At 42.6% G+C, this 72,089-nt stretch overlaps 1 protein-coding gene across 1 annotated transcript; it reads left to right on the top strand.

Moving 5' to 3' along the window:
- The first annotated feature begins 13,671 nt into the window (after positions 1-13,671).
- On the top strand, positions 13,672-46,415 carry LOC149454564 (cell adhesion molecule CEACAM16-like). Its single transcript, XM_089687325.1, has 9 exons — positions 13,672-14,018; positions 17,165-17,419; positions 22,126-22,377; positions 34,948-35,089; positions 38,194-38,213; positions 39,826-39,896; positions 40,555-40,584; positions 42,602-42,666; positions 45,623-46,415. The coding sequence occupies exons 1-8, from the start codon at positions 13,703-13,705 to the stop codon at positions 42,662-42,664; spliced, it is 1,149 nt and encodes a 382-aa protein (XP_089543451.1). The 5' UTR covers positions 13,672-13,702; the 3' UTR covers positions 42,665-42,666; positions 45,623-46,415.
- Positions 46,416-72,089: the final 25,674 nt, after the last annotated feature.

Here is a 72,089-nt window from a genome sequence, read left to right on the forward strand (position 1 = left end):
TCCTCTGTGTTGAAAAGGTTGAGAAAGGCTGAACTAGATGCTTTATGTTAAAGTGTTACTAACCCCAGACCCTGCATTCACTATATGTGGTCTCCCACAGTACACACAACATGGAAGTGCAATTATTTTAGTAAATATAAACTGCTAAATACCTTTTCTCATCAGCAGTTAGAGCAGTCTTGTGACTTCTATCAGTGTCCAGCTGAGCACTGGTTAAAGCTTGTAGGAGAAGCTTTCATTCTCCTCTCACTGTCCTATGAGAATGCCTAACCACTGACCCTCTGTCTGGACAATACTGATTGGCTCTGTGCTGACCACATGCTTCCTCTCAAGAAAAATAAAAAAAACTCTCTAGCAGTACATACCAAACTGAGCATGTGCAGGGTGTCCCCGAGGCTCTGTTCTAGCAGGAGATGAAATGGGGAACGTGGAAGAAGGGGAGGATCAGAGAAGACAGGATCAAACATCCTTTTTACACAATGCAGAGGGATTAACCCCTTAAGTTCCACAATGAGTATAAAAAGCATGATTGTCTTCATATACTGATTTTACTTTTGTGAGTTTAGTAACACTTTAAAGCCATGACATTCAATCAGCACTGATTTTTTTTAAAGAAAAAGAGAACAAATTACAGCTGCTCAGTTCACACCTGCACCAAGCAAATGCAATGCAATTTCACCTACATTATTTTCTTCACCTAGAGGGCGCTGGAGAGCTGTTATACTGAAATAGCAATTCACCTGGTCACCACAGATGTCACCCTATCCCATCATCCTTTTCTATCGTTTAGCTCTCCTAGTCGCAGTGACGCACCAGTATATTTTCCAATAGAGTCTGGCTACGGAATGGAGCTCCATTTTCGACAGCAAACATGTGACCACCACTCCCCCCCTTTATTTGTTCTAGTGAACTTTAATGTAACAAACAAGCAGATCCTGCATAGTGGAGCTTCCCTCCACAGGAAGCATGTGACCTCCACTCCACCTTTTTTTTTTACTTTAATGAACTTTAATGTCATAAACAACCAATAGACACAACTCAAGGAAGTGGAGGTCACATATTTCCTCTGTATACTTTTTAAGAGGGCGTGGCTGAAGACTGGAGCTCCATTCTGGACAGGAAACATGTGACCTCCGCTCTAACTTTGTTTTTCTTTAACCACTCGCCTACAGGGCACTTATACCCCCTTCCTGCCCAGGCCAATTTCCAGCTTTCAGCGCTGTCACACTTTGAATGACAATTGCGCGGTCATGCAACACTGTACCCATATGAAATTTTTATCATTTTTTGTGACAGATAGAGCTTTATTTTGGTGGTATTTAATCACCTCTATGTTTTTTATTTTTTCTTAAACCAAAAACCACTGAAAATTTTGAAAAGAAAAATTTTTTTTCTTAGTTTTAAAATTTTGTAAATAAGTGATTTTTCTCCTTCACTGATGTGCGCTAATGAGGCTGCACTGATGGACACTGATAGGCTGCACTGATGGACACTGATAGGTGGCACTGATGGGCACTGATGAGGAGGCACTGGTAGGTGGCACTGATGGGCATTGACAGGCATCACTGACGGGCTCTGAAAGGCAGCACTGATACATGGCACTGATAGGCAGCACTGATAGGTGGCACTGACTGGCACTGATTGGCAGCACTGATAGGTGGCACTGATGGGCATTGATAGGTGGCACGAACTGGTACTGATGGGTGACACTGAAAGGCAGCTCAGATGGGCACTGATATGTGGCACTGATGGGCACTAGCACGAGGCACTGAAATAAGGCACTGATGGACACTGACAGGTGGCACTGCTGGGGCTACACTGATCATCAGGGCGCACTGATCATCAGTGCCCTGATGATCTGTGTAGATGTCCCCTCCGCGGAAAGCCGATTACCGGCTCTCCTCACCTCTCGAGCTGTCAGCGTGACAGCTCGAGAGGAGAGAAATGCCGATAGCCAGCATTTCCCTGTTTACATGTGATCAGCTGTGATTGGACACAGCTGATTACCTGACCGAGCCGACATCTTCGGCTCTTTCCGTGATCGGTGATGAGCTGTGTCCGAGGGACACAGCGCACCGCCGATCACCTCGCTGTGCGCTCCCTGAGCCGCGCATGCGTAGTGAGAATGGGAGGACGTCATATGACGTCCTCCCAGAACGACTGAACCACCTTGCGCCCGTCATATTACTATATGGCGGGCGGGAGATGGTTAAACCGGTGTTCCACCCAAAAGGGGAAGTTCCGCTTTAAAGATTGGTCCCCCCGCTCCCTATTAAGGATTGGCACCTTTGGGGGGCGGGTACCCGAATTTGACAGGTACCCGCTCCCATTTCTGGTCCGATCGCCTAGGCAAGGTGTCCTCCCTCCCTCCCCGTAGTCTGTTGGGACACGTGACAGGTCCCAGAAGACTAGAGGGCCATTCATGAAGTGCAGCGCTACTTGCGCATGTGCAGTGGGCACCTGGCTGTGAAGCCGCAAGCTGTCACAGCCAGGTGCCCACACTGAAGATGCCGGCCTCCTGGAATCTAGGACGGCCAGTAAAACGGGCTGCGGGGGACACACCACGGGACCGAAGGACAGGTAAGTGACTGTGTTAAAAGTCAACAGCTACAGTTTTTGTAGCTAGTAACTTTTATTTTTTGACAGGATGAGTGGAACTCCACTGTAAAACTTTAACACCAAGCATTTTCTAGGATGTCTTGTTTACAAATTCAAATTGGTATTTTTTTGTAGAAAATTTCTTAGAACCCCCAAACATTATATATATTTTTTTTAGCAAAGACCCTAGAGAATGACATGCCGATATTTGCAAATTTTTTTAAGTCACATGGTATTTGCGCAGCAGGGAAAATACACTTTAGTGAATAAAAAAAAAAACACAAGAGTTACCCCAATGTTTTTTTAAAATATGAAAGAGGATGTTACTGCGAGTAATTAGATACCTAACATGTCATGCGTTAAAATTGTGCATACTTTTGGAATGGCGACAAACTACGGAACTTAAAAATTGTTACGCTTTAAAAATTGTTACAGGTTACCTATTTAAAACTACAGAGGAGGTCTATTGCAAGAATTATTTCACTTGCTCTAACATTTGCGGCAATACCTCACATGTGTGCTGCAAACACCATTTACATATGCATGTGCAAAACTTGTGGCAACAAACGAGATCTGCAAAATACTCACCATGCTTCTTAGCAAATTCCTTGGGGTGTCTACTTTCCAAAAAGGGGTCATTTGGGGGGTTAGGTGCTATCCTGGCATTTGAGGGCCTCCAAAACTGTAATAGGTAGTCAAGAAGTGTAATTAGGAAATAAAGTCCTTTAAAAGCCTGAAGGTGCTTATTGGATTTTGGGGTCCTGTACTTGGCTAGACTTCCAAAACATCTCTCACATGTGGTACCCCCATACTCATGAGAAGTAGCAGAATGTATTTTGGGGAGTAATTCCACATATACCCATGGCATGTGTGAGCAATAAATCATTTAAGTGGCAATTTTGTGTAAAAAAAAAATTTTATATATTTTTTGTCATTTTACAAAAACTTGTGGTAAAAAAATAAATTCTTCTATTGACTCAACATGCCTCTCAGCACATAGTTTGGGGTGTCTACATTCCAAAAAGGGGTCATTTTGGGGGGTGGGGGCATTTTATGCTCAGCATTAATGCCACACATCACTCACTCTTCTAACCACCTGAAGGCCAAGCCTTTTCTGACACTTTTTGTTCACATGAAAAATATCAGTATTTTTTGCTAGAAAATTACTTTGAACCCCCCAACATTATATATTTTTTAAAGCAGACACCCTAGTGAATAAAATGGTGGGGATCCAGTGGGATTAAAATTGAGCGCATATTGACCTATATTTCCTGGAGGTGGAGGAGCACGATTGATTTGCACACCTGTTGCAGTCATTGCTGCAATACTTTAAAGTGTTACTAAACCCACAACAGTAAAATCAGTCTGTATATGCAGTAATGCATGCCTGTTATACTCACTGTGGAACCTAAGGGGTTAATCCTCCATATAGAAAAAGACTGGTTGATCTTGTCTTCTCTGATCCTGTCCCCAATCCATCTGCTGATAGTGCAGAGCTCTAGGAGTCACTCTGAACATGCTCAGTTTAGTGTGTATTGCTAGAGTTTTTTTTTCTTTGGGAGGGTACATGTGATCAGCACAGGGCCAATCAGTACTGTCCAGGCAGAGGGGCAGGGGCAGACTGACAACTCATGGGGCCCCTGGGCAATAGGGGATCATGGGGCCCCTGTGTCCTTGCCCAAACTCAAAAAAGCCTATGAAAAAGGTACCAGGGGCATATCATAGGGCCTCCTACTGACCCTGGGCCCTCGGGCAGTGCCCGAGTTTCCAAATGGTCAGTCCGCCCCTGGTCAGGGATTATGCAGCCTCATAGGACAATCAGAGCCGAATGAAGATTCCTCCTACAAGATTAACCAGTGCTCAGCTGGACACGTTTAGAAGTCACATGACTGCTACATGTTGCTGAGGAGAAAAGGTATTTAGCAGTTTATATTTACTAAAATAATTGCACTTCCATGTTGTGTGTACTGTGGGAGACCAGATATAGTGAATGTAGGGTCCAGGGTTTAGTAATATTTTAAATGTTGGAAGGATAAGATCACTTTTGGACTTCATTTTGAACTTTATTAAGTGCTATCTATCATCCACCATTCATTTGTATTTTTGTATATATTTAGTATAGCTGTTTATCTTTTCCATGACACACTTTTTGTGCATATCTAGCCCAGTTGAGCATTCACTTGATTCATCACTGATTTATTCTGTTGGGGGGCTGATTGCTCAGCCGGCATTTATCTTGCAATTATTTACTATGGTTTTTGTTGGTTTTCACACTCTATGCTTCAACTCAGCCGGGTGTTTATTATAGCTCGGACAGGTGTTTACTGCTACTGTGGTTTTGTTTCATTTCTGATATACTGTATGTTTTACATATTTATTAATATTCTTGTTGGTTTTTGTACTATATTCTTCAGCTCGGCCAAAAGTTTAATGCTACTGTGAGTGTGTTTTATTTTTGATATACGTTTTGCATATCGTTTGGATTTAGTTGCTCGGCTAGTTTTCCTTTTAACCACTTCTTGACCACGCTATAGCTGAATGACAGCTACAGCATGGTCATCCAGTTCTGGGAGGGCGTCATAAGACGTCCTCCTATAATACACACCCTGTGCACCCCCCCCCCCCGCAGCACGCAAACGCCGCTGTTTGTGATCGCTGTGTCCTTTTGGATACAGCTGATCACTTAGCACAGTAAATGGCCAATCGCAGTGGCCTTCTACCACGTGATCAGCTGTGTCCAATCACAGCTAATCACCATGTAAATACACTTGCCTGTTATTGGCAGTACTTTCTTCATGCTGTCACAGCGTGAGGAAAGTATTACTGATAACCGGCAACTGTGAAAGGATTCATCTACACCACAGGTGTCAAACACAAGGCCTGTGGGCTGAATCCGGCCCTCCAGGCTATTTCATGTGGCCCTTGCACCTCTCTAGGTACCCCCTTGTCTCTGCCCCACCTTGTCTCAGCAGTCAGCAGCAGAGAGGAGAATAGAACTCCTCTGCCAAATCCTGCACTTCTCAGTGCAGCTGCAGCACCCCCTCATCTCTGCCTCCCCTGGTCTCAGCATTCAGCAGACTCTGGTAACTGACTCCACTCCTCTTCTGGTCCTCCTCCAGACCCTGCACTTTCTGCTTTCCAGCTCTGCCCCCAAAGGGGGTGCATGCTAATGTTAGGGAGGGTGTGGGATTCTTGACATCTGATGTAATGGGGGGTGGGGTGCTCTGAATATTTATTCTTACAGATACCATTGACCCTTTGAGGGCAACCATAATGCTGATACAGCCCACGATGAAATGCAGTTTGACACCCCTGATCTACACTGATAATCAAGGCACTGGTTATCAGTGCCCTGATTATCGGTGCAGCCCCAAAAGTGCCCAATAGTACTGCCAATCAGTGCCCAACAGTGCTGCCAGTCAGTGCTCAACAGTGCTGTTGTGCCCATCAGTGCCCAGCAGTGTTGCCAATCTGTGCCCTTCAGAGCCACCAATGTGTGCCTGTCAGTGCTACCAATCTGTGCCCTTCAGTGCTGCCTATTAGTGGCCATCAGTGCCGCCTATCAGTACCCATAATTGTCGCCCATCAGTGCCGCTTATCAGTGCTTCCTCATCAATGCCCACCAGTGCCGCCTCATCAGTGCAGCCTATCAGTGCCCATCAGTGCTGTCTATCAGTGCAGGATAAAAATTACCTCTTTGTAAAATTTTACAATAACTTTTTTTTTTTTAATTTTCAGTCTTTTTTTGATTTATAATGAAAAAAATAAAAAAAACCTAGTGGTGATTAAATACCACCAAAAGAAAGCGCTATTTGTGTGAAAAAAAATATAAAAATTTCATATGGCTACAGTGTTGTCATTCAAAGTGCAACAGCTGTGAACACTACAAATTGGCCTGGGCAGGAAGGGGGTAAAAGTGCTCGGTACGCAAGTGGTTAACTGTTGACTTTATTTGTTTCACAGATCTATTCATTTACACATTAAGTTTGATGCTCAGGAGGGTGTTTATTTATTATTTGTTTGTTTTTGGACCACTAGGGGGCAGCACAGCCCTATTCTTGGAGAATTTATTGATGTGAGGACACATTTAGGTATTTGCAGCAGCTTATCATTCATTTGTGACAGCACGTGAGTATTGTGTCCTTGTTGAGGAAGGAAGATCGTCACGGGAAGTAACAAGGGCAGGATCAAGGGAAAAAAAAGATGGCATTTTTGCTTGCACTTGATTGGATGATGGAAGTCAGCAGAGCATCCCCCCATTTACCAACATCTGGGGAAAAAGGGAACAGTCTATTTACATTTTGTAAACCAACCCCAATATCAGCAAAGGAACACACGTGTCTTTGCATCTTTCTGTGCACACAAAAATTTTCGGCGTGTGAAATCAAACATGGTTGTGAATAAGCAAAATTGTATTGAATTTTTTTTTTACTTTATATAATAAGGGAAGAAAGAAAGAAGAAACTGAGGTGGTGCCTGAGTCTGTTCCTCATTTCTTTAGGAAACAGACTGGTGTGGAGAAACTTTTGATTGTGCGATATTGCAAGATTTCCCTTATTGCATAATTCATATATCGCACTGCCCAATACACAGACAGGCACTCAGATCCAGAAGGCCGAGAGATACATTCAACACAATTGGATATTTACAGATCTAGGAAATTCCAGGATTCCAAAAAAGGAATCTGGGGAGACTTAGGAATCGGAGGACCATTCAGATCAAGGAGGTACCAGGATTAGAGCGAAGGAAACGTTTGTTATTTAATAACTATCAGTTTTTGAATGGGAGAAAATGATCTTCAAGCAACACCAGCTGGTCTCCTGGGCTGCTGTGTTAGGTAAGAGTATCAGCAGACCCCAGGAATGTTCTCAGTCTTGATTGTACCCTTGCTTCAAGGAGCTGCCAATCTCTTGCCCTCCATAGGATTTACCCCCCTTCCTGACCAGGTCATTATTTGTGATATGGCGCTGCATTACTTTAACTGACAATTGTGTGGTCATGCAACGCTGTACATAAATTCAATTTGTATCCTTTTTTCCCACAAATTGAGCTTTCTTTTGGTGGCATTTACCGTATTTTTCACTCCATAAGACGCACTTTTTTCCCCCAAAAAAAGGGGGGAAAATGTCAGTGCGTCTTATGGAGCGAATATAAAGCGGCCGGTCTGGTATTTCCGCCGCCACCATGTCAGAATACTGGGCCAGCCGCTCAGCTGTTCTCTGCGGCAGGAACTCACCTGTTCCTCGGTCCAGCGCTGTAGTCTTCCCGCGCCGGCATTTGTGACAGCCGGGTGCCCACTGCGCATGCACGAGAAGCGCTGCTCTTTGTGAATGGTCCGGCCCCTTCTGGGACACATGACAGGTCCCAGGAGACGACGGAGCCATTCACAAAGCGCAGCGCTTCTCGTGCATGCGCAGTGGGCACCCGGCGCCCATAGCATGAGAAGGAGAGCTCCGCGGAAGTGTCAAAGTCAGGTACCCGCTCCCCCTCCCTCCCTAAAGGTCCGCAGTGTCTGGTCATCCCCTGTACTGTCTGCAGTCTCTGGTCATCCCCTGTACTGTCTGCAGTCTCTGGTCATCTGTACTGTCCGCAGTCTCTGGTCATCCCCTGTGCTGTGTCCGCAGTCTCTGGTCATCCCCTGTGCTGTGTCCGCAGTCTCTGGTCATCCCCTGTGCTGTGTCCGCAGTCTCTGGTCATCCCCTGTGCTGTGTCCGCAGTCTCTGGTCATCCCCTGTGCTGTGTCCGCAGTCTCTGGTCATCCCCTGTGCTGTGTCCGCAGCCTCTGGTCATCCCCTGTGCTGCGTCCGCAGTCTCTGGTCATCCCCTGTACTGTGTCCGCAGTCTCTGGTCATCTCCTGTACTGTGTCCGCAGTCTCTGGTCATGTCCTGTACTGTGTCCGCAGTCTCTGGTCATCTCCTGTACTGTATCCGCAGTCTCTGGCCATCTCCTGTGCTGTGTCCGCAGTCTCTGGTCATTTCCTGTACTGTGTCCGCAGTCTTTGGTCATCCCCTGTGCTGTGTCCGCAGTCTCTGGTCATCTCCTGTGCTGTGTCCGCAGTCTCTGGTCATTTCCTGTACTGTGTCCGCAGTCTCTGGTCATCCCCTGTGCTGTGTCCGCAGTCTCTGGTCATCTCCTGTACTGTGTCCGCAGTCTCTGGTCATCTCCTGTACTGTGTCCGCAGTCTCTGGTCATCTCCTGTACAATGTCTGCAGTCCATTGGTTCAGAATATTTTTTTTCTTGGTTTTCTCCTCTAAAACCTAGGTGCATCTTATGGTCAGGTGCGTCTTATGGATCGAAAAATACGGTAATTGCCTGTGTGGGGTTTTTTTTGCGCTATAAACAAAAATAGACCAACAATTTCGAGAAAAAAAAACCAATATTTTTTACTTTTTGCTATTAACCACTTGCCCTCAAGAGGATTTACCCCCCTTCCTGACCAGGCCATTTTTTGTGTTACAGCGCTGCGTTACTTTAACTGACAATTACGCGGTCATGCAATGCTACACCAAAATTTAATTTACATCCTTTTTTCCCCACAAATTGAGCTTTCTTTTGGTGGTATTTGATCGCCTTTGTGGGCGATAATTTTGTGAAAAAATTTTTTTTGACTTTTTTCTATTAAACATGCCCAAAAAAAAATTTAAAAAACCAAATTTCATCAAAAATGTGTCCGGTGACATGTCTTTGCTAAAAAAAATCCCAATACGTGTAAGTTAATTGGTTTGTGCATCTATGTTCATCTATGTGCATCTAAAGTTATAGCGTTTACTAATGGAGGTATATATACTGCGATTTTTTAAATTTTTGTTAGTAATGGTGGCGATCAGCGACTTATAGCGGGACTGTAGCGGGCATTCTGACCCTGAGGGGAACTGACTTGGTGCCACTGACATTCCCAGTGACACCTATACAGTGATCAGTGCTAAAAAAAAAAAAGCATTGACACTGTACTAATGACACTGGGCAGGAAGGGTTAACATGAGGGGTGAGCAAAGAGTTGACTTTATGCTGTTTTAAGCTGTGTCCGTGTTCTTCATTGTAAGCACACTGCTTTGCATGGCTGTGCTGTGCCATTCAAAGCAGTGTGCATGAGCTGATGAAGAACTGTTTTGTTTACAAAAGAGCAATCACCGGGAGCCAAGGAGTAATCACCGACCGGGACACGTTGATTGACAGCCGCGTCCACGAATGGCGGCAGGGGTAGGAGGCGTACCTCGAGCGTGCCCCCTACCCGACAATGCAAAATCATGTATATATACACACGTGATTTTGTGCACCCGTGCCACCCTGTAGCAGTATTTTTGCTATAGGGCGGTCGGGAAGAGGTTAAAGTGGTTCTAAAGCCTCAAGGTTTTTTACCTTAATGCATTCTGTGCATTAAGGTAAAAAACCTTCTGCGTAAAAGATTCCCCCCTGCCCCCCTTATACTTACCTGAGCCCCATTGCGATCCAGTACTGTGCATGAGAGCTGTGGCTCTCCTGGCTTTGTCCCACCTCAATTGGCAGATCGATAGCAGCAGGAGCAATCAATTCCAGTGGTGAGGGAGTGGGGGGTGGGGCTGAGCCTTGCAGTCTGTGTCAATGGATGCAACAGCGGGACTCGGGAATGAGCCTACACAAATGCCACCATGGGGATCAGCTTCCTATTGGGGGCACCAGCAAGAGGGGAGGAGCAGGGGACCCAAGAAGAGAAGGATCGAGACTGCTCTGTGCAATTCTATTGCCAGAGCAAGTAAGTGTAGACATGTTTGTTTAAAAAAAAATTCCTAACAACCACTTTAAGGTGCATTTTGCATGTTGTATCCTGTGATACCATTCTTTATTCGGGCAAGGCATCCTAATGCACCATGCCAATGAAAATGCATTGCTGTGCACCAAAACACACACCACACTTTTCAGATATTTATTCGTAAAAACTTTTAAAAACCATTTCTCATTTTCCTTCCACTTCACAATTATGTGCCACTTTGTGTTGGTCTATCACATCAAATCCCAATAAAATACATTGATGTTTTTGGTTGTAACATGACAAAATGTGGAAAATTTCAAGGGGTATGAATACTTTTTCAAGGCATTGTACGAGTCGATGGATCCAGAGTTGTCTTGCTTGAAGCATAAGTAATTTCTTTGCTGCTCTCATCCAGCACCGCCATCTTTGATGTAGCTAGGGCACATGCACAGACATGCCTGGAGACTCTGCCAGTCCTCTAGCAAAGACCCTGTGGTGTATGTGGCACGTATAATTCATCTTCAGAAAAGTCTGTCACACATCTCACACACAGGAGGTAGTTTAACCGCTTCCCGACCACCCTATAGCAGAACTACTACAGGGCTGAGCAAAATCACGTATATACGATTGCCGAGTATCACTGATGGGGGAGAGGTCTGTATGTAAATAATATAGATCTCTCCCCTGTCAGCTCCAGTACTCTGCTTTGTATTGCTCTGCATAGCAGAGCAATACAAACCGGTGTGCTTACACAGTAGAACACAGTAGAACATACACACAGCACACACAGTTAACCCTTTGATCACCCCACATTATAACCCCTTCCTGCCTAGTGTCAGTAGTACAGTGTCAGTACCAGGGGCGGACTGACCATTTGGAAACTCGGGCACTGCCCGAGGGCCTGGGGTCAGTAGGGGGGACCATGAGATGCCCCTGGTACCTTTTTCATAGGCTTTTTTGAGTTTGGACAAGGACACAGGGGCCCCATGATCCCCTATTGCCCGGGGGCCCCATGAGTTGTCAGTCCGCCCCTGGTCAGTACTGATCACTGTTAGTGTCACTGGGGATGTGAGTTGCAGTTATTCTGTTCCCCCCCCCCCCCAGTGTCAGAAGGCCCGCCGCAGTCCCGCTATAAGTCGCTGATTGCCACCGTTACTAGTATTAAAAAATAAATAAATTCCAGTATATAACCGCCCTTTGTAAATGCTATACTTTCACATAAACCAATTAATTTATGTGCAAAGACATGTAGCAGAATACATTTTGGCCTAAATTTATGACGAAATTTGATTTTTTAAATTTTTTTTACTGGACATGTTTACAGTAATAGCAAAAAGTAAAAAATATCTTTTTTTTCACAATTGTCAGTCTTTTTTATAGCGCAAAAAATTAAAAACGCAGAGGCAATCCAATACCACCAAAAAGCTCAATTTGTGGGAAAAAAGGACATACATTTAATTTAATTTATGTGCAGCGTTGCATGACTGCGCAATTGTCTAGTTAAAGTAACGCAGCGCCATATCACAAAAAATGGCCTGGTCAGGAAGGGGGGTGGGGGGGGGGAATCCTCTGGAGGGCAAGTGGTTAAAAGATCACGCCCATGTGCAAGAGACCGGCAACGCGTCTGTGCATGTGTTGGGCCATGCAGCATCATCCTGGCCTAGGCTGGGATGTACAAGAAAAAAAAGAAAATATGTTTTCCTTTTTAGATTTTATATTGGTCGAATGTGAGGAGGCAGAAGAAAGGACCTTTCTAAAATGGGTAAAGTTCTGCTTTAATGATGGTGAATCTTGGTGTCCTTTCACATTTCACCCATATAGGTGCAGTATAAAGTTACACAGCTATGTTGAAAAAACACACAAGACCATCTAGTTCAACCAATAGAAAAAAAAAGATAATGCAGTAATCCAGCATGAAACCAGTCCTGTGCAGGAGCTTCCTGTAATAAAGACCAGTCACTGCTGCTCTCTCATCTTCTGCAGGGTGACTGGTCTTGTCTCCGCCCCCTCCTGTAGTGGGAGGATCTCATGGTCCTTCCCATAGCTCTGATCTCTGTGCAGGCTATGTTCAGTGATTATGTCTCTGCTACTTTTACAAGGTAAAAATATATATTTGGTGTGCACAAAGCAGATTTGTATCCTTTGTGGATAGGAGGGATATATTTAACCACTTGCCCGCCATCCCATAGCAGAACTACTGCTACAGGGCGACACGGTTGTGCAAAATCACTTATATATACACGTGATTTTGTATTTTTGGGTAGGGGGCATGCACACGTGCGCGCTGCCCTACCCGCGCCGCCATTGGCGGCTCCAGCTGTCGATCACTGGGTCCCAGCCGGTGATTCCCCACTGGCAACTGGCAATTGCCCAATATCACTGACGGGGGAGAGGTCTGTATGTAAACAATACAGATCTCTCCCATCAGCTCTAGCATGCTGCTTTGTATTGCTCTGCATAGTAAATGGATGTCGCACCTGAAGTCACACCAATGTGAACCAGGGCTAAAAAAGAAATGAAAGGCAAAACATTTTTGTATACATAAAACAAAAATTATAAATACCTTATTTCCCTTTTTATATAAGTGACCACATACGCTCTGTTTTCAGTTGCATAAGGTGCTTAGAGAGCTAGGAGATGAGAAACAGCAGCACACTGGTCTCTCCAGTAAATGGCTGTTGGGGGGGGGGGCATGTCAGCACAAATCTGAGCATTGGAAGAGAGCAGGCTGAGTTCCCAGCACAGCTAGAGAACTGACCATGTTGTACTCTCATGCCTAGTGTGGTCGGTTTTTAATAGAAAAGCAGAGGGACTGGAAGGAACACCAGCGATTACACACAAAGGAAGCAATACAAAGACAACAGAATATGTTTTCGTACAAGAACATGGTACAGCAGGCACATATCAGGAATATGAAACGTTGGGTTTACATATTCCTTCAAGGAAAATGTTTTTGTCTGGAGTTCAGCTTTGATTTCAAATGTATGCCATTTATATATGCCTTTAGCTTTACCAAACATACTTTGAGGATAAACCTGACCAATCCATTCAATTAGTATCAAATTAGGCAGGCCTTTGTACTACATAGTTGAGCTAATTGGGATTGTACAATGAAATTGTAAAGTATATGGTCACCTTTTATCTTGTCTGATTTTATCTGAAAAATAGTATGTGCCATCCTGTCCTACAACTAAATGATGGCTGAACATTGATTGGTTGTTATATGCAGCTCCAGCAGTATTCCATTGTCCATGTTTTGCATTTTTAACATGGGAGCAAATTGATGCCGATATATTGATATGATCCCTGATCTTCTTGTCTGTCAGTTTATTTTGCAGTTCTCCTCGGTGTGTTGGTGGATGTGTCCAGTGGAATGATGAGTATTGCGGTGATCCCTCGGTATCCGGCCATCAAGAGATCTGTCACTCTGAGTGTTACTGGGATTACAGGGACAATTCGGACTTTTATTTGGTATAAAGGACCGAACATACACAATGATTATCAAATCTTTGTATATATCCCTGGTGATAATCCAATAATTCCTGGGCCTCTGTTCCATAGTAGGGTGACAGCTTTCCCCAATGGATCTCTACAGATCTCCAACCTAAATGTCATCGATGAGGGAGATTACAGAGCGAAGATACAAACCGATAAACAAAGCGATGTAACGGTATACATGAAAGTCTATGGTGAGTAATCCATCAGAAGATTGTCAGATGGATTTAACTCGTCTTTTCATTTAATTGTATCGGGATCTTCGGCATACAGCCAATCATTGACTGCCGGTGCTAAAGCCAGTTCAATCCCAAGTGATTTTTTTTTTTTAAAGGGCCAGTGCATGTGTTACTCAGCATAAAAAGGTGAAAACAGTGAACAATAAAATAAAAAAGACACGGGTGCTAGCGCCCCCCTATTTAACCTAAAGTGGTACCACTTTAGCTCCAGCAATGTAGCTGTATGTCATTGGAGTTTGAGCCGTTATACCAGGATGATACCTGCAGCCACAGGCATAATCACGGTACTATTTCTTAGAGCCAGCGGTCTCCTCTCTTGTAATAGCAATCTAGCCGCTCGATCGCCATTACAAGCAGCTGGAGGGGATGTTACCCCTGTCCCCTTCCCCCCTGGTGCCTTCCAAGACCCAAGCTATCAGCCGGATGCCCAGACAAAAAAAATCAACTTTGATCAGGGTCTCCACTATAGTATCCCAGCAGCAATGACCTGACATCACTTCCGGTTTACCTGGATGTCAACGGCACCATTTTAAAAAAAAAAAAGCATTCAAAAACATCGATCTTGGTGTTTTGAATGGTTTTAAGTCCTCATGCACACTGGATGTTTTTACAGCGGCTGTTTTTGGCTTTTGACGTTTTTTTCTACAGCCAGTTAACTCCCAGCATGTTATCCTATGTGTCCATACACACATAGACTTTAATCAATGTTTTTTGGCTGGAAAAAAACCCAGGACTAGTGGGTTTCTACAGGAGTTTTTAGCTGTAAAAACGTTCTAATGCTGTAAAACGCGGTAAACTTCTGCAAACCGCCGTTTTTGGACTTTTTTTGACTAAAAAAATATTTTTTTGGGTGAAAACAATGCTAAAAACCATAAACACCTCTAAATGCAGCAAATCGCTGCTAAACGCTAATGCAAAAATGCTAAAAAAAGCTGAAAAACTCACATTTTTAACTTGACTTAACTGCATGGAGCCTAACTGCAAAGGAGGGATCTGGGGGCTTTTTGATACCAAAAAAAAAAAAATTAAAGTGAAAATGTAAAAATAAAAACATTCAAATAAAATAAATAAATAAAAAAAATGTTATGTACCCCCCCATTGTTCTGTGCTAAGGCGAATGCAAGCGTTGGTCCGTGTCCATATGTAAACAGTGATCGCACCACACGTGAGATATCACCACAAATGTCAGAGCAACAGAAAAAATTCTAGCACCAGACCTCCTGTGTAACTCTAAATCAGTAACCTGTAAAATCTTTTAAAGTGTCACCTAAGGAGTAAAGTACTGTAGTTTGACGCCATTCCACAAGCGTGCGCAATCTTACAGCATGACATGTTACAAATTATTTAACCTAGCCTAACATCATCTTTTATATTTTACCAAACAATTGGGTATTATATTGTGTTTTTGAGCATTAAAATTACATGAAGTGTATTTAAAAAAAAAATGCAATTTGAAAATCGCTGCGCAAATACAGTGTGACATGAAATAACCACCATTTTATTCTCTAGGGTCTCTGCTGAAAATATATGTAATGTCTGATGTTTCTAGATACGATAATTTTCTAACAAAAATACAAAACAAAACAAATTTTTACAGGTAAACAAAAAGTGTCAAAATAGGCCTGGTCTTAGAGTTAAAGTGTTACTAAACCCTGGGCCCTGCATTCACTATATCCGGTCTCCCCGGACCCTGCATTCACTATATCTGGTCTCCCCGGACCCTGCATTCACTATGTCTGGTCTCCCCGAACCCTGCATTCACTATATCTGGTCTCCCCGGACCCTGCATTCACTATATCGGTCTCCCCGGACCCTGCATTCACTATATCTGGTCTCCCCTGACCCTACATTCGCTATATCTGGTCTCCCCAGACACTGCCTTCACTACATCTGGTCTCCCCGGACCCTGCCTTCACTATATCTGGTCTCCCAGGACCCTGTATTCACTATATCCGGTCTCCCCGAACCCTGCATTCACTATATCTGGTCTCCCTGGACCCTGTATTCACTATATCTGGTCTCCCTGGACCCTGCATTCACTATATCTGGTCTCCCAGGACCTTGCCTTCACTATATCTGGTCTCCCCGGACCCTGCATTCACTATATCTGGTCTCCCAGGACCCTGCATTCACTATATCCGGTCTCCCCGGACCCTGCATTCACTATATCTGATCTCCCCGGACCTGCATTCACTATATCTGGTCTCCTCGAACCCTTCATTCACTATATCTGGTCTCCTCGGACCCTTCATTCACTATATCTGGTCTCCCCAGACCCTGCATTTACCATATATGGTCTCCCTGGACCCTGCATTCACTATATCTGGTCTCCCCGGACCCTGCATTCACTATATTTGGTCTCCCAGGACCCTGCATTCACTATATCCGGTCTCCCCGGACCCTGCATTCACTATATCTGGTCTACCCGGACCCTGCATTCACTATATCTGGTCTCCTCGGACCCTTCATTTACCATATATGGTCTCCCTGGACCCTGCATTCACTATATCTGGTCTCCCACAGTACACACGACACGGAAATGCAATTATATTAGTAAATATAAACTGCTAAATACCTTTTCTCATCAGGAGTATATAGCAGTCTTGTGACTTCTATCAGTATCTGGCCAAGCACTAGCTAAAGCTTGTAGGAGGCATTTTCTTTCTGCTCTAGGAGGATACAAATCCCCTGATCTCTGTCTAGACAGTACTTATTGGCCCTGTGCTGATCACATGCACTCTCCCAAGAAAAAAAAAAAAAACCTCTCTAGCAATACACACCAAACTAAGCATGTGAATGCCTATGGTTCAGTCTGGCGATAAAAGGCGGTTGCTTGAAAAAGGGGAGAAACAGAGAAGAAAGGATCAAACATCCTTTTTACACAATGCAGATGATTAGCCCCTTAGGTTCCACAGTGAGTATAGCAAGCATGCTTTACTGCATGTACAGACTGATTGTACTGTTGTGGGTTTAGTAACACTTTAAGATCGCATGCTTATTTTCATGTTTATTTTGCATTTTATATTTTTTGTTACAATTGTGTAGTTGAACCAGAAAGACCTTCTTGTAGTCGAACTGCTCCCATTTTTCTCCCCCTACAGACATGGTTGGTAAACCTACAATCACAATTTCTTCCTCGCTTCCTAAAGAAAATGATCCAGTCACCCTCACCTGTACCTCTACTAATGCAGAGAGAATATTATGGAGCAGGGTCCCCTCTGGAGCCACTCTGTCGCCAGATAACAGCACCGTCTCCTTATCCAGGATTTACCGTGTGGACTCAGGATGTTATAGATGCCAGGCTAGTAACCCTGTCAGTATGGAGAACAGTGATCCCGTCACAATGACCGTGGCATGTAAGTAGCCGGGACTATCTGTCAGGGCTCCCGGGTGTGACCAGAGGTATGTGACTGACGCAGGGAAACGCAGACTTCAGATATGTTATAAACAATATAATTTATTAACACTAACAATACAAACAGAAACGCAGTGCAATACTAAAACATAACACAGTGCAAACAAACCAAACCAACCACCCACAGATAACAGTACATACAATGCAAGCGTCGTCAGGCAGGCCGGGTCAATATCAATCGGGCAGGTAGGTACAGGGGGAGCAAGCGGAGAATGGTCGGGGTCACAGGCCAGGTTCAGCAGGTAGCGGGCAGCGTGGTACAGAGGGTCAGGCAGAGGGATGGTCAGGGTCACAAGCCAGGGATCAGAACAGGAGAAGTAAGCAGAGGTCAGAATCAAGCAGGGTCAGCAACAAGACAGGAACAGGAACAGGAACACAGGTTTACAAGATACAGGGCCCAGGAAAAACACACACCAAGGCAGAGTCTGCAGGTCTGGCCATCCCTTAAATACACCAGTATAATTAGTTCCAGGTGTTTGATTGGCTGCAAAGTTGAGTCTCTGATTGCTGGGAGCACCCGCTGGCCAGCCCTGGTACTGCAGCTCATAAGGCAGGTGAGTCCCACTATTGCTGGCCAGTCCATTCCTGACACTATCATGCTAACAGTAAAATACAAAGTATCCTGCCTGTAATCAAGCTTAGGCTTATGATTTCTGATTCAGACCTATACTTATAGGGGAATGTTGAACCAAACACCCTTTTGGGTTTTTACTGCTATTCACGGCTCTATTTGGGAGATTTACCCTCCCATGTGCCCCTGTTACCAATCCCCTCCACCACCACCACCCTTCATGTCTGGTGAAACCACTGTCAGCAGGACATGACTGTTGGACTTGCAGAATACCGAGGCTAATACTTACCCCTAATCCATAAAACCACCACCACCCTTCAAAACCTTCCCCACCCAAATGACCACGCGACTCTCTTTCTTGTGTAAAAAAACGGCCATAGCAGCCATTTATTTAACATAACTCAAACATAACACTTCTTACAGTAAACTTAATTGATACCTGACAGTAAGATCCCAACCGGGTCCAAAGGTCTTCGAAGGCATCATTACTCCCATCACAAACTTGGCTGTATCTGACACCCAATGAAAGGCCCCCAGCCGCTACTACACCGCTTCTGGGACAATACTACAGCTACGTAGTCCCAGATACAGCCAATGAACTCCCACATTACCAACATGACCTTATAATTGGGAAGGGACACCCATACCTACGACGGGCCCAACCCATAATTCACCAAATGGTCACTCCAACACCGCCTTCAAAGACCCATGGACCCCTGCCGGCTGCCATGACAAAAACAAACAAACAAACACCTCGGGACATAAACAGCTGTCCTGAACAATGAACAAACTCAATGAACCCACACAAAACAAACACCAACAAACAAAGCAAACCAAACAGCAAAACCAACACCAGGACAAACACAAAGGACAAACCATGACCAGCACATCAAACAAAATACAAAACAGCTCCAGGGAGGGAGGGCGGGAGAAACCACCTCCATGATGGCACAAGCTCTGACTGAACTCCGACAAGACCCAACCCCCCTTTTCAAATCTTGGCAAGACCACCCTTCAATGCTGCGTACTCCAATCAAGTAAGTAACCCCCCCTTTTCCTCTTGCATAGACTCCCACCCAAAATACACGCTCCGCCTCGTCTGCATGCCCCAGTCTTGCTGGCCCTCCCTTTTAGCTTCGCTCAGTCCAGGCCTTGACTGAAAATCTCCCCAAGGCTCCATTCACACTTGTGTGACTTGTCATGCGACTTAGAACTTCAATGATAGTCGTTCAAACCTATGCGACTTAAAGTCACAGCGACTTTCAAAAGTTTCCTGCACTACTTTGATGCAACTTGAGTGCCAGAGACTGCAACGTAAACTCTGAAAAGTCACATCCTAATGTTATCAATGTGACAATTGAGCAACAGCCAAAGTCAAAGTCGCATCCAAGTTGCACCCATCCAAAGATGAATCAAAACCGCAAAGTAAAGTCTCAATGGAAGTCACATGACTTTGGAGTCGCACAAATGGGAATGGAGCCTAAGGCCTCAGACTTGAAGTGATCAACAAGCAGGCAGACCATTCCACTCCCAAATAAAGCTGAGCTTTAGACACCAAAGAAAATTTTTTCAATATAATGAGCTGTAGCCAAAGGACAGAAATCCACTTTCTGCATTTGTAAAAGGAGCAGTGACATCATCACTAGGCTGTACATAGGTTATGCAGAGAACATAGGTTATGCAGGCTCCACACACTACAGGCTGCCTGCAGAAAAAAAAAGAGGGGGGTGGAGACATGGCCAGTCACCCTGCTCAAAGAGAGAGAGGTGTAGTGACCAGTCTTTATTATACAAATTCCTGCGCAGAGGCATAATATGGGAGGTGCTTTAGGCTAGATTTCTACACAGTTCTGGTAGAGATTTAACAGAATCGGTAATGAGCCAAAAGATCAGACAGTAACTGTAAATTGCAGGTTACTAAACAGGTGCAAAGTTAGGCAGCTTTCATACTGAGGCTACTGAACAGACTAGAATAGAACAGAATAGAATATAAAATCATAGAATAGAATAAAAAGTTATAGAAAAGTATAGAATACAAGATAATAGAATAGAATAAGCTAGAAAAGGATAGAATAGAATGAAATGGAATAGAAAAAATACAATAGATTTTATTAGAATAGAATAAAATAGAATGAATATAGCCGTCTTTCGAAATTAAAATTTCAGAAGTCGGCTATATTCGTTCTATTATTTTCTGTTTTATTATATTCTGTTTTGTTCTATTCTTTATTTTAATCTATTCTATGATGCAGCCTAAGTCATCCTATTTTCCTTTTTTATACCTTACTTTACTTACTGCAGTATGTTTCCAATTCAAATTTGAATTCTGATAATTTCAAATTGATTTGAAAACAACCAACATACAAAAGAATCTGAATATAGGAAAACAACTCCAAAAATGAAACATTTAAACATAACGAATATGATGAAACATTAAGTTATTAATTAACAAACAGATCCGAAACAAAACACATTTTATGGTTGTGCACATCTCTAGTGCATGTTTAAAACCTGACCTCCCTGCTGAATTGCATCAAAATTCTTCCATCAAAATCGCATCCACCCACAATACCGGAAATGCAGCATAAACAGTGCATTTTTACAGCATTTTGCAATGTAGCAATGTGAAAGGAGCCTTAGGAGCAATAATGTAAATGCTCCATTGGGGTCCAGAGGTGGCATTAGGGGTCCAATAGACCCATGATGTCTCCTTATTGTATAACAATAGGCAAAAATTATAACCAATTCCTGCAGCGTTCACACACAAATCCTTTGTGCAAAAAGGAACATAAAGTAATAAATAACATGTATAACAATAAAACAAGACACTCACTCTATATTGCCAGCTGCTGTTGCTTCAATGTGCGTAATGACAGGTACCACAGGAGAGGAGCACTGTTCGACTTGACACAAACAGGCTGGGCCCTGGCCACTGGCCACTGGCAACCAGCATGCATGCAATAGTGCTGTTTTTGGAGGATCTAAGCTGTCTCCTACCTGGCAGCCCCACAGATCTTTTAACCATTTGTTGTACTCCAATTTGTGCTTGAGTTATCTATTGCAAAGGCAAAATTTATTTTTTAGTCTTGGATAGAGTGGAGATGGATTAGAAGCCCTGTCAGGATTTTATTGCTTTCTGTGCCCCTGTTAGGGTGACACACCCTCTATTTGTCCTGTTTATTGTTACCACTGAGAGTAAACTTACGAGAGTAAAATTACAGGGAGTGATCTCACAGGGAGTGAAATCACGTGGAGTGAAATCACTGGGAGTGAAATCATTAAGAGTAAAATCATTGGGAGTGAAATCACTGGGAGTGAAATCATTAAGAGTAAAATCATTAGGAGTGAAATCACCGACAGTGGAATCAATGGGAGCGAAATCACCGAGAGTGAAATCACCGAGAGTGGAATCACTGGGAGCGAAATCACCGGGAGTGAAATCATTAAGAGTAAAATCACTGGGAGTGAAATCACCAAGAGTGATATCATTAGGAGTGAAATCACCGAGAGTGGAATCACTGGGAGCAAAATCACCGAGAGTGGAATCATTAAGAGTAAAATCACTGGGAATTAAATCACCAAGAGTGATATCATTAAGAGTAAAACAACTGGGAGTGAAATCAATAAGAGTAAAATCACAGGGAGTGAAATCATCGAGAATGAAATCACTGGGAGTGAAATCACCGAGAGTGAAATCACAAAGAGCGAAAGAAAATCCAACATTTACCCCTAGTTCACGTATATGCGGCCATGTGGTCCGCGTTTTGTGCGGGCACAAGAGCCCATTCATTTGAATGGACCCCCGTGCCCTGTGACACTCAGGGTAGAAGTCCCTGCACTTCTTCTGAAAATGCAGCCCGCACGGGAACTAATGGCACCCGCCAGCGGGTGGTGTGGCTGCACGTATTTTCATGCGGATCCGCAGCTGCACCAGCCGCACATATGTGAACCTAGCCTGAGGGTTGTCACCAGAATAGTGATGGAGAGGAAATCATTCAATTATCTTCATATCGCTTAGTCAATTTTTTTTTTCTCTTTAGCCTTTTATTCTGATGTTAATTTTTTTTGTTATTGCAGATGGCCCAGAAAATGTGAAAGTAAAATCCACGTCTCCTTCAAATTCTCTCATTTTATTAGAATGTTCTGCTGATTCTGTCCCACCACCCACCTACCACTGGAGACTAAATGGGACAGATATAAAAAAACAGCAGAGCCAGCTTAAGGTAGCTCAAAAGGAGGCTGAGAATGAGGGGACTTACACATGTGTGGCCAGTAACTCAGTGACGCAGCTTACTGCCATGGACTCTGTATATGTGGATGTAACATTCGGTAGGTATAAGAATCGTCTGCAATCAGAGCAGAATTCCATTACTAAGGCTCGGTTCACATTAGTGCGATTTCAAAGTTGTACAATTTCCAGTTCAACTTTGAAGTTCAAAATCTGATGCAACTTTTACACTCTCTGGCACTCAAGTCACATCAAAGTAAATTCAGGAACCTTTGTTGTTGCATCTTTAGGTTGCAGAGATCGGAATGAGTGCCATTGAAATCAATAGGCTGCGACTTGTCATGCGAATTTATGTATCCAAAGTCACATGATGAGTTGCACAACCGTGAACGGAGCATTAAGCCTGTAAGTACAAAACATTGGTGTTTCTCAGTATCTTTTTAATTTAGAAGTTTATTTTGTATGCCTGGTCCTAACGTATCTTTAAGTCAACGCTCACACTGCTGCAATTTTTAATTGCACGAATTGTGTGCCGTTTCAGTGCGATTTCTGGTGCGATTTCTGAAGACTTTATTGCTACTGAAGATTTTCAATGACTTGTTACAATTTGCAGTGCGATTTCCATTATATTCTATGTATGTGAAATCGCAACACAACTGCAGAAAATGTAATGCAAGAATTGCTTTAGAAATCATGCTGCAGCAAATTGCACAAGTTAAGACACCAACATTCACATTCATTAGATGCGATTTCAGGTGCGATTTCAATTTGCAAATCGCACAGGCACTAAAGTGTATCTAAAGCCAAAACATAGTTACATAGTTATTCTGGCTGAAAAAAGACAAAAGTCCATCCAGTTCAACCATAGAAAAAAAAATGTTCTAATCCTATACCTACAGTTGATCCAGAGGAAGGCAAAAAAACCAGCAAAGCATGATCCAATTTGCTCCTGCAGGGGAAAAAAATCCTTCTTGATCCCCCGAGAGGCAATCAGATATTCCCTGGATCGACTTTACCTATAAATGTTAGTATCCAGTTATATTCTGTGTATCTAGGAAAGAATCCAGGCCTTTTTTAAAGCAATCCACTGAGCTGGCCAGAACCAACTCTTGAGGGAGTCTAGTCCACATTTTCACAGCTCTTACTGTGAAGAAACCTTTCCATGTTTGGAGATTACATTTCTTTTCCTCCAGATGTAAAGAGTGTCCCCTTGTCCTCTGTGTTTACCTCAGGATGAATAGCTCTATACCGAGTTCACTATATGAACCACTGATGTATTATACATGGTGATCATATCCCCCCTTATGTATTATACATGGAGATCATATCCCCCTTATGTATTATACATGGAGATCATATCCCCCTTATGTATTATACATGGAGATCATATCCCCCCTTATGTATTATACATGGAGATCATATCCCCCCTTATGTATTATAGATGGAGATCATATGCCCCCTTATGTATTATACATGGTGATCATATCCCCCCTTATGTATTACACATGGAGATCATATCCCCCTTATGTATTATACATGGAGATCATATCCCCCCTTATGTATTATACATGGAGATCATATCCCCCCTTATGTATTATACATGGTGATCATATCTCCCCCTTATGTATTACACATGGAGATCATATCCCCCTTATGTATTATACATGGTGATCATATCTCCCCCTTATGTATTACACATGGAGATCATATCCCCCCTTATGTATTTATACATGGTGATCATATCCCCCCTTATGTATTATACATGGTGATCATATCCCCCTTATGTATTATACATGGAGATCATATCCCCCCTTAATCTCCTCTTCTCAAGAGAGAATAAATTCAGTTTCTCTAATCTTTCCTCATAGCTGAGCTCCTCCATGCCTCTTATCAGTTTGGTTGCCCTTCTCTGTACTTTCTCCAGTTCCCCAATGTTCTTTTTGTGAATTGGTTCCCAAAATTGAACTGCATATTCCAGATGAGGTCTTACTAATGATTTGTAACGGGGGAAATATGATATCTCTCTCTCTGGAGTCTATACTTCTTTTAATACAAGAGAGGATTTTGCTCGCTTTAGAAACTGCAGCTTGGCATTGCATGCCATTATTAAGCTTGTGATCTATCAGAACTCCCAGATCCTTCTCCACCATTGATTCCCCCAGTTGTACCCCCCTAGTATGTATGATGCATGCATATTCTTAGCCCCCAAGTGTATAACCTTACATTTATCAACATTAAACCTCATTTGCCACATAGTTGCCCAATTAAACAGTGCATTGAGGTCGGCTTGTAAATTGGAGACATCCTGTAAGGACGTTATTCCACTGCACAGCTTGGTGTCATCTGCAAAGACTAAAATGGGATTTTTAATCCCAGACCTTATATTGTTTATAAATATATTAAAAAATAAAGGTCCCAACACTGAACCTTGGGGTAATCTTTTGTGTATTGGATTCTCTCTGTCTCTAATGAGTTTTCCAATAAAGAAGTATTTATATGCCTTGAATACTTGGGTGCCAACCTCTCTCTGTTTGGATGCATGTTTCAACAGCATGTGGTCTTGGCACAGGTGGAGTAACCCCTATAACTAGTGTCCATGGATTGTAGTACCACGCTATTTTTGATGGAAACTGTTAGCATATACAACACATAACATGTGTAAACTATGTCCTTTAAAGCTGAACTCCCAGGCGTGGCTCCCCCTTCGTACTTCTTCTCCCTCACCCCACCATCTAATCGCTAGGTCAATTTAAAAGTCTAAAAGCCCAAAATACTGACATGAATGACTGGACAGGCCAGTTCCTGATTCCATCCTCTCCTTCATTAGAAGAGAAGGGCCCTTCTTTGGGAATCCACTTCACTGCCTGGGTGACCTAGGCACTTCAACAATACAAAAAATGGCCACTACCCAGGCTAGAACTGGCCTTCACAGCAAGGAGTACATGGAACATGTCAAACAATAAAAGAGAAAAATTCCCAACCAGCCTGCAAACAAACTGAATTAGCCTGTCTTAGACACTTCATATTGACTGTTCACCAGTGCGTTCTTTGAAGACTGTTGATGACATCTGCAAGATACAACCAGTGTACTGAAGCACTGGATCAACAGGTTGTGGCTCCCAGAAGCAGCGCTGGCAAGGGTTGAAAAAACCTGAATGGGTGATCAGAGGACAGGAGGGAGGGGTAGTAGGGTATATGGGCTTTAAGACACCTTACACTATGCCCACCGATTATGGCAACATAGCATCACACTTTATGTGGTACACTTTCTTGAGCCCACAGTAAACTATTCTTGCCATGAAAGGCCCAAATGGTCATATTTGCTCCATGAGCCAAAGTTCCCAGTTCTCGATTATTTTCGACATTAGGGTTTTTTTTTTTTATTGTGGTAAATAATATATGAAAGTTGTGAAGTTGCGATGTTAGTTTCTGTGGGAAGTCGGATGGTTAAGATGGTATTGCTCTATCACAATGTTGCTAAATTCAGCTTTACACCACAAAGATTTGCACAACATAGTTTTGCCTAAATGTCACTGAAGTTTCATTTCACCTAGAAACTGATTTGAAGAGTTTTTTTGAACAATTTTCTCACCAGCTTCACATACACATTCTACAATATCCTGTAACAGCAAAAGATAACCAAGATTTATCAATCAAATGCTAATTATTACTCATGAGCTAATATGGTGAATTTCTATAAATAGGTGAAATACAAAAAAGTATATATAAATAAAAAAATTTATAAATGTGTCTTGAATCAAAAATAATAAAAATTAAATCACCTTATTATAAATGCACAAATAGGTTCGCAAACACATCACACCAACTCATAAATAGTGTCAGAATCTATATAAAAACAAATAACTGTGCTGCGCTCCTATATTGATGTAAATAAACTATAAAAACAGTGTAAATCCTTACAATATATTATCCAAACAGTACACAAAATTACTTGAATGATCCCTTTAGGATATAGAGAAATATTAGTGTAATAACATTATTATGTGTCCAATATCAATAATAAAGTGAAATCCTCCTTTTCTGAGAGATGGGTACAAATAGATGAATTCACTCCAACATATAGATGATTGCGGTATATATGAAGCTCAATTATGCGCTCACCTCCATTTTTAGCCCAAAAATACAGGCTAAACGAGCTGTTTATCCTAAAAGGATAAAATGTGCACTGATGTTCACCACCTTCTTTGAATGTGTTCACAGCGTGATTTCCTGATTATCCACCTGGTGTCTCTCCTCTCATGACTAATGCACCATAGATAGGCTTGTCCACTCCTACTTCCACCATTACCGATCCATACCACTCCCCATCCCTTAACCAAATAAACTTTACAAAAAACATGACACCATTTGGAGTAAAATGGCCAACATGGCCTTTTATTAATAACTTCACATTTTAAATACAACAACCGTTCCTTATAACGGAAACCAAAGAATTGTTGTTGGTCTTCGAAGGCACCCCCAAACGATCCAAAATGCACCTGCGGACAACCCTATACACTAGGCCTCCAGCCGCAACCAACCAGCTTGGAGACAACCATACCGTCCGCAGTGCAGCACCACCACCTTCCAGTTAAACCTTGGTTAACTGGGAATGTCCACCTGGCCCCCATACCACTGATGGGTCCCACACCATTGTTTTACCTTCCAAGATGAGAACCGCCTCCAAAGACCAACAACCGCCCATGAACCAACATAACACCCCTTTTTTTTTTTTTTTTTTTTTACGCTCCTTCCCCCGGGAGTGACCCGATATCCAACCAAACAGGGAGGGCAGGAGGGAAGCTCTGGTCCTTCCTCTCATCCAGCTCCACTGACGCCCCCTCCACAGAACCCTCCACCCTAAGGTGCCACAGACCCCTCCTACACTCCCCCTCTGCCAACCAGATCATCCCACAATCAATTCCCAACCCCCTGGAGCTAACTTTAACTCTTTCCGTTCCCCTTCACCACTCTGGGCATAGTCATGCATGCCCTGCGCTATTTTCATTCTTCCTTATCCGCTACGGGCATTTCTTTACTATCCTATGCAGATCTGTGGATGTATGGATGGATGGATATTTCCTCCTTCTCACCTCCAAGGGGAATAATCCTCCTAGATCCACTCCAGAAGTCTCCACACATATAATGCCAAAAAAAAGAACAAAAGATAGTGCTTTACCCTTATAAAACACTTTATTGCATAGCCATTGTATTGCACTCACATTTTAATAATTAAAACAAGCCCTAATACATATCTCCTTGTGTGCACCGCACACTAGCTGTACTCGCTGTATAGAAGCCGACTAGGCGTGGTGACGTCAGAGCCCCTCCCCTACGCGTTCCCCCTGATGAAGCCACGTGACCGGTGGAGTAACGCGTAGGGGAGGGGCTCTGACGTCACCACGCCCAGTCGGCTTCTATACAGCAAGTACAGCTAGTGTGCGGTGCACACAAGGAGATATGCATTAAGGCTTGTTTTAATTAATAAAATGTGAGTGCAATACAATGGCTATGCAATAAAGTGTTTTATGCACAGTTATTTGTTTTTATATAGATAACCAAGACTTAAATATTGTAGAGCCAAGATCAGACGAGATGCTATTTAAATAATGTGAACCAGCGCTTTGGATGTTATCCCTTAATTCACCGCAGCTGCTGTGCCAAGTGCTAAACTAATCATATCAGCCCTTAGGCTGGCCATACACTATACAATTTTCTGCCCAATTTCCTTTAGATTTACCTTCAACTATGTAGTGCAAGGGCCTGCCTAATTGGATACAATTGAAAGTGTTGTTAGTTTTGACCTCCTATTATATGGTTTTTGGTAAATCTAAAGCAAAAATCTCAAGACAATTGTATAATGTATGGCAAGCCTAAGGCTAGGTTCACACCTATGCAGTTTGTGTTTGAGCCGTTTCTGCATTGCGTTTTGCGTTTTTGCACCTGCGTTTTTGATGCGTTTTGTTTTTTTAATTGTCCTTGTTGCTAGGCAGATTTAAAATGCAAAACGCATCAAAAACTAATAAAAAATGCACTAGATGCTTTTCTGCATCATTTCCATTGAAATCTATGGAACCAAAAATCCAACATTTTGCACTGAAAAAAGTCCCTGGCCCTTTCCAAAAAACTCATTGGGGGAAAACACAGAGATGTGAACATGTCCCATAGGAAATCATGTTAAATGGAGTGTACTCCGTTTCAGCAAAAAGCGGAAAATGCTTAGGTGTGAACCTGGGTTTATATATACTCTATCTTTTATACAGCACTATTGTTTTTTACTTAACCCCTTGCCCTCCAGAGGATTTACCCCCCTCCTGACCAGGCCATTTTTTGCGATACGGCGCTGCGTTACTTTTACTGACAATTGCGCGGTCATGCAACGCTGCACCCAAATCAAATTTGTGCCCATTTTTTCCCACGAATTGAGCTTTCGTTCGGTGGTATTTGATCGCCTGCACAAATGGTAGTTTATATACTGGGATTTTTTTAAAACTTTTTTTTATTTTTACTAGTAATCAGCGACTTATAGCGGGGCTGCAGGACTGCGGTGGGCATTCTGACACTGGGGGAACTGACTTGGTGTCACTGACATCCCCAGTGACACCAATACAGTGATCAGTGCTAATAAAAAGCACTGACACTATACTAATGGCACTGGGCAGGAAGGAGTTAACATCTGGGGTGATCAAAGGGTTAACTGTGTGCTGTGTGTTGCTTTACATTATGTTCTGTATTTGTGCTTCACTGTAAGCACACTGCTTGGATGGCTGTGCTGACAGGGAGGAGAACTGTTTTGTTTACTAACAGTTCTCCCCCCTATTGGAGATCCTCAGCAATCACGCAATCACTGGGTGCCGGCGATTAATCACCGGCCAGGACCCGGTGATTGACAGACGCAGCCGCGAATGGCAGCGTGGGTAGGGAGCACGTATGCCCCCTACCTAGGATTGCAAAATGATGTATATATATATATATATATATATGTGTGTGTGTGATTTTACGCACCAGTGCCGCCCTGTGGAGCTAAAGCAGTTAAACAAATATACTCTGTCATCGTTGGCAGCAGGGCCATCTGGAGGCTAATTTTGTCAGTGAAGCCTCCAGCTTGCATGTGATCAGTTTCAGAGTTGACAAAGTCATCACATGATCTGAAAACTTTCCGATTGGCTCCCATTCATGAGTGGAAATTGGGCTGTCAGTAACAAGGTTTGAGAGAAGCAGTTTTTTAAGGGAAGACATTTATTAAACTATCTTGCTGAGGAACTAGAGAACTGACATAGAGATTATGGGCAGGAATGGTTGAAAGAACCAGCAACCTAAATGCAAACCTGTATCCTGTATCCAGTACATAGATTATCAATTTAACTGATCGAACAAACACCAGTTCAGTTCTACAAACAATGTTGAAGGGAGGCCCGGAATAGAAGAAAGAAGACTTGAACGAAGAGCCGGCATGACAGGGGTCAAAGGGGGTTGGGAGAGGAGAGTCCCATTAGCTAAGGGGGGGAGTCTAAATGGTTTTAAGGAGGGAGCGGATGGAGCCACAAGGGGTGGTCTGATAGGGTGTGGCAGGGGGTCTTCAGTCAGAGAGTTTTCACAAGGCAAACTTCCCTCCTGTCCGCCTGTTTGTTTCATGGTTTGTTTTTGATGGTGGTTGTGCCAGTTGGTGCTGGGGGACAACCAGTGGGGTGCAAGGTCCTCGTTGGTTACTGTGGGCACAAGAAAGGCACTTTGTAGGAACCCGTCTGAGGTATGGCTTCCAGTTGTTCTGGTGGGGGTATCTGCGGTGGTGTCACCGAGTCAGTGGTGTTGTGGCTGGAGGCCTAGTTAAGCAGCATGCAACTATTTGTTTTCTTGATGCCTATTGGGACCTTGGAAAACATATGTTATACTGTGTTTTTGTTATTTACATCTTAATTATTAATGGTTGTAATAAAAGGCCGTTTTGGGCCATTAACTCCAGTTTTTGTTGTCTGTGTGGTTATTTAGGTTAAAAAGGGGGGTAGGTATTGATTGAGGGGGACTGGATCAAGCCATCTTTAGTCCCCTGGCCATGCATATGGGGACACGTGATTGTAGATCCACTGCCAATATACTGCACCCCTCAACTTTCTTGGACTTGGGCCTAAGCGTTCCATTCAACCAATCGACAATCTAAGTCCAGCACCTAAACAGGCAATAGAGAATCTAGTTCTGAATTGTTGAATTTTCAGGGTGCAATCTAGCACTGGTTGGGTGTTGGGTTTAGGATGTTCCGGCATCATCAGCAGAATCCCAGACACAGTCTGTGGACTAGTACAATATAATACAATTTGTATAACTAAATTAACTGATCAGCAGGCAGGCTTTGCTTGAGAACGCCCTGAGGGTGGGGCGAAACGCGTTGACGTACTTCCGGCTGGTCGTCCCAACGTCCTACGTCATTTCCGGTGAGTGGAACGCACGCCAAGCGGTGCGTTCCAAGCGGCCATTTTGTTAAGTGGAGAAGTTTTTTCTTTGAAGTCTGTCATCCTGCTGTGTACAAGGCTGTGAGGTCCTGCTACAAGATTTGTGGAATTTCGTTTTTATCTACAATAAATGCTGGTTATTATCTTTCAAAATGTGAGTGGTCTGGCTTAAAGTAGATTTTAAGTAAGAGTCATAACAGTATCACACTATTAGTTTTTTTCTTCCTGGAACTTGGTGGAGTTGGCAAGGGGAACAATTGGAGGAATATCCATATCTCTGAGGTGGAAATAGTGGAGGTCATAAAGGGGGTCCAGGAGCCCTAAATAATCCTGAAAGGTGTTATACTCACCAAATATCTGGTGAGTGCGGTTCATGTTGGTTTTTGCACTGGTGGATGGTGGAAGGATCACTATAGGCATTGAAGATTTTCAATCAAAGGAAAAAGTTTTTTGGGGCACTGGACTTTTCTCTCTTTTTTTATGTGTCACTGGACTTTTTCTTTTTGTATGGGTCACTTGATTTTTTGTTAATTTTTTTTGTTTTTTTGTTTTTGTATGTATCACTGGACTTTTAATTTTAATATTTTTTTGACACTTATACCAAAGTATAATGTTTATTATTTATTATTGTTCACTTATACTGATTGGTGTGAGATAGTTTGTGTTTTGCGCTGATTTTTATATTTGAAAAAAAGGCTTTGCTTTATGTGGTTTAATTTTCAATTTTATTGGCTTGTAAAATTTAAAGAATTTCAGGTTATAGGCAGGTACTGTTGGGCTGAATTACCTTTTGGCTTCTCATATATTTAGTGGACATTAGAGATTAGAGTTAATTGCTGTGGATCTGCCCACCCCTGCCATTATTTTTTTATTTCAGCAAGAGAAATCTCAGTCCTACAGCTGCAATATAAGTGTAACAGAATGTGTACAGAACACCCACCAGAAACATCTTTTCCTTCTTGTGTGATTGACTCACTGGTTTTCCCAGATGTCTGCACTAAGATACAAGTCAGATTTCAGGCATCCCCTGCAACACAAATGTCACTTTTGGTGAGATACTCCCAATGAGAAATCACATGTAAAGGGATGCAGACCCTGCCACTTTCCTCATTACAGCCCTGCATGTGCAGCAACTGATTGATAATTATACAACCACTCCCATTAGATTCACTTTGCACATAGACACAGACAAACAAACAGCTCTTTCTTCAGAAGATCACATAAAATGAAGCACTTTCACAAGTAATGTATTGCCTCTACCAGTAGAAAGTGCACAGTATAAATAAAGTGCTATTAGTGCAAACCGTGCAAAGTGCAATCAATAAATCTCCATATGTTATCAATCAGCAAAATATATACATATTGCATACGCAATCAGGGATTAAAGTGCTATTGTGCAATATGTGCAATGAGTGAAAATATGTCCATAATAATAGTATGCTCTTGTAAGCGTATAAAAATACAAATTCAGCAGGAATCTTCCTTCAAACGTTATACTCCTGTGCCAAAAGTGCAATGGTGCATGTGTCTTTAAAGTATCATCCACCACTTCTTATGGGTGCGCATTCACCAGAACTCTGATGTATACAGACATTGGTTACAATCTGTTGCATCTGGGTGCAGAGGGCAGCTTAGGGGTTAGTCCAGCATCCTCATAGTACCAGTGGTGCATGTCTCCTTAAATTTTGGGAAGATTGCTCAACCACAGGAGCCAAAGGATTCTCATATAGTGTAGTATTTTATTATTCCAAGATAAGCAAACATATAACAGTATTCCATGTAGATAGATAATAATTTGGTACCCAAAATGGCCGTCGCTCCTTGCCCAGGAGACAACAGCATGACATCAGCAATGTGGCTCCTCCCAACGTGTTTCGTGCGACAGCACGTCCTCAGGGGTATGCCCATTGCAGACATCCTGTGCAAACACCTCTTATATAGCCCTCAAGTGCCAATTTTAAATTAACTAGTGCCATTTTCCCGGTGATTTGCGGTCACGTGATCGACCGCGGCCATTTTCCCGTAGTCTTATATATTTCTATGTGACTATCTCAAACTAAGAACCAACTGTGGCCATTTTATTGTGGATGATTAGATTATCTATTTGGTCTTATCGGACCATTGTTGGGTGTTTATCTTTTAACTTATCATTTACAACTTAATCACTTTGAAGAGTAATATTAGTATAATCCTTGATCATCCACATATATCTTTTAGTCCTATATTGCTGCATAAATACGTATCATTAATTATTTAAGCATGAGTAATGTTACTTTTAATTGCTGAGTTTACTCAATTACTCCGGACACAGATTAAGTATGTTGGTATAATTTTTTTTTTATTATGATAAATATGATTATAAAAAATATATAAAACAAATATGTATAAAAACATGTACCTTACGGATCTATATTTGGGTGTTCTATATGATTAAAATGTACTATAACAATATTATTAAAATAAAACACATAGTAAGACATTATTATAAAAATATTAAAAAACATTATTGAAAATTATACTAAAAATGATATTAAAAATATACTGAGAATAGGGAAAAACTCAAGAAATTCAACATGATATATAGTATGAATATACACAAAAAATGTTGTAAAATACGATGTAAAAAATTGATGAAAAAATGATGGAAAAAATTAACATGAGAAAGTCCACATATAAAAATGACCTAAAAAATGGGTGAATTAAACAGGATGGTGTTTTAGCTAGTCACTAACTATTTAGTAATGGATGTACAGTGTTAATCATCCAAAAATCTTTAACTTACTCATAAATATTCAATATAAACAAAAAATAAACAAAAATCCATGGATATAAAAATGTCACAAAAATTAATTAGGCCCAGAAATGTTAAACACTATTCCAGATAAATATTGTAGGCAGCGGCGGACTGACCATTTGAAAACTTAGGCACTGCCCCAGGGCCCAGGGTCAGTAGGGGGCCCCATGAGATGCCCCGGTAGCTTTTTCATAGGCTTTTTTGAGTTTGGGCAGGGACACAGGGGCCCCATGATCCCCTATTGCCCGGGGGCCCCATGAGTTGTCAGTCTGCCCCTGATTGTAGGGTATGACGAAAACCAGTAATCAGTTGTAGTTTGCTTTTGTCAATAAAACAATTAATGTCTATTTCTATATTGAGCCCTTGGGGTGTTAATGATTGTACTTTGAGTTGTGATATGGCTCGTTTTTTATTGCACCCCCTCCAGTGTGGATTTAGAATGTCTATTCCAACAAATTTGATATCCCTGGGGTTTCAATGGTGGACATCCCTAAAGTGATTTGATAGGGAATGTTCCTTGTAACCCCTTTTGATATTATAGACATGTTCCCTCATACGGAATCTCATGCGTCTTGTTGTCCTTCCTACATATTGTTTACCACCTGAGCATTCCAGTAGGTACACCACATATTTGCTGTTACATGATATAAACTTCTCTATTTGATAAGCTTTATTTGTGGTATTAGAGTTGAAGGATATGGTTTTCGGGTGTCTTCACCCCACTGGATGCTCTTCTCTCTTGGCCAGCCCCAACCGAGCTGACCCAGCTCTCCTCTGCAGCCCGTGGCTGCTCCCTGCTGGCCAGTTCAGGAACCTGATGTCAGTGCAGCAGATGCTGTCCAGCCCGACACGTCCGGTGAGCAGAGAGTATCTGGAGCTTGGCTTCAGCCTGGGAGGAGGCAGGGAAGAGGTAAGGGGGGCTGAGTCACTTCACCATGGGCCTCTAGGTTGTACTTGCTCCCTGGACCAAAAGTTGCCAGTCAGCCCCTGCCTTCCACATTTTATCCAAAAACAATACTTTAAGTACACATTGACCAATTTTTTAATGAAAAAAAAGAAATGTGGTTAAATGGTTAGCACTTCTGCCTGGGAGTACTAGGGTTGGTTCGAATCCCAGCCATGGCACCACCTGCCTGGAGTTTGCATGTTCTCCCTGTGCCTGCGTGTGTTTCCTCTGGGTACTTCAGTTTCCTCCCACACTCCAAAGACATGCTGGTAGGTTATTTGGCTCCTGTCTAAATTGTCCCTAGTATGTGTATGTATGATTGTAAGTTAGGGAGCTTAGATTGTACGCCCCAGGAGGGTTAGGGACTGATGTAAATGTACAATATACATGTAAAGTGCTGCGTAAATTGACGGCGCTATATAAATACCTGAAATAAATAAATGTATATTGTGTCACTGACATACAAACTGTCTTCTTTTTTCAGAAGTTACTGACACAGAAAACATTCCCACTCGTGAGATTTCACTCATTGGAACAAACACTGGAATTCTAATTGGAGTTGTGTTACTGCTGGTTCTTGTCGGTGTGTTAGGTTACCTTTTTGTAAGACACAGACGGCACAAAAGGTAAGTGTTCTTCATATAAAGCTGCAAGGTAAGTGCGATTATTCTACATCTTTCAGTTCCAGCTAAATAAAGCCTTGGATGAGTATGAAAAAACGCTTGATACAAAAGTTCATTCAAATTTTTTCAAAAACATTGAGCTCGGGTTGACACTATGCGGTGCGGGACACTGCATGTAATTCGCACAGGAATCGCACCACATTCTTGTGCAAATGACATGCAAATAGTTGTGTGGTGCAATTCGAGACATACATTTTGTATGGCTCACATCGCGTCACATTTGTACCAAAAAGGTGCAGGATCCTTCTTTTAAACCTGCACCCAAATTACATTGAATGGGTGTTCTCACCCTTGCGACTTGCTTTCTGGTAATTATTATTCTACAGGATTATATATAGTGCCAACAGTTTGCGCAGTGCTTTACAATATGAAGGCAGACATTACAGTTACAATACAATTTGGTACAAGAGGAAACAGAGGGCCCTGCTTGTTAGAGCTTACAATCTAGGAGATCGCATTGCGTTTTGCAATCTGTTTTGGGGTGTCATTGACACCCACACCAGATCGCAGTAGCGTGATGTGATTGCAATGCGGTGGGGGAAACGCACATGATTCGCAGCGTTTCCCGCACCACATTGGTGTGTACCAACGCAGCACACATGTTCAGGTGCCATTCATATTCAATGGCAGTTTTACCACAATTGTCACGCAATAAATTGCGGCAAACCACACCACGCAAAGCTTGTAGCCTAAAAAATGAGCAAGAACATGTTCACATACTGTGGTTTGCTGCAATTGCAACACGGTTTATCATGCAACAATTGACGCAAAATTGCACCACGTTTAGATGAAAATGAATGGCACTAGAACAATTGCGCTGCATTTTGTTAGCATTGCAGTGCGATTTGGAATCGCAGGAGAATTGCAGCGATTCCTCCTACCATCCCAAGTCGCTAGATGTGAAAAGGACCTAAAGCCGGCCATAGAACCATGGGTTGCAGGAAAGAAAATCGGTCGATTCCCCCATCAACACAGTCAATGTGCGGTTTGCTTTTGAAGCACTCGTGCATGCTTGCTCCTAAGTGCTCCCAAGTGCAAGCTGAGCTCCCATCCCATTTACTGCGGCAGAACAGCATGGGCAGGCGCAGCCATATATAAATACTTGACTGGCTTCTTCCAGGTCTGTTGGGGTGCTCATGCGTGCTTTCGACATGACTTTGTCAACAGGTTTCAGCCAATGATTTTGGCTGAAACCTGCTGATCGGCTGTGTCCAATCACAGCCCAGAGTCCTGTACTGACAAACACACAGGACTCTGTGTAAACAGAAGAGCGATCTTGCTGTTTCTTCCCCCTGCAAAGCAGGGAGAAAAAGCAGCAAGATCTGCAAGTAAAAGGAGCCCATATTACACACCTTACACATTGTTAGGCACACAATTAACCCTAGATGTTAACCCCTTCCCTGTAAGTGTCATTAGTACTGTACTGTACAGTGTTAGCACTGATCACTGTATTAGTGTTATTATTGAAGTCAGTGTCAGTTAGTGTACCTCCCCCCATATGGAAGAAAAATATATTTAAAATATATTTAAAAAATATTCTTCCCAAATATATTGACATATATTTGAAATACTACAATTTTGGCCATATTCAATATATTTCAATACAGTGTGTGTATATGTATGTATGTGTATATATTTACTGTATGTTGAAATGCGTTTTTATTACAAAATATATGAAAAGTATTTTTAAAAATACATTTCAAATATACTGTATGTCTTTAAAAATACAAATGTACAATTTTGGAATGCATTTACAAATATATTTAAAAATATATATTAAAATGACGTTTTTATATGTAAAAAAAGTCTGAAGAATATATTTAAAAAATATTTTTCATATATTTTGTAATATATAAAAACGCATTTCAACATGCAGAGTATGTATGTGTGTGTGTATGTATATGTGTATGTATGTATGTATGTATATATATATATATATATTTTTTTTTTTTTTTTTGTATTTTTAAAGACATACAGTATATTTGAAAATGTATTTTTAAAAATATTTTTCATATACTTTGTAATAAAAAAGCATTTCAACATACAGTATATATATATTTATTGAAATATATTGAATATGGTCAAAATTGTAGTATATCAAATATAAGTCAATATATTTGGGAAGAATATTTTAAAAATATTTCAAATATATTTTTCTTCCACGTGGGCCAGCAAGCATCAGCTAGCGTCAGATTTCCCACCACACTATTGTAGTCCCACTATAAGTTGCTGATCACTGTCATTACCAGTATACTGCCATAGCTGTATAAATTCTAGTATATAAACCATTGTTTGTAGATGCACAAACCAATCAATATACACTTATTGGGATTTTTCCAGCGTCAGGATTAGCTGAAGGGTTTCCTGGCATGCCTAATAATAATGTAATAATCTTGGTTTTTCCTCAAAACAGTAAATGAGAAGCTGAGATGCTAATCTGACTGGTCTGTCTTATCCTACATCTTATCCATCTTTAGATGAGTTTCACAGAATGATCGCTTGTCCACTAATATTGTCAGGCTGCCGTCCTGTAACACATATTACTATCAAATGCCTGTCCTTAAAACTTCACTCTCTCAATCAACATTGCCTATTTTTAATCCTTATGCTGCTAGCCTTAGTAAATAGATAGGAATCTATATCACATTTGCTTATTTTAAACCTTTTTTTCACATTTCTTCAGCTACTTGCTGCCTTCCATGCCTAGGCAAATGATATCATGCATCCCAGGAGTCTTCAGGAGGGGAGGAGTGATTTTCTCAGTTAAGCATGGAATCCAGGAAGTAAATGCTGCGTGAGTCATCTGCCCTGACTCAAGATGGCCACAGCCAAAAATATTAGGGGGGTTCAAAATGATTTCTTAACAAAATAAAGCACGGAGACATGGATGAGTTTGCTTTGAATATTAAAAATGAATGAAATAGTGTTTTTGGTTTGTGGTGCGCAGATGCCGTGTAGTTCCACTTTAACATATTTGTAAAATGTGTCTCTGTATGCTACAGATGTAATTCACCATATTAGAAATTCACAGCCTCTTTTCTTTTCAGGCAACAAAACACAAACAATGGTAAGTTCTTACTGACCTTAAAACCTAATATCTATGCTCAGACCAATCCAAGGCTTTTTTTCAGTGGGAATGCAGCACCTCCAGCACTGTATGTATGTAATGACAAGTAACTGCACTCTTTAATGCAGCACTAAAATAAAGCTGGTGCAAACTAACAATTTGCTTTACTAATACATGAGCCTGCTGGGAGCGCTATGTAAATTGTATGTAGCATCAGCAACATACAGTATGCAGCGCTGGGTTCCGACAGCACTATGTGGACTTCAGCTCCAATTCCTGGAACAAAATTGGGGTGTATGTACCACAAGGCAAACAAGGCACTTGCCTGGGGCAGCATTTTTCAGGGGGGCAACACCTTCCCCCAGAAGAAGGGATGAAAGAAGGGACACGCATGCCATGGGAACCAGGTGGGATCCGAGAGAAGCCGCAGGCTGCTAGATGGTGTATGTAGAGCCTGACTTGACTCTTATTCCTGGGAATGTCCGGAGCTGTGAAGATGAGTAGTGGGGGGGGGGGAGTGGAAGGTTCTCCCAGGTGGGTGCCGGAGTGTTGTTTGTCAATATCAGGCTGTCTCTGTGGGAGGAAGAAGGAGGGGGTGGTGTTGGTCAGTGTCCGTGAGGGACAGACAAATTTTGTGTTGCCTAGGGCAGCACAAATCCTAAATACATCAATGGTTAGGCTGAATGTTGCTCAGCCATTTAGGGGAGGTTTGTATTTTATGAAAGCATAAATATATGGCTTCCTCTGATTGGCTGAGAAGAAGCAATGGGTAATGGGTGGATGACATCACGATCTCCACCTCAGAGGAAGCCTTATACTCATTCATTCATTCATTCATAAAATACAAAGCTTCCTGTGAATGGCCCCATATCGCTGCCAGAACACAGCATTGTTTATTGTATGTAGCTGGTGCTACAGCACATGTATTAGCAAAGAAAATAGTTCACTTGGACCAACTTGGTCTAAACAAACTATTGGTAAATGAAACCTGGAGTTCAGGTTTAAAATGGTTGTAAACCCTTACCTATACCTACATAGATGAAACAAATCCTCCTACATAAGTTGTATCTGTTTATCTGCTGTCTTCCCTTCTCTACATCCGTTCAAATTTATAAAGCTTCATTGAACTTTTGGAAAGCTGGGGGAGGGAAGCTGAAATTACACACTGCAGAGCTCAGTAAGGAAAGCTCTGAGAGTTGATTGGAGGGAAGAGACACACCCCCTTTAAACAGCTCACAGTAACAGAGCTGAGGCTGTCAATCACAGGCTATGTGCTGGAGGTCCCCCTTCACCATTTTTCTCTTGGTGTCAGGAAAACTTGTCAGAAGTGACTCATGCTGAGAGTAGAGGAATGAAGCAGACAGAAATGACACTTAGTGCTCTTAATTATTACAAGTAAACAATACAGAGGGATACGCTTTGTTCATATTTCATGTCTGAGGTTTACAACCACTTTAAAGATTAACTCCAACTGTTATAACATGCACATTTTACACTACTAATATCAAATCTCAAAACTTGCAGCAATAAATGAACCATTGTTTGCATACATGACTTTTTAAAAAATATTTTGCTTCAAAATTTAAAATAGTTTCTTTTTTAACAACTCCAGAAGGTCCAGTATATGAAAATGTAAATGCTCCTCAGTCACGTACCTCTGAAACAGCCCTGCAAGGAATTCCGGTAATGACTGTTTATGTATTGGTTCATTACAAATAATATATTCAAGTTTTATGTTTTAACTGATTTGATTTAGGATTCTCACTTTTATAGTCTTTATACTTTGTAGTCTAACATACAATATGGTTTTCATAAGGTTTCTGTACTGTCAACAGTATATGTCACCCATACATAGTCTAAGTCTTGAGTGCTTCCTGAACACAGTATGTGCATAGTATGCAAATATTAACTAAGCTAAGGTAGCAACTACGTGCAACCGCGGTCTCACCTGCACAAACATGCAGTCATAGCACTCAATGTGTCGTTCGCTTGAGCGACGACAATTTGTTTTTAAAAAACAATATAATATATCAAGAGTAGAGTAGAATAAAAACTTTTACAGATGATGGCCAGCAAAATATTACTTCCCAAGATACATTTATTAAAGAATGTAATTTTTTATTATACCTTTTTATATTCTTTTATTGTTTATTTTTTAATTATTTTATATATATTTTTTATATTGTTTTATATAATTTTTGCAAAGGGAATGCCTTTTCTGTCAGAGAGGCCCAGGGCAGTTGCCCCTTTTTTCCACTTTAAAAATCTGGCGCTGAATTCTACGACTTCTGACATTTGTTATTTGTTTTCCTAAGTATTATTCTCTGTATTTTAAATGCAGGTGCAAGCAACTCAAGAATCTCACTATGAGGTATTGATATCACTACTATTGATTTTTTTTATATTTGAAATAACATATATATATATATATATATATAATGTGTATATATATAATGTATATATAATTTACTAACATGACACTGAAATGTTTTTGTGCTTAGTATCACTTTGCATCCCTAAAAATTCCACTGCCCCCTAGAAAATTGGAGAAATTATGTTGGAAAGACATAATATATTTGCAATAAATTAAATTCAGAGCAACTACAGAAGAAAAAGACTTTTGAAAGAGTTAATGGGTGTTGGATATCTATAACATTTTTTATTTGTCTATCCAGCAGCTTCTTGCTTCTGTCAATTTAGGCTGCAAAATTTTTTTTTTTTGCCTGATTATATTTTCTATCTGGATATGTATCCCTGTTTCATTGCCAAACCTCTGAAGAATGCCTGAACTCTGTATTCCTGCCTAGGCACCCTGCCCTTACCTCACCTTATCTAAATCAAGGACTATAGGAAATAAGTAACAAGCAAAATACTGGGATTATTTGTGACAGCTGAGCTTCAGACATTTGCACAGCAAATTTTAACTGGGTCCCTCGGGGGTGGTACTAGCAGGATCACTAGATGAAAATAAAGGAAAAGAACATAGAAAAAATGGAACTAATGCAGCAACTATATCTAAGGACTAATGTTTAATAAGTGATTTCCTAATGAGAAAGTCTAGTATTTCCTTATTTGGGCAGCAATGTCACAGACAGGTTGGCCCCCGTGTGATATTACTGTTTTAAGGCCCAATTGAATCCTCAGTATTTATTACTGTAATGCAGTCAGGATACATATCCTCTTCTTTGTGTTTTTTTATTTCATTACTAAATAATGCAGCAAGAGTTACAATACCTTGTGCTAGCAGCATGGTGGAGTGTCAAACTGTTGCTCTGACAGCATTGGACTGGGTCTCTAGAGCAGCCTTTCTCAACCAGGATGCCAAGGTACCCTGGGGTGCCTTGAGGTTTCCTCAGGGATGCCTTGGCAAAATGTCCACAAATTGCCCAAAACCTGTATACCAGCCAGCGGGTGGAACAAGCCTGGCTTTTAGTTACACAAAGCCACAGGTTTTCATTGTGCACCATTACGACCTTTTAGCCGCCGGCGTCCTGACAACCAATGCCATCATCAGTTGATAAGGAGGATGTCAACTGCTTGCACAGCATCCTTGTTTGACCCTCCCCCGCCGCTCTCCATCAGTGCTTGGCTCACATTAGCTTAGTGATGGAGACAAACTGAGGGAAGGGAGAAACAATGGAATAATAGCCAGTACCAGTGTGCAAAAGTGTATTTGAAGAATAAATCACCTCTAATGTGTCCTACATGTGTGGATGTTACTGTGTTATTTAAAACTATTAGAATAGTTTTTCATATTTTACAATGGGGTGCCTCAAGATTGTCCATCATTTTAAAGGGTGCCTTGACTGAAAAAGGTTGGGAAACATTGCTCTAGAGGTTCAATGCCCCCCCCCCCACACACAGTGCTTCAATCAGCAGAGGTCATACTTCCCAAGCAGCACTGTTGAATGGAGCTCTATGCAGGAGGTGTGTTGGATGCTGGAAAGCCATTGTGTGTTGTGTCTGAGAACAGTGGTTCAACTATGCATCATGCAGGATCGTAAAACTCTTTCTGCAGTACTTAGTATAAAAAATGAAGAAAGAGTATTTTTGACTGTATATGTAGCCTTTACTGCATTACAGTAATATATACTGAGGCTTCCATTGGGTTTTTTTTAGTAAGGAAATGGGGTTCCAGTACTTTACAGTATTATTATAATACAGGATTTATATAGCACCAACAGTTTACACAGCGCTTTACAAAATTAAGGTAGACATTATAGTTACAATACAATTTGGTACAAGAGGAAACAGAGCTTACAATCTAAAGCTAGCATTTCCAGTAACAAGTACAATAACAGTCACTGTCAAAAAGACTACAAACAATTGCAGTCTCTGGGCTATAATTACATGGCATGTAAACCCATCAATTTTCTGTCTTCGAACAGCAATTAAGTCATAAGGACAGAGCCATATACAGCACCCTTGCATCTGAGTCTGGGAAGCACTAATGGTAAGAACATGTTTACTGAATATCCTTTAAAGTCTAATGCCAGAATTTTTTTTTTAATTTCAGTCTTTGTGCAGCCCATGTAGGAAATAGGGCCACAGATGGCAATAAAAACCTGATAAGCCTCAACCAATCTCCACTCTACCATTAAAAAAGATTAATTAAAAGTTGTATATGGTTTGGGGGTTTAAACATTTGTTTAATGATTACATGATCATCCTATAATTTCTATACATTTCCCTTGAGGTGATTGTAGCCATATTAGTGCATTTGCGACAGAAACAATTGAGTACTGTCTGTGATACTTTTTTTATTTACACTAACATACAATTTTGAGGACAAGCTTTCGGGGAGTGTCCCCTTCTTCAAGGTCCAAGCAGTACTTATTACATTTCCCTAAATAATTATTTTTTTCTATATAAATAATTTGTTATCTATATAAATGAATAAAGTTTATGTCCTAATTTCAAGCAGCTGCACAATAACTGCACAGATCAGCAGAAAGCATTTGAACTGCCATTCCTGTAGGAGAGAACAATAACCGTTCATACCTGGCCCCCATCCATGATCACCCCTCTTCTTTGCCTACTCTCTTCACCCTCTGGTCTGTGAGCAGTTCTTCTTCTGCATCCTATCCCAGAGGAGAATGATCCATTGTCAGTCTTCTGTTCACTCAGCCCCTCAGCAACAATTACTTTGACTATCTCCTCTCCTCCATGTCCATGATCTCCTCTATCTCATTTCCCCCATCTGCAATCATATTCAGCTTAATTTTACCTATTTTCCCAATGGTCAATGGTCAGATCAAACAATATCTCCCTCTCTCCCCTGTCTTTGAGCATGAAGGCAGGTGCAGTCTACTATCTCCACTGTAGGTGGCGCTCACCCAACGTGGCAGTGTAGGTTGAGGGCGAAGTCAAGAAAAACTGGGTTTCCCTGGAGCAGCATTCCGATTTGTATCCATGTGACCCTGGTGGCAATCTTGGGTCACACAGAGTCTTCTGTCCCTGGGGTTTGTTGCGCTTTTGCAAAGGGGCTAATGTAGGGAGAGCATAACCGTCTGTCAGAGACAGCACTAGTGTAAGGGAGAGGTTCCATAGGAGTAGGGAAAGCTCAGGGCCTATGTCTGCAACTCGAGAGAGCTTCCATTTGGGTTGGACCAGCCAGACTACATTCTACCTTCCTTATCAGATGCTGTCTTTAGTTTGGGCCTACTCTCTGCTAACTCTTCGCTCCATTGACTGTAAGTTCACGATCGGGTGGCTTCCCAGCTGGGCTGTTGCAAGGTCTTTAATACATTGGTTATTGCATACCAGGCCTCTGTGTGTTTACGGCCACTGTACCACACTGCACTTACCCAACAAGTATTTACTTTTTACTTTACTCCCCTTGTCCCATCCCTGTTCAGCCTCCGACCTGTCTCATCTGTAATGCCCTCTAGGTTTAGCTAGATAGGTTTTTTGTTTTTCCTAGATAGAGGCTGAGCAGCAGTCGGGGGTGAGTCAGCTTGGAAGTGAGGCAGGAGTTCATCTCAGGACATGCTGTTAAGTTATACAGGTCAGGGATTCTGCAGCCCTCCCACCCTTTCAGAAACTGACAGAACATTCTGGAAGAGGGGTAGAGGAGGGGAGGAGGCCAAGAGCTGCATGTTTGAGGGACCTTGGCCATTCCCCTGACAGGAGGCTGGGCAAGGTTGCCAGGACAACCCTCAAATGTGGCAGAACCTGGGGAGAGGTGTGCAGTGTCGAGTGGAAGATGGATTGAAAGGAAGGCTGGAGAGAGGAGCTTAGGAGGGGACCTCAGGGAGGGGAGCCAACCTACAGGCAGGATTCTGGATGGGAGGATATCTACTGTTCCATTGTCTCCTGGGAAGGACAGCTTGTGCACCAGGGAAGGAGCCAGCCCAACGTAAGGCTTGAAGGCAGCCACCAACCCACCAAGCTGACAGGACAGAACAGTGTGAGTACTCCTACACTCCCTGGGCCAGATAAGGGGAGAGGGCACAGGTACGAGACCCAACTAGTTCTCATCCGGGACTACTTCATTGTTACCTCTTGGGACCCCTTGCCCAGGGATACCCCCAGTGTAGCTGGGTGGATAGGAGGATTCATACGAGGTCTGAGGAGGTACAGCAAGGAGAATTGGGCTCCTTAAAGAGACAGTGCTATTTTTCATGATCCTCATTTTGTAGTTTTTGTTGCTAAGAAGTTCATCCTCGAGTTTTGCAGTTCCTTGGGCATCCCATATACCTCAAAGGATAGTGCTACACATCCCTCATGGCCAACGTTCATCTTCTGCTCTATCTGCCTATATCTCTTCACTCTAATTCATGGTCAGCTTGCACTCTGTCTCCCCTATGATAAATTTAGTACTGCAACATACCTAAAGTATAAATGTAGACAAAATATAACCCTTGTCAATTTCTTTTTTTGCTATCTGTGTCCTAGTGAAGAGATATACCTTCACTTCCTCTCCCAAAGCCAAACATGAAATGAGAGGAAATCCCTAAATTAAAGGAATCCCTTTGGACCCTCGGGTTACGAGAACCAGTGTCCCCACTGGAAGATTTCCCTTCTATTACTTTTCCAAGGACAACCCAAAATTTGGGATTTTACTTTCCTTTTCAATGATAATGGTAAACAAGACAAATATAGAGTGTGAATTTTCCTTACACATACAACAATAAAAACCTGGCAGGGGTTCTAATCCCTCTTCACTTTACCCAAAGCTAAAAAAAAGAGTTTTGCCTTTAGTTATACTTTGGGCATATAATATGAATTCAGCTAAATACTGTCAGATTGGGTAGTAATAAGTATGTTGAATTACTAGAGAACAAAAAACATTCATCCTAAATTAACTATTTCATGAGTAGGCACATGCTTGTTAAATTACAGTATACACTATATATAGTGTGTGTTTTATGTATTTAATTGTTTGTATATTGTTATTTTGTCTTTAGGTTTTCCTTTGGGATTTTTCTAAATTACTTGTAAGATATAAATGTCACAGGATATATAAAACAGAAAGCATTCACCCTGGAAGATCACTGTACACCTTCTTCATTACCAATACTAACCAGCTTTGAATATCCGGAAGTAACAGATAATAAATCAGCTGAGACAGTTATAAAAAGTGGTAATGCACTTACAAGTGTCGCACTTGCATCAAGCCCATCGTGTATCCATATGGCTGTTATCAAATCTTAAATGCTCAAGGCAATATCCAAGTGGAGTTACTAGGGTCCTATGGAGCATGGGGCAATGTAAAATTCAGGTGTACAGTCTATCACATAAAATCCCAATGAAATACAATTACGTTTTTGGTTGTAACATGACAAAATATGGAAAATTTCAAGGGGTATGAATACCTTTCCAAGACACTATAATTCTTTGCCCAGAACCTTCATGGTCCTGCTCCTTGCTGTAGGCCCAAAAATACAAGGGGAAGAGGCTATTGGTAGAGTCGTCCAACTTCAGTTCTGGAGAACCCTCATGAGACTGGAGGGAGGGGTCTGCTGGGGTATATAGTCTCTCTGCAGCACGTGGCTCTGCTACTGGGTTACCCACGTGGGATTCTTCCTGGAGCCAGGACCCCACCAACAACGGACTTGAGTTGAAGACTTTTACCTTGGGAAGGTATGAACCTGGGCAGCCTATACTAGTTAGATCAAGACTGTTATTGAATTCTCTGTAAGACTGCTGCATGGACTGTACTGCTGAAAGTCTTCAGTAAAGTTGCTCTTAACCATTTAATGCCTGGTCTGAAGTCTTTTCAAAGGGGTGCATGAAGGTTCATGGCGTATCCAAAGAACAGGTACTGTACCATACAGATGGGGATGAAGAGCAAAAACTAGAGGGCCACCACAAAGGGTTAACCATATAAAGGAAGTAGCGGGAAGTCATGCAGTTGTTATGGGTAACCAGGACTGGTGGGAATGTAATATCAGCCAGCCAGTAGAAGAGTGGTACTGGGCATGGGTGTCGGGTCCTCCAGTTAGTGACTTGGTTGGTGTTTTGACCCCCCTCCTTAGGGATCAATTGTCCTAAAACATTTGGGACCGATTCTGCGGCACAAAGGCCCTATGGGCCTAGCCATAGGTATGGGGGAGTCAGAAGAGTTAACTTGTGCACAAACAAAGATCCATGTTTGATGCACTGCAGGACCACTACACTGTCACTGGGAGTGAGGTGGCAGGCAAAGCTAGACTGGTGGAGCGGGACACAGACTCAGTGGTGTCCCCCTCGAAATGCTTCTCTCTGGAGGATAAGGTGTACAGTGCCATGGGAGAGAGTGTCTCACAGAAAAGAGCCTCCAGTTTAATGTATAACTGCAAGGTGAATGGCTCACATCTAAATACAGAGTGCTGCCTTGATGTTGATTTCACATGATCACTCCCCGGTCCCAGGTATTAGTGATCACCTTCATTGATGGGTCCCCACGTGTAGGGCGAGTAGGCTGCACCCACAGGCAGATACCTATTTTGCCCATATTAACTGCTTTCCCGCTGCCCTATAGCAGAAATACTGCTACAGGGCGGCAGGACTGCTCAAAACCACATATACTGTATATACGTGAGTTTGCATTTCCTCTAGGGGGGCCCTACCCACGTTGCCATTGGCGGTCTCAGCTGTCAATCACCGGGTGCTGGCCAGTGATTCTCCACCGGTACCCGGTAAGTAAACAATACAGATCTCTCCCCTGTCAGCTCCTGCACATTGCTTTGTATTGCTATTTATTTACTACTTACACAGTAAAACACACACGGCACACAGTTAACCCTTTGATCGCCCCAGATGTTAACCCCTTCCTGCCCAGTGTCATTAGTACAGTGCCAGTGCTTTTTAGTACTGATCACTGTATTGGTGTCACTGGGGATGTCAGTGACACCAAGTCAGTTCCTCCCCCCCCAGTGTCAGAATGCCCACCACAGTCCCATAGTCCTGCTATAAGTTTCTGATAACCGCCATTACTAGTATAAAAAAATAAAAAATTCCAGTATCTATACCGCCATTTGTAAAAGCTATACCTTTCACGTAAACCAATTAATTTACATGTATTGGGATCTTTTTTTAGCAAAGAGATAGCAGAATACATTTTGGCCTAAATTTATGACAACATTTGATTTTTACAATTTTTTATTGAATATCTGTGATAGCAAAAAGTCAAAAATATATTTTTTTTCTCAAAATTGTCGGTCGGTTTTTGTTTATAGCACAAAAAATAAAAAACACACAGGCAATCAAATACCGCAGAAAGAAAGCTCTATTTGTGGGAAAAAAAGAACATAAATTTAATTTGGGTGCAGCGTTGCATGACTGTGCGCATGCACAGTAGGAAACGGGCGGTGAAGCCGCATGGCTTCACTGCCAGGTTCCCTAAGGGCCAGTTCACACTACAGAAACACAGTCCAGATGCATTCCAGATGCGTTTCTGCATGAGCGTTTTTGGCGTGTTTTGGTGCGTTTTTGTTGCTTTCTGGTTCATTTTTTCCCCCTCTCTTTTTCTTCAATTTAAATAGAAACATGTGCGTTCCAGAGCATTTTTAGTGAGTTTCAATGCGTTCCAGTGCGTTGTTTATGCTTTTTACCATGTTCCAGTACAGTTCTGTATGGGAAAAATGCAGCCTGTTCTACTTTTTTTCTGCAACTGGAACACACTGGAACTGCAAGCACTGATGTGAACTATGACATTGACAACCATATAACCTATTTTCTGTGCGTTTTAAATGCAGAAAAAAAGCAACCGAAATGCATGCAGTGTGAGCTGGCCCTAAATGAAAATCGTTCATTCTGTTCCTGTACGACAAACATTTAGCAGTTTGTCCCTTCAGTAATTTTCGCTCGAAAATTATGTACAGATCATCGGAAAATTGTACGATTGTTCATCGTAAGAATAAGTTCATCCGATTTTTTATAGTGTGTATGGGGATTAGGCTGGCCATACTTTAAAGCCGGCCATAGACAGATCAAATATCAGCAGGTTCAGCCGGGACCGGCACAGATTTGACCCATCTGTGGGCAGCCTGGTTGTACTGAAGCCAATCCATCCATCAACTTGGGTACAACCAGCCCGTCAAATTTTTCATATGTGAATACTGTCAGGGGCTATAGCCGCCAGCAGTGTTCAATGTGTTCTCCCGGCAATGAAGGCTCCCTGCCAGCAGAACACTTTAGCTCTGCGGGAGGGATTCCGCCATCAACACTGACTGTGTTGTTGATGGGGGAATCGAGCAATTTTCTTTCCTGTAACCCATGGCGGAAGGAAAAAAAGTCAAATCATCTATAGCTTGCCTAAGCAATTTCCTTTCCTTCAACCACAGCTTGAAGGCAAGAAAATAATTTGATCCCCCCATTAACACAGTCACTGTTGATAGGGGAATCCCTCCCGCTGCGCTATTGTATTCTGATAGCGGTTGGTTTCCCGCTCCATCAGAATACAATGATTACTGCTGCTGGCTATAGCCTCCAGCAGTAATTGTAAGGACAGAAACCGAACAGACTGGTTGTACTGAAATCGATCGACTTCAGTACAACCAGCCTGCCCACAGATGAATCAAAATTCGTCCAGTTCAGCAGGAACAAGCCAAATGTCAATCCATCTATGGCCAGCTTTAGAAGCACCCTCTTCCTTTTTAGCTTTCATTCTTGTTGCCTATAGTACAAGTGGGGTTCTTGGGACCCTGATGTGAGGAGGAGGAGGGACCCTGATGTAAAGGGGGGACTCTGGGGACCTGATTTTTGGGGGGCTCTGGGGACCCTGATGTAAGGAGAGGACTTTGATGTAGAGGGGGTACTCTTTTTGAGGGAAAAATCTGATGGGGAATCTTGATGTAAGAGGATAATGTGATGTGAACAGGTGGGCTCACCCTGATGCTGCACTTTATTTGTTGTTTTGATGTTTCTTACTCCTGACCCCTGCACTCTGTACATTATGCTGTACATTACATACTCCTGACGAAGTATTCATTGTCCAAACACTTGTTGGTTTTAATGAAGTTCTTCTTTAAAGCTCCATTCTCACCAATGCGTTTTTTAGTGCTTTTTGCAGAAACGCACTATAGTCCATTTAACATGGTTTCCGATGAAATGTGTTCACATCTATGCTTTTTTTGAGCCATTGCATTTTTGGAAAGGGTCATGGACTTTTTTAAAAGCAAAAAAGCAGTGTCTTTGCTACAATAGAGATCAATGGAGAATATGCTGAAATGCATAGTAGTGCGTTTTTGACGCGTTTTGCATTTTTATTCTGACAAGCAACAAAAATATTTCCACTTTAATAAGAAAAAAAAAGAGCTGAACAAAACACAGTACAAATGTGAAAAACGCATGTAGAAAAACAACTGCGAAAAGCACTGCAAAACGGACAAAAAGCAAACTGCGTAGGTGTGAACGGAGCCTAAGATAGGCTCATACAGAAAAGGTAATCATTTTTAGGGCTGGTTCACACCATAGAAACTCAGTCCAGATGTGTTCCAGATGCGTTTGTGCATGCGCATTTTTGACACCGTTTGTGCCGCATTTCGGTGTATTTTAATGTGTTTCTGATGTGTTCAGGTGCATTTTTGATGCTTTTCGGTTCATTTTCTTTCAGTCTTTATTTTCTTCAGGTTCTTCCGGGTCATAAGCAGTTTCCGAATATGCGTGGTCTTTCATATCCAATTTTTCTCGTACAACAGTTTCAGTGCTTTTTTGATGCTTTCCGGTTCTTTGTTCCCCCCTCTCTTTTTCTTCAATTCAAATAGGGACAATGTGTGTGCCAGCTCTTTTTGGTGCATTTTGGTGCATCCAGTGTGTTCCGGTGCACTTTTGAGTTCCTGCACAGTTCTGTGCAGGAAAAATGCGTCCTGTTCTACTTTTTTTCTGCAACTGGAACACACTGGAACTGCAAGCACTGATGTGAACTATGACATTGACAACCATACAACCTATTTTCTGTGCGTTTTAAATGCAGAAAAAAGCAACTGAAACACATGCAGTGTGAACTGACCCTTAGTGTGCAGAAAAGAATAAGTGATGAAACGTTTACAATTTAAAAATGATCCTTTGTTCTGAACTTTGTGTATTTGTGAGATTGTCACTTGTGACATAGTAAGTAGTATTTTGTGGGTATGAAGACTGTGCTATATGTGTGCAAAATATACAGCGACTAAGTACAGATTATGTTTAGTCATCCCCTTACTACTCACTTACTACTGACCTCCGAACTCTGCCCTGCTGACTTCGTACACTGCCATACAAGCTGCTAACCTTATCCTCTGCCCTACTGACCCCCTTACACTGCCCTGCTGACCTCCTCATCCTCTAACCTGTCTAATGTGGGGTGCAGAGGATGGGCCCTGAATGCCACTCATATTCTTGTCCATTTAACAGGGTGACAGCAACCTGACACTTGTGCAGCATTGGTGTCAGCTTGCTATCACCATCTTAAAAGGACAAGAATATCGCTTAGGCTCTGAAAAGTGATCCACGGTGTATCACTTTTCAGAGTGTGGCTGAGGCCAAATGGCAGTTTATAATGGTGCTGATACACCACAACTACAAGCTGAGTGTTTGGTTTGTAATTGTGGCATGGCCCCATTAACTTAAATGGAATTGAGTTTGATAGCCAACAGGACAAACCACAGTAAATTTTCTGCATCCGTGAAAGAAGCGGCAGGATAACAGCATGTGAACAGGCATCTTCAGTTGTATTTTAGACTTTAGGTGGGTGGCCAGGGGGCTGTTAAACTGGGGCTCAGTCTCCTTAAAGGGGTAAAATGATATGTTTGCAAGCACTGAGCCTTTAAAGAACAATAGATGGCCATGCATTTTGTGCGTTACGCACTCTTGGCCCCTGAGCTCTGTACATTACACATCCCTGACCTCTACACTCTATACATTACACATCCCTGACCTTTACACTCTATACATTACACGTTCCTGACCTCTATACTTTGTACGTTACACATTCCTGACCTCTACACTCTGTACATTACACATTCCTGACCTCTACACTCTGTACATTACGTATTCCTGACCTCTGCACTCTGTACATTACACATTCCTGACCTCTACACTCTGTACATTACACATTCCTGACCTCTACACTGTGTACATTACGTATTCCTGACCTCTACACTCTGTACATTACACATTCCTGACCTCTACACTCTGTACATTACACATTCCTGACCTTTGTACTCTATACATTACGTATTCCTGACCTCTACACTCTGTACATTACGTATTCCTGACCTCTACACTCTGTACATTACGTATTCCTGACCTCTACACTCTGTACATTACGTATTCCTGACCTCTGCACTCTGTACATTACACATTCCTGTGCAGGGGAGGACTGACAAATCATGGGGCCCCTGGGAAATAGGGGATCATGGGGCCCCTGTGTCCTTGCCCAAACTCAAAAAAACCTATGAAAAAGGTACCAGGGGCATCTCATGGGGCCCCCCACTGACCCAGGGCCCTTGGGCAGTGCCGAGTTTCCAAATGGTCAGTCCGCTCCTGTTCCTGTGCATTACCCATTCATGAGCCCTGCGCTATGTACCTTATATACACCTGACAGCTACACTCTATATACTACATACTGTACGTCTGATGCCTGCACTCTGTATGTAGGCTTAAAGGCTAAGTTCACTTTTTTTTTAATAAAATCCAGCTCCCCTATGCACCAATTTACCATTTGCAAAAATATTCAAGCTCTCTTTGATCTGGAGAGCAAGGCCTTACCTTAAACCGGCCATACATGGATAGAATTTCAAAATAATTTTCTTTTGAAAATCTTTTCTAAGAATTTTAGTTCAAATTTCGCACCAATAGTGGGCCACAGCAACGGCCAATTTTCGAGCGACCATCGAATTTGAGTGAACGAGCATGTTGAGAATTTTAAAAAAAAACTAATGAATTTCTAATCAATTACGGGAGAATTGTGCTATTAATGTAATCGAAAAAGAAATGAGCATGAGCTGTGACCTGGAAAGAAAAGAACATTCTTGGCCTCAAATTCTTCTCTGTAGCAACATAAGGTGAAATTAACCACTGTGATCAGCACAGGGACAATCAGCACTGCCTAGACAGAGGTCAGGTGTTCTGCATCCTCCTAGAGCAAAAAGAAAACTCCTCCTTTAACATGTGCTCTGCTGGACACTGATAGAGGCCACAAGACTGCTCTAACTGCTGATGAGAAAAGGTAATTAGCAGTTTGTATTTACTAAAGTAATTGCACTTCCATGTTCTGTGTATTGTGGGAGAGCAAATATAGTGAATGCAGGGTCCTGGTTTTAGTAACACTTTAAAAGGAATATATTGATCTTTTTTTTTTTTTTTTTTTGTATAATACTTAAGTAATTACATTATAGAGATGTGAAATCCTTGATACGCTTGACGAAGGAGTTGTATCTCTCTGAAACGCATCGGATGGATGGAGACGCATTAAACATACTATTTATGACAATTTGCTGTGTATACTGTGTGACATATTGTACTGTAAGCCGCATATATGTTTGTTTTTTAGCTTCAAATTTGGATGAATAAAATGATCTATGTATTTTTATTATAAATTTGTAATATGAATGCCTCTAAAGTTCCATAGGGGGTTTAGCAATGCATCCTATTTCATAAAATGAATTAATGTGAAAATTCTTTATTCACTGCTTTTCTAAAAACTGCACTCACAAAGATACATGTAGGCAGACTCCTAAATACACAGAGTGGGCTTGTATCCTGCAGCTCACTGCTCCCTCTGATGTTCGAATGACAGGTCGGGTACCGAGACAGGTTGGGCTACAAGCGGGACAGCGCTCTCCTCAATTCCGGCTCTGTGCCTGATCCTAGAGCTATGCCCTACGCGTTGCGTCATGGAAACTTCATCTTGCCTGTGTGATTCATACTCCATATTCCATACTTGGAATTATCGTTCTCAAAACTCCTGAAGATTGCCCACAAAACCTGTAGAGGTAAACTTTGGATTCCCATAACATTTTCAACAGGAGATTAGAATTGACACTAGCGGAGGCTGTATAGCCTCAGCTTGAAGACAGTGGTGTAAGATACTAGTTGCGGGACCCACTATGAAAGAGGGCTTCACATGTATTGGAAATTTTTTAAGGTATATATAAAAGGTTTGTAAACATTTTCTTTAGATATCTGGATGTAATCATTGGGTACCTTAAAAGTCCTTTCACTCATATTTGGTATTCTTTCCTATGAATTTAGTCAGAAAAACTACATTAGTTGAGAAAAATCAATAATGTATGTTTGCTTATCTGTATTCACTTATCTATGTCATCTTGTACTATTTGACTGTCTTATCCACCTTATGATTTTTAACAAGCCTCATTGGTCCAGCTCATTGTACGCCCTTGTGTATCTTACACTATACGTTTACAGTATAAATATAACCAAGCTGAATCCATTAAAGTGTAACTAAAGGCTAAAATATTTTTTTTAGTTTTGGATAGAGTGGAAAGGGATTAGGAAACCTGTCAGGTTTTTATTGCTGTCTGTGCTCCCCGTTAGGGAGATTCACCCTCTCTCTTTGTCCTGTTTACCATTATCATCGTAAAAGTAAATTTTGGGTTGACACCAGAATGGGAATAGAGGGGAAATCTTCTGGTGACAATGAAAGATTCCCTTACTTTGTTTTGGCTATGGGACAGGAAGTGACCAATGGAAAGCAGAAAAAAAACTGACAGGAGTATAACTCTTCCTTAATTTATCCAAAATGGGAAAAAAACTGAAAATTTCCTATCAAATACTTACCGTAATTTTCCTTTCCTGATGGATGCCATGGCAGCATATGTATGGGTTAGTTCCAGGCTCTCTTCTCCTGTAGGACCCCACTCCCATAAATCTTTCGCCAGCGGCCGTGTTCCATAACTAGCCTACTCATAGCATTAGGAGAGTACTCCTGCTGCCATGAAGTCCATCAGGAAAGGAAAATTACGGTAAGTATTTGATAAGAAATTTTCCATTTTCCTGACAGACTCCATGGCAGCGTACATATGGAAAATAACTATCCATACACACACAGGTAGGTAGATACTCAAACAAAGACTTTAATTTGCCCCGTCGACCGACAGTACTTTCAAACCAAAATTAACAGAGGATAAGGAGGCAGGCTCTACACAGTAATGAGCTAAATAACAACAAAATAATAGAGGCTTAAAAATTAGTTTGTGTTGTTTGAAGTACAAAGTTTGCCCAGTAACCAAAAAAGCCTACAACAAAAAAACCCATGAATAGAGAATTCATAAGACAAAAGCGGTTACATAGAGGACAAAGGTGATACTCAAATAATCATCAAAATATGCTTTATTGCTCTATTTCGATGCTATATTTTTTTACGGTCTTTTTAAACGACTCAAGACCGATTTACATAATTGGGCAGATCTCCCTTTATCCTGGTTTGGTAGAATCAATTCTGTTAAAATTACGTTTCTGCCAAGACTGCTATATTATTTTCGGACTTTGCTGATTGAGGTCCCCAGACGGGAAATCTTACACTTAAAATCTGCTGTCTCTGGATTTATATGGGGAGGCAAACGTCTTCGGGTCAATAATTTGACTTTATTTTCTCAGAAAAAGCATGGCGGTTTGGCACTTCCTAATCTTATGACTTATTTTCCTGCGGTTCAGATAGCGCAGCTCTCCTACACTACAGCCAGGGGCCATGTACCTCAATGAGTTGGCATTGAGGCCCTATCTTGTTGTCTGTATGCTATTGGCTCCCTTATGTGGCTTCCCAGTCGGTTGTGTCCTATAATCCTCTGCCCTACATTATCATATTCTTTAACGATCTGGGATAGATGGTGGGCCCGCAAGCCTTTATTCTCTCTACATAGCCCTCTGGCCCCAGTCTTTTGTAATCCTGAATTCACACCTCCGGAGGCACCAAGTCCTTAGCTCTGTAGGCCATTTGGATGGCCTGGACGATCCAAGCTGCGTTTGACCTGGGAGATGCCCAGTTTCCTTTACTCTTCCCGTTGAAAAGCATGAATAGATGGTCCAACCTACGGAAGGATGCTGTGACCCACAAGTATAGTTTTAAGGTCTCACCTATGTCCAGGGGGTGAGCATCATCGACTCCCGAGGCTTCAAATGTTGGCAGGACAATCTCTTGGTTCTCATGGAAGACCAAGGTCACTTTAGGATTAGAACCTAGCATAGGGATGAGAATGTAAAAAATGGCTTTTTACAGCCAAGGTTCCCAATTTCAGAGACTATTTTTGCTGATGTGACAGCCACCAGAAAGGCCGCCTTAATGGAGAGCTCCTTCACTGTGGGTGGCCCAGCTGATTCTGGCACTCCTCCAGTCAAGGACAAGCGGCAGGTCCCATTTTGTGAACCACAGTTTCCTCTGGGGCCTCAACCTTACTGCCCCTTTGAAGAATTGCCACACCAGAGAGTGGTAGGCCCATGATACTCCATTGAAGGCTGAGATGGCTGACACTTGAACCCTGAGGGTGTTGACTGACAGGGGCAGGTTCAGGCCTGACTGCAGGAATCCCTGGACATCCTGAACCCCCGGATTACTAAATGATCCACGGTCGAGATATAGTCCACGAACTTAGACCAGACTCTTCCATAAACCATGTTGGTACTTGGTGTTCTGGCATTCATCAGGGTAGGGAATACTTCAGCAGGACATCCTAAGGCCTCCAACCTCCCCGTCTCAAAAACCAGACAATTATATGAAGCCAGGCTGGGCATGAGTGAAGAATGGCCCCCTGCGAAAGTAGGTCTGGCCTGAGAGGGAGAGGAACCGGATCCTGAAAGCTGAGCTGCACCAGTAAGGGAAACCATGGTCTGTTTGGCCAGTATGGCCACCACCTCCACTGCTTCTGCTCTGAGCCTCTGAAGAAACCTGAAGATGACAGGGACTGGGGGAAACACATAGGCCATGCAAAACCCCCACTGATCCATCAGAGCATCTACGACGAAGGCCTGGGGACAGTGATTCCTGCTGTAGAACATCCCCAGTTTGCTGTTGCACGGGGAGGTAAACAGGTTGAGTTTCGGACTGCTCCCGAGGGTCAGTATCCATTTGAAAACTTCTGTGTTGAGAGACCACTCGTTGTTGTCCAATTGAACCATGGAAATGAAGTTTGCTTGTGAGTTCTGGACTCCAGGGACATATACTGTCGATATGTTGGACAGGTTTCTCTGAGCTCAAGTCATGATTGGCTCTACCTCTTGCAAGAGGGTAAGGCTGTGAGTCCCGCCTTGTCTCCTTATGTAGGACTCTGCTGTCATATTGTCGGACCTCAGGAGGACTGATTTCCCCTGTAATAGGTGCTGGAAGGCCTGTAGGGCACAGAGTGAACAGTGTCTCCCTCTTAAATTTTGACTTCCTGATAAAGGAATTTAGATGGGTGAGGTCTATAACCGGCTTTCAGGCCATGTTTCTCTTCTGGACCAAAAAGAGGGGCAAGTACATGCCTTCACCCTCTGGAACAGGTACGACAGCACCCTGCACCAGCAGAGAGTCCACATAGGACAGCAGGATTTCCCTCCTTTCTTCGGAATGTGGAAGGATCGTAGGGGTGAACCTGAGATGAGGAGGGCTTTTGAAAGCCAAAGCATGCCATAAAGATATAGTGTTGACGGCCTAGGCTTCCCGGATTGAAGCCGCCCAGACATTGTGAAAATGGCGAAGGCGTGCACCCATCTGGCCTGCCTGAGTGGGCCCAATCTCAAAAGGACTTTGTGGCCTCACTAGCTCAAGTCCTTGGAGGTTTTCTGAAAAGATAATCAACTTCTCCAGCTTCTGTTGAATTTGTGGCCCGGCTTGTAGAGGCGTGCGTCTCTAGCTCGTTTTGAGCCTTGACTTCTGAAATGAGCTTTCTTCTGGCCTAGCAGATGCCAATCCTGGGGCAGGAAACTGGACCTCCCACCTGTAGCCTGGGCTATAGCACTCTCCAGTTTGTTCCAGAACAGGTAGGAACCCTCAAAGGGGATCTTGCACCATGCCTGCTTAGAGGCTGGATCAGCCAACCAGGGCCGAAGCCACAACTCACGCTTGGCTGTCACCAAGGACAGCATAACTCTAGCCAGAAGATGAGTAAGGTTGATCAAGGCCTTCCCCAGAAAGGCCCCTTCCTTAGAAGTTTAAAGAATTTCTTGAGTTTAGGGGGAGACTCCATGGCTTCTTCCCACTTCAGGGCCTTTTTGACTGCTTTGATTAACGGCAAGACCAAGGCGAAATCGAAGCTCACACATGAATCTTCACTTTCCGCCTCACTATCTGAGGCTGCGGCTGACAGGTGGCTAGGTTGTGAAGGCTCCAATCCCTCTTGGGGATCTTTGGGAGGGGAGCACACCCCAACTGATGGGCTGCGGGCATGACTAGTCCCAATTCTTTCAGGGACTCTTGAACGGCCCATCTGACCAAAGCCTCTTCTTGCTGGTTGGCGCTTTCTCTCTCGCCAGTTGCCCATGCAAAACAGAAGTCACATAATGACCTGTTGTCAGGAACCTGAGAATCACACCCCCCAGCAAGTTTTTCTATTGGAGAGGCTGGAGTGCCCCTTAATGTGATGCCTGGAGGAGGAACGAGAGCTTCTCCGATAATGCCTGGAGCTGGAAGGAGACCTGTGGTGTCCGGATTTAGAGGACGAATTATGGCGCCGAGACCTGGACACACTTCTGTCATCGTGTGCTGTATAGTGGTGATCAGACCTAGAAGGGCTGAGGGAGAGAGAGGAAAAAAAAAAAGACACAGAACGGAGGATAGTTAAAAGCCACAGAAAAGTGCCAGTGGGGGATCAAGGAGCTAAAGCCGTCCGTCCGTACCTACAGCGCAGAAGCAGTCCACAAGGAGGCGATGACACATCCACGCCGGATCAGCTGCGAAGGCAACCAAGCTGTAAAAAAAAATGACATGCAAAATCCCAGCAGACCACCAGGGGGGGGCAGGAGAGAGCAGGTACTGATCTTCACAAGGAACCACAGCACTTGGGGAAGCTACAGTATTCAGCCCGCAGGATTTCCCAAAGAAAACAGCTCTGACAGCTGTTTATATTTGCCGCCATAGTTGTGACGTCACCACCACCGTACTGCACATGTGTGGGACCCGGGATGCTTGCATGCAAGCGCGACCACCACCATCTTGCCGTACTGCGCACGGGTGAAGCCCAGCTCTGAGGCTGAATCGCGAATGCACAGTACACCAGAGGCTGCTACGGACCAGGAAGCAGCGGCTTGGAACGCAGAATTGAGCTCTAGGCACCCACTAGCACCAGGAAAAGATAAAGAAAGAAAATAATGAGCAAAAATGAGACCCAAACGTGGGCAAGGGCACTGTTTACCAACGACCGCCTGCCTTTGAGATCGCCTCGTCCGTTTAGGGTGCTACATGGCCACCCGCTATTAGCAGGCTATCTGGCCCAAGAGCTCTTCCAGGAAGTGACTCTTGCTCGCCCATTTCCACCCCACTATTAGCTCGGGAACGTTGATATTTTATGAGGGGTCGCCTGCTCCGCCACCCCCGGCACCATATCCATCCGCCGCGTCCAATACTCCGCCTTTAACTGGGGACCCATGGAACTGACAAGCGGCACATCACCTCGCATCTCCCGGAGAGGCTTGCCAGGCCTTGGTCGCAGACCATCTTGTATGTGGGAACCAGGTAAGACTTGCACTAGAAGGAGCACAAAAAAGGAACATGGCCTTTGGCAAGGAGCAAAGATTTTTGGATTGGGGTCCTATAGGAGAAGAGAGGGCAGGACTAACCCGTACGTATGCTGCCATGGATACTGTCAGGAAAATGTTTTTTCCTTTAGTTCTACTTTAAATATTAAGTAGTACAACATCAGATTCCTAGTCTGTGATATCACATAAACTACATCACCAGACAATTTCCACAACTCCCACTTTATATCACAATTATTTTTAGTAGTAATAATAGAAAATAATAATTAAATGAAATAATCAGAAATAAAGACCAAAAAGAAATGCAGGCTGTGCAAACTGTAATGTTCCCTTGCCTTGGTGGACAATAAACTTCCCTCTTATACTGCTTACCCTAACCCCCCCATCCCAAGCTGCATTATAAATATCTGAATGATATTAAAAACACTACATGTTACATACAGCGCTACCCAAAAATAATTATGTAAAAAACAAATAATTCTTACCATAACAAATAATCCATACATGTAAAAAGGAGTGCATTCAATTAGTAAATATATTAAATAAAAAGGAATCTATTACAAAAATGCTGTGCAAATTAATAGAAGTGCATCAAATCAACACATTAATAGTCCATCCAACAAGCAATGCAGAGAAAAAAATAAATTGCACAGAATCAGTCCATCTCTGGAAAATATATCAACTATAATTCCATAAACCATGCAGTGTTTAACCACTTGAAGATGGTCATGTTAAACCCCCTTCCTGTCCAGGCCATTTTTTCAGTTTTCAGCACTGTGATACTTTGACTAACAATTACCTGGTCATGCAATGCTGTACCCAAATTAATTTTATATCATTTTTTTGAGACAGATCAACCCTGATGTTCTGAGTATCTCTTATTTTTTAGGTCTTTAATGCCAGAACAGTACAAACACTCCCAAAACAACCCATTTTTTGTCACATTTTTGGAAAATGAAGAGAGAAAAAAAAGTTTGATTTTATTTCACAAATGTGTTATTTTAACAAGATACTTCTCACACACAGCATGGACATACTTACAAATATACACCAAAACACATTCTGCTACTCTTCCTGAGTATGGCGATACCACATGTGTGAGATTCTTTTGCTTCCTAGATGAATAGAGGGGCCCAAAATGCAAGGAGCACCTACATGCTTTCAAGGGGCATACTGTATATAATGCATCTGATTTCCTGACTATCACATTTCTTGAGGTTCTGAAGTACCAAGAGAGGAGAAATTCCCACAAAATGCCCACAATATTTTACAAAGCAGACCCTCCAACCAATTTTATTATATGCATGGTTTTGAAGATTTAATTTTTTGCCACAAGATTTTGGAAAATGAAGAAAGAAAATGTGTAAAATGAAGAATTATTGTATTTTTTTTACACACAGCTGTCATATAAAAAGATATTTCTCACACACAGTATGAGCATACTTTGAATTACACCCCAAAACACATTCAGCTACTCCTCCTGAGTATGGGGATACCACATATTTGGGGAGTGCCAGGACAGTATAAACTCATACACATTGGCTACATTTTGTACAGTAAACACCCCAAATTATTTTTTAAGAGGCACGGTGAGTCTTTTGAAGATTTCATTTTTCTGCCACAAGCTTTTGGAAAATGCAGAAAGAAAAAGAAAATGTATTTGCACAAAGTTGTAAATTAATAAGACACTTCTACCACACAGCGTGGGCATACTTAGAATTTCACTCCAAAACATTCTGCTACTCCTCCTGAGTATGGAGATAGCACATGTGGGAGACTTTTTTTCAGAGTTTAGCTGCATAGAGGTGCCCAAAATCCGAGGAGCACCTTTAGGTTTGCAAAGAGCATAAACTATGCATCTAAATTCCTGACAACCTATCAAGGCCCTGGAGCACCAGTACAGTAGAAACTCCCCAAAAATATCACATATTGAAAAGCAAACACCCTAAAGTTTTTTTTTAAGTGGCATGGTAAGTCTTTTGAAGATTTAATTTGTTGATCCACATTTTTGGAAAATGAAGGAAAAAAAGTCATATAATTATTTTACACAAAGTTGTAAATTAATAACATACTTCTACCACACAACGTGGGCGTGCTTAGATTTACACCCCAATACACATTCTGCTACTCCTCTTGAATATGGGGATAGCACATGTGTGAGACTTTTTCTGCTACTCCTCTTGAATATGGGGATAGCACATGTGTGAGACTTTTTCAATGTTTGAACTGATTATGTGATTATGATGTATGTGATTATGATGATATGGACATTTTATCTTGTGTGTCACAAAAAACAACCAACAATAAAAAATAGTGTACTGTAATGCTTGCCTCTGTACAAGTGGTCAGAGAATATACTGTAGCTTAGTATAGCAACACCTATTGTTACATAGTCACATAGTTAATCTGGCTGAAAAAAGACAAAAGTACGTCCAGTTGAATCATAAAAGAAAAACGTTCTAATCCTACACCCACAGTTGATCCAGAGGAAGGCAAAAACCCAGCAAAGCATGATCCAATAAAAAAAATCCTTCCTGATCCCCCAAGAGGCAATTGGATATTCCCTGAATCAACTTTACCTATAAATGTTAGTATCCAGTTATATTCTGGGTATCCAAGAAAGAATCCAGGCCTTTTTTAAAGCAATCCACTGAGCTGGCCAAAACCAACTATTGAGGAAGTCTATTCCACATTTTCACAGCTCTTACTATGAAATAACCTTTCCGTATTTGGAGATTGCATTTCTTTTCCTCCAGACGTAAAGAGTGCCCCCTTGTCCTATGTGATGACCTCAGGGTGAATAACTCTACACCGAATTCACTATATGAACCACTGATGTATTTATACATGGAGATCATATCCCCCCTTATGTATTATACATGGTGATCATATCCCCCCCTTATGTATTATACATGGTGATCATATCCCCCTTATGTATTATACATGGAGATCATATCCCCTCTTATGTATTATACATGGTGATCATATCCCCCCTTATGTATTATACATGGTGATCATATCCCCCCTTAATCTCCTTTTCTCAGGAGAGAATAAATTCAGTTCCTCTAATCTTTCCTCATAGCTGATCTCCTCCATGCCTCTTATCGGTTAGGTTGCCCTTCGCTGTACTTTCTCCAATTCCCCAATGTTCTTTTTGTGAATTGGTGCCCAAAACTGAACTGCATATTCCAGATGAGGTATTACTAATGATTTGTACATGGGTAAAATGATATCTCTCTCTATAGAGGTTCTCATTCCTATAAGCCAATCAAGTCTAACCCACTGGAACATAGATACTCCAGGAATGGCATGTTCACTGGCCAGAAAGTATAGGAGGCAGAACAGAGTGAAAAAGAGTTCATGTGGTTCCAGGAGTGCAGTTGTGGTGTCTCACGGGAGCATAGTCAGAGGAATGTGCAGATGGGTCAGTCCAGGTGGCAGGCAGAGACATGGGCAGCAAACAGGCAAAGGGTCAGTTCAGGCAACAGGCAGAAATGTGGCCAATATACAGTACAGGTGGCAGACAGAGGCAAAATTGCAGTGGTGTAGTGTTGATCAGGAACACTGTTGATGGCTGCCCTGGCTCTGGTGACACTGTACTGATATGGTGGTGATCAGGAACACTGTTGATGGCTGCACTGGCTCTGGTGACACTGTACTGGTATGGTGGTGATCAGGAACACTGTTGATGGCTGCACTGGCTCTGGTGACACTGTACTGATATGTTGGTGATCAGGAACACTGTTGATGGCTGCCCTGGCTCTGGTGACACTGTACTGATATGGTGGTGATCAGGAACACTGTTGATGGCTGCACTGGCTCTGGTGACACTGTACTGATATGGTGGTGATCAGGAACACTGTTGATGGCTGCACTGGCTCTGGTGACACTGTACTGGTATGGTGGCGATTAGGGATACTGATGGCTGCCCTGGCTCTGGTGACACTGTACTAATATGCTGGCGATCAGGAACACTGTTGTTGGGTGCACTTGTTTGGTGATATTGTCACTGGTGTGGCATTGATCAGGAACACTGTTGATGGATTACATTGTTCTTGTGTAAATGGGACTTGTGTGATGGTGCCTACTGGTGTAGCAGTGATCAAGAACACCGTTACAGACTGTGCTGGTCTGGTGACATTGGGACTGGTGTGGCAGTGAGAAGGTACATTGTTCTGGGCTTACACTGGTCTTGTGACACTGTATGGGTGTGGCAGTGATCAGGAACACCATTACAGACTGTGCTGGTCTGGTGACACTGGGACTGGTGTGGCGGTGAGAAGGTACATTGTTCTGGGCTTACAATGGTCTTGTGACACTGTATGGGTGTAGCAGTGATCAGGAATAGAGATGAGCGAATCGAAGTAGGCGAAGTGGAATTCGCTTCGAATATTAGAAAAATTTCGATTCGCGCCGAATCCGAAAATAAGCAGACTTCGGATGCGCGAATCGAAATTTTTCCTAAAATGGCGGCGACATGTGCGGCGACGGAGCGGGGATGTCTGGGAAGGCGCGCAGACAAGGCGCGCTGACCCATAATGCATTCATTCATGACATGTGATCGCATTAGCCAATCAGCAGCCAGCCAGCCAGCACTGTGTAATGGTCGAGCTATAAATGGCGGCCATTTTAGAATTCTCCATTTGCCTCCAGTCATTCAACAGAGGCAGACCTGGCTGTATTCAGGGAGAGAGTTAGGAACACAGAAACGTTACTTAGGGACATAGAAACGTTAGTTAGGGCCACAGAAACGTTACTTAGGGCCACAGAAACGTTACTTAGGGACACAGAAACGTTACTTAGGGCCACAGAAACTTTACTTAGGGACACAGAAACGTTACTTAGGGACACAGAAACGTTACTTAGGGCCACAGAATCGTTACTTAGGGCCACAGAAACGTTACTTAGGGCCACAGAAACGTTACTTAGGGCCACAGAAACGTTACTTAGGGCCACAGAATCGTTACTTAGGGCCACAGAAACGTTACTTAGGGCCACAGAAACGTTACTTAGGGCCACAGAATCGTTACTTAGGGCCACAGAATCGTTACTTAGGGCCACAGAAAAGTTACTTAGGGCCACAGAAATGTTACTTAGGGCCACAGAATTGTTACTTAGGGCCACAGAATTGTTACTTAGGGCCACAGAATTGTTACTTAGGGACAGACACAGAATTGTTACTGAGGGACACAGAATTGTTACTGAGGGCCACAGAACTATTACTTAGTGCCACAGAAAATTTACTTAGGGCCACAGAATTGTTACTTAGGGACAGACACAGAATTGTTACTGAGGGACACAGAATTGTTACTGAGGGCCACAGAACTGTTACTTAGGGCCACAGAAACGTTACTTAGGGCCACAGAATTGTTACTTAGGGACAGACACAGAATTGTTACTGAGGGACACAGAATTGTTACTGAGGGCCACAGAACTGTTACTTAGGGCCACAGAAACGTTACTTAGGGCCACAGATTTGTTACTTAGGGACAGACACAGAATTGTTACTGAGGGACACAGAATTGTTAGTGAGGGCCACAGAACTGTTACTTAGGGCCACAGAAACGTTACTTAGGGACACAGAATTGTTACTCAGGGACAGACACAGAATTGTTACTTAGGGACAGACACAGAATTGTTACTGAGTGACACAGAATCGTTACTTAGGGCCACAGAAACGTTACTTAGGGCCACAGAAACGTTACTTAGGGCCACAGAATTGTTACTTAGGGACAGACACAGAATTGTTACTGAGGGACACAGAATTGTTACTGAGGGCCACAGAACTGTTACTTAGGGCCACAGAAACGTTACTTAGGGCCACAGAATTGTTACTTAGGGACAGACACAGAATTGTTACTGAGGGACACAGAATTGTTACTGAGGGCCACAGAACTGTTACTTAGGGCCACAGAAACGTTACTTAGGGACACAGAATTGTTACTCAGGGACAGACACAGAATTGTTACTTAGGGACAGACACAGAATTGTTACTTAGGGACAGACACAGAATTGTTACTGAGGGACACAGAATCGTTACTTAGGGCCACAGAAACGTTACTTAGGGCCACAGAAACGTTACTTAGGGCCACAGAATTGTTACTTAGGGACAGACACAGAATTGTTACTGAGGGACACAGAATTGTTACTGAGGGCCACAGAACTGTTACTTAGGGCCACAGAAACGTTACTTAGGGCCACAGAATTGTTACTCAGGGACAGACACAGAATTGTTACTGAGGAACACAGAATTGTTACTGAGGGCCACAGAACTGTTACTTAGGGCCACAGAAACGTTACTTAGGGACACAGAATTGTTACTCAGGGACAGACACAGAATTGTTACTGAGGGACACAGAATTGTTACTGAGGGCCACAGAACTGTTACTTAGGGCCACAGAAACGTTACTTAGGGCCACAGAAACGTTACTTAGGGCTACAGAAACGTTACTTAGGGCCACAGAATCGTTACTTAGGGCCACAGAATCGTTACTTAGGGCCACAGAAACGTTACTTAGGGCCACAGAAACGTTACTTAGGGCCACAGAATTGTTACTTAGGGACAGACACAGAATTGTTACTGAGGGACACAGATTTATTACTGAGGGCCACAGAACCGTTACTTAGGGCCACAGAAACATTACTTAGGGACACAGAATTGTTACTCAGGGACAGACACAGAATTGTTACTTAGGGACACAGAATTGTTACTCAGGGACAGACACAGAATTGTTACTGAGGGATACAGAATTGTTACTGAGGGACACAGAATTGTTACTCAGGGAAAGACACAGAACTGTTACTCAGGGACAGACACAGAATTGTTACTGAGGGACACAGAATTGTTACTGAGGGACACAGAATTGTTACTGAGGGACACAGAATTGTTACTCAGGGACACAGAATTGTTACTGAGGGACACAGAATTGTTACTCAGCGACAGACACAGAATTGTTACTCAGGGACAGACACAGAATTGTTACTGAGGGACACAGAATTGTTACTGAGGGACACAGAATTGTTACTCAGGGACACAGAATTGTTACTGAGGGACACAGAATTGTTACTCAGGGACACAGAATTGTTACTCAGGGACACAGAATTGTTACTGAGGGACACAGAATTGTTACTCAGGGACAGACACAGAATTGTTACTGAGGGACACAGAATTGTTACTGAGGGACACAGAATTGTTACTGAGGGACACAGATTTGTTACTGAGGGCCACAGAACCGTTACTTAGGGCCACAGAAACGTTACTTAGGGACACAGAATTGTTACTCAGGGACAGACACAGAATTGTTACTGAGGGACACAGAATTGTTACTCAGCGACAGACACAGAATTGTTACTCAGGGACAGACACAGAATTGTTACTGAGGGACACAGAATTGTTACTGAGGGACACAGAATTGTTACTCAGGGACACAGAATTGTTACTGAGGGACACAGAATTGTTACTGAGGGACACAGAATTGTTACTCAGGGACACAGAATTGTTACTGAGGGACACAGAATTGTTACTCAGGGACAGACACAGAATTGTTACTCAGGGACAGACACAGAATTGTTACTGAGGGACACAGAATTGTTACTGAGGGACACAGAACTGTTACTGAGGGACACAGATTTGTTACTGAGGGCCACAGAACCGTTACTTAGGGCCACAGAACCGTTACTTAGGGACACAGAATTGTTACTCAGGGACAGACACAGAATTGTTACTGAGGGACACAGAATTGTTACTCAGGGACAGACACAGAATTGTTACTCAGGGACAGACACAGAATTGTTACTGAGGGACACAGAATTGTCACTGAGGGACACAGAATTGTTACTGAGGGACACAGATTTGTTACTGAGGGCCACAGAACCGTTACTTAGGGCCACAGAAACGTTACTTAGGGACACAGAATTGTTACTCAGGGACAGACACAGAATTGTTACTGAGGGACACAGAATTGTTTCTGAGGGACACAGAATTGTTACTCAGCGACAGACACAGAATTGTTACTCAGGGACAGACACAGAATTATTACTAAGGGACACAGAATTGTTACTGAGGGACACAGAATTGTTACTCAGGGACACAGAATTGTTACTGTGGGACACAGAATTGTTACTCAGGGACACAGAATTGTTACTGAGGGACACAGAATTGTTACTCAGGGACAGACACAGAATTGTTACTCAGGGACAGACACAGAATTGTTACTGAGGGACACAGAATTGTTACTGAGGGACACAGAATTGTTACTGAGGGACACAGATTTGTTACTGAGGGCCACAGAACCGTTACTTAGGGCCACAGAAACATTACTTAGGGACACAGAATTGTTACTCAGGGACAGACACAGAATTGTTACTCAGGGACAGACACAGAATTGTTACTGAGGGACACAGAATTGTTACTGAGGGACACAGAATTGTTACTGAGGGACACAGAATTGTTACTCAGGGACACAGAAACGTTACTTAGGGCCACAGAAACGTTACTTAGGGCCACAGAAACGTTACTTAGGGCCACAGAATTGTTACTTAGGGACAGACACAGAATTGTTACTGAGGGACACAGATTTATTACTGAGGGCCACAGAACCGTTACTTAGGGCCACAGAAACATTACTTAGGGACACAGAATTGTTACTCAGGGACAGACACAGAATTGTTACTTAGGGACACAGAATTGTTACTCAGGGACAGACACAGAATTGTTACTGAGGGATACAGAATTGTTACTGAGGGACACAGAATTGTTACTCAGGGACAGACACAGAATTGTTACTCAGGGACAGACACAGAATTGTTACTGAGGGACACAGAATTGTTACTGAGGGACACAGAATTGTTACTCAGGGACACAGAATTGTTACTGAGGGACACAGAATTGTTACTCAGCGACAGACACAGAATTGTTACTCAGGGACAGACACAGAATTGTTACTGAGGGACACAGAATTGTTACTGAGGGACACAGAATTGTTACTCAGGGACACAGAATTGTTACTGAGGGACACAGAATTGTTACTCAGGGACACAGAATTGTTACTCAGGGACACAGAATTGTTACTGAGGGACACAGAATTGTTACTCAGGGACAGACACAGAATTGTTACTGAGGTACACAGAATTGTTACTGAGGGACACAGAATTGTTACTGAGGGACACAGATTTGTTACTGAGGGCCACAGAACCGTTACTTAGGGCCACAGAAACGTTACTTAGGGACACAGAATTGTTACTCAGGGACAGACACAGAATTGTTACTGAGGGACACAGAAGTGTTACTGAGGGACACAGAATTGTTACTCAGCGACAGACACAGAATTGTTACTCAGGGACAGACACAGAATTGTTACTGAGGGACACAGAATTGTTACTGAGGGACACAGAATTGTTACTCAGGGACACAGAATTGTTACTGAGGGACACAGAATTGTTACTGAGGGACACAGAATTGTTACTCAGGGACACAGAATTGTTACTGAGGGACACAGAATTGTTACTCAGGGACAGACACAGAATTGTTACTCAGGGACAGACACAGAATTGTTACTGAGGGACACAGAATTGTTACTGAGGGACACAGAATTGTTACTGAGGGACACAGATTTGTTACTGAGGGCCACAGAACCGTTACTTAGGGCCACAGAACCGTTACTTAGGGACACAGAATTGTTACTCAGGGACAGACACAGAATTGTTACTGAGGGACACAGAATTGTTACTGAGGGACACAGAATTGTTACTCAGGGACAGACACAGAATTGTTACTGAGGGACACAGAATTGTTACTGAGGGACACAGAATTGTTACTGAGGGACACAGATTTGTTACTGAGGGCCACAGAACCGTTACTTAGGGCCACAGAAACGTTACTTAGGGACACAGAATTGTTACTCAGGGACAGACACAGAATTGTTACTGAGGGACACAGAATTGTTACTGAGGGACACAGAATTGTTACTCAGCGACAGACACAGAATTGTTACTCAGGGACAGACACAGAATTATTACTAAGGGACACAGAATTGTTACTGAGGGACACAGAATTGTTACACAGGGACACAGAATTGTTACTGTGGGACACAGAATTGTTACTCAGGGACACAGAATTGTTACTGAGGGACACAGAATTGTTACTCAGGGACAGACACAGAATTGTTACTCAGGGACAGACACAGAATTGTTACTGAGGGACACAGAATTGTTACTGAGGGACACAGATTTGTTACTGAGGGCCACAGAACCGTTACTTAGGGCCACAGAAACGTTACTTAGGGACACAGAATTGTTACTCAGGGACAGACACAGAATTGTTACTGAGGGACACAGAATTGTTACTGAGGGACACAGAATTGTTACTCAGCGACAGACACAGAATTGTTACTCAGGGACAGACACAGAATTGTTACTGAGGGACACAGAATTGTTACTGAGGGACACAGAATTGTTACTCAGGGACACAGAATTGTTACTGAGGGACACAGAATTGTTACTGAGGGACACAGAATTGTTACTCAGGGACACAGAATTGTTACTGAGGGACACAGAATTGTTACTTAGGGACAGACACAGAATTGTTACTCAGGGACAGACACAGAATTGTTACTGAGGGACACAGAATTGTTACTGAGGGACACAGAATTGTTACTGAGGGACACAGATTTGTTACTGAGGGCCACAGAACCGTTACTTAGGGCCACAGAACCGTTACTTAGGGACACAGAATTGTTACTCAGGGACAGACACAGAATTGTTACTGAGGGACACAGAATTGTTACTGAGGGACACAGAATTGTTACTCAGGGACAGACACAGAATTGTTACTCAGGGACAGACACAGAATTGTTACTGAGGGACACAGAATTGTTACTGAGGGACACAGAATTGTTACTGAGGGACACAGATTTGTTACTGAGGGCCACAGAACCGTTACTTAGGGCCACAGAAACGTTACTTAGGGACACAGAATTGTTACTCAGGGACAGACACAGAATTGTTACTGAGGGACACAGAATTGTTACTGAGGGACACAGAATTGTTACTCAGCGACAGACACAGAATTGTTACTCAGGGACAGACACAGAATTATTACTAAGGGACACAGAATTGTTACTGAGGGACACAGAATTGTTACACAGGGACACAGAATTGTTACTGTGGGACACAGAATTGTTACTCAGGGACACAGAATTGTTACTGAGGGACACAGAATTGTTACTCAGGGACAGACACAGAATTGTTACTCAGGGACAGACACAGAATTGTTACTGAGGGACACAGAATTGTTACTGAGGGACACAGAATTGTTACTGAGGGACACAGATTTGTTACTGAGGGCCACAGAACCGTTACTTAGGGCCACAGAAACGTTACTTAGGGACACAGAATTGTTACTCAGGGACAGACACAGAATTGTTACTCAGGGACAGACACAGAATTGTTACTGAGGGACACAGAATTGTTACTGAGGGACACAGAATTGTTACTGAGGGACACAGAATTGTTACTGAGGGACACAGAATTGTTACTCAGGGACACAGAATTGTTACTGAGGGACACAGAATTGTTACTGAGGGACACAGAACTGTTACTTAGGGCCACAGAAACGTTACTTAGGGCCACAGAAACGTTACTTATGGCTACAGAAATGTTACTTAGGGCCACGGAATCGTTACTTAGGGCCACAGAATCGTTACTTAGGGCCACAGAAACATTACTTAGGGCCACAGAAACGTTACTTAGGGCCACAGAATTGTTACATAGGGACAGACACAGAATTGTTACTGAGGGACACAGATTTGTTACTGAGGGCCACAGAAACGTTACTTATGGCCACAGAAACGTTACTTAGGGCCACAGAATTGTTACGTAGGGACAGACACAGAATTGTTACTCAGGGACAGACACAGAATTGTTACTGAGGGATACAGAATTGTTACTGAGGGACACAGAATTGTTACTCAGGGACAGACACAGAATTGTTACTCAGGGACAGACACAGAATTGTTACTGAGGGACACAGAATTGTTACTGAGGGACACAGAACTGTTACTGAGGGACACAGAATTGTTACTCAGGGACACAGAATTGTTACTGAGGGACACAGAATTGTTACTCAGCGACAGACACAGAATTGTTACTCAGGGACAGACACAGAATTGTTACTGAGGGACACAGAATTGTTACTGAGGGACACAGAATTGTTACTGAGGGACACAGATTTGTTACTGAGGGCCACAGAACCGTTACTTAGGGCCACAGAAACGTTACTTAGGGACACAGAATTGTTACTCAGGGACAGACACAGAATTGTTACTGAGGGACACAGAATTGTTACTGAGGGACACAGAATTGTTACTCAGCGACAGACACAGAATTGTTACTCAGGGACAGACACAGAATTATTACTAAGGGACACAGAATTGTTACTGAGGGACACAGAATTGTTACACAGGGACACAGAATTGTTACTGTGGGACACAGAATTGTTACTCAGGGACACAGAATTGTTACTGAGGGACACAGAATTGTTACTCAGGGACAGACACAGAATTGTTACTCAGGGACAGACACAGAATTGTTACTGAGGGACACAGAATTGTTACTGAGGGACACAGAATTGTTACTGAGGGACACAGATTTGTTACTGAGGGCCACAGAACCGTTACTTAGGGCCACAGAAACGTTACTTAGGGACACAGAATTGTTACTCAGGGACAGACACAGAATTGTTACTCAGGGACAGACACAGAATTGTTACTGAGGGACACAGAA

Source organism: Staurois parvus, unplaced genomic scaffold, assembly GCF_062004578.1.
Source record: "Staurois parvus isolate SC_StPar_1 unplaced genomic scaffold, SC_StPar_1.0 ptg000423l, whole genome shotgun sequence".
Classification (NCBI taxonomy): Eukaryota; Metazoa; Chordata; class Amphibia; order Anura; family Ranidae; genus Staurois; species Staurois parvus.

Excerpts from the sequence above, each read along its gene's own strand:
- LOC149454564 (XM_089687325.1), top strand. The coding sequence starts at position 13,703 with ATGATGAGTATTGCGGTGATCCCTCGGTATCCGGCCATCAAGAGATCT. Across the intron at positions 17,420-22,125 it reads CGTCACAATGACCGTGGCAT|ATGGCCCAGAAAATGTGAAA; the intron begins GTAAGTAGCCGG and ends TTGTTATTGCAG. Across the intron at positions 35,090-38,193 it reads AGACACAGACGGCACAAAAG|GCAACAAAACACAAACAATG; the intron begins GTAAGTGTTCTT and ends TTTTCTTTTCAG.